At 47.6% G+C, this 71,863-nt stretch overlaps 4 protein-coding genes across 4 annotated transcripts in view; 2 read left to right on the top strand and 2 right to left on the bottom strand.

Moving 5' to 3' along the window:
• The window catches only part of LOC8053629 (glutathione S-transferase 1), an 11,998-nt gene extending 26 nt beyond the window's left edge, over positions 1–11,972 (bottom strand). Inside the window, exons 1-5 of the mRNA XM_029977038.4 lie at positions 11,548–11,972; positions 9,629–9,687; positions 7,682–7,823; positions 5,395–5,565; positions 1–171 (exon numbers count right to left, since the gene is read on the bottom strand). The exon at positions 1–171 is cut by the window's left edge and continues 26 nt beyond it. Of these exons, the coding sequence (XP_029832898.2) occupies positions 31–171; positions 5,395–5,565; positions 7,682–7,823; positions 9,629–9,687; positions 11,548–11,688 (654 nt within the window). The 5' untranslated portion in view covers positions 11,689–11,972 and the 3' untranslated portion in view covers positions 1–30. The remainder of the gene's footprint in view (positions 172–5,394; positions 5,566–7,681; positions 7,824–9,628; positions 9,688–11,547) is intronic.
• Positions 11,973–24,212: 12,240 nt separating this feature from the next.
• On the top strand, positions 24,213–35,300 carry LOC121835694 (the record flags this gene model as incomplete). The annotated part of the gene is made up of 3 exons (XM_042290144.1): positions 24,213–24,995; positions 34,342–34,533; positions 35,091–35,300. Coding segments are annotated over 3 exons (1,185 nt in total), but the record flags the coding sequence as incomplete, so codon positions are not given.
• A 17,358-nt stretch (positions 35,301–52,658) lies between these two features.
• Positions 52,659–54,743, bottom strand: LOC115332621 (the record flags this gene model as incomplete). The annotated part of the gene is made up of 1 exon (XM_040222777.1): positions 52,659–54,743. A coding segment is annotated over exon 1 (2,085 nt), but the record flags the coding sequence as incomplete, so codon positions are not given.
• A 9,598-nt stretch (positions 54,744–64,341) lies between these two features.
• Positions 64,342–65,376, top strand: LOC120850319. The gene has a single exon (XM_040222776.1). The coding sequence runs from the start codon at positions 64,342–64,344 to the stop codon at positions 65,374–65,376; it is 1,035 nt and encodes a 344-aa protein (XP_040078710.1).
• The last annotated feature ends 6,487 nt before the right edge of the window (positions 65,377–71,863 follow it).

Here is a 71,863-nt window from a genome sequence, read left to right as displayed (position 1 = left end):
GGTCTCCGGGCAGTTGTCACCAGCAACAATCTATTTGAGGTCTTGACAGAGCTTCTCCAGCAGCACAATTCCGGGCCTGTTGATCTCCTCGAAGTAGGGCAGCTCCGCTTTGAGACGCTCGTAGTACGACGCGAGTTTGGGGAACTTGCTCGCGTCGAACAACCCGAGAAGCTGAAAAATGATGAAAAGTAACGCTTAGAAGCAAAATATGATACGAAGGGCTAAGAAACATATTGATCACAAAAATTAAAAAAAAAAAAAAAATTTCCAGAGTTTTTTTTTCTTAGGTTACGAATTTAATCTATGCACTAACATTTTTTGAAAAAAAAAAAAAAAACATAACTTATGAGCATGCGCTGTTTCCCAACGAAAACGTGATCAAAGATCGCCACGTATGTCCATTTGTATACGGATCGGAAGTAACCGCGGCTTTTGTCTAATGTTGCAGTTTACGCTTCTCATATATATCATACAAAAGACACGGCGTTCACTGCAGAGATGACAACAAAAGTATTTGCGGGCGCGCATCAATTGTGCTCGAAGCCGCCGCTTGCTTCATACTTGATACATACTTCGAACTTGTCTGCCAACAGTTTTTTTGTATTTTTTTGTATTACCAATGTGAAAGGACTACAATATCTGCAGACTCTCTCATGTGTGGTGTATTAGCAGTGTTACCACGGCTGAATCGTGTGCGCTCATGTCCGTGCTTCTCCCGGGCAGAACTGCGCACAGACGGAGAAAAAAAAGAAGATATCGGCGAAAACGCGAGAAAAGAAAGTATTCACCGTTCCACTGACAGTCAGTCCAGCACGTACGTATTCGTTGTCCCGGAACGCGAGCAAGTCACGGGCGCTATGGGCGACGTGCGCGTCCAAAAGCGTCGCTGTGGTATCCCTCCCACGACGTGTTAAGTACGATTAATTCTACTTTGTTTCGTGGAGGTAAGAGGCATGTCGGATTGTCGACTTTGGCGGTGTTGGTTTAAGGACGCGATATGACTACCGAGCTTCCACCGCGTGCTTTTGTTTTTTACACACACCGTCGAAATTTGTCGCCGGCAATGGATAGTCCTGGTAGTGACGTCGCAGATAAGAACCATGAGAGTGGGCCACCGAAATATCTCGTCACCGATACGCGCGAATCCTCAGGATGGCATCTGTCGGGAGCTCTTTAGTATAACAGTCTATTCGCGTCTCCAGCTCGACGCTCGCCCTCCCGCGGCGGAAACGGGAAGCGCTCTAGTGAGGGTTCCCCGATTCTCCTGCTCAGTGGGCACGGCGGAGCTGCTCGCGATCATGGCTCGCGAGATGTCATTTCCCAATGCAAACAAGACTCTTCTCTGTCCCAACGTAGTGCTGCAGTCGCTATGGGATTGTACCTTACTGGAGAGTTTTAGTATTGCGCATAGAAGCAAACGCAAGCGGTGTGCGTTTGCGTTAGAGTTGTGTGCCCTACGTTGTGCGTGCGCGTCATCGCCATGCGCCATTCAAGACCGCAATTTTTGGGCTCCGCAAACGCGCAGTGTGAAACCCGCAAAGCGAACGCAAACACACAGCGCTTGCGTTCGCTCGTATACGCAATACTAAAACTCACTACTGTTTCACCGGCTTCAAACGCCAACGGAACGGGCTGCAGTGAGCAGACGTGCAAGCAGGTAGGCGTTCCTTCGAACTGGAAAGGCTGAGATTGGCAAAACGACGGAGCGTTAAAATGAAAGTAACTAAATGTTATAAAAAAATTGGTAACTAATAGTTTTTTTTGTTGTTTTTTTTTTGGTTGGGGGGGAAGGGGGGCATTTGGTTCGGAAGGATATTGGCCGCGACTTTGGACGTTTTGCCAATTGTCAAAAGTCGCGACTTTGACAGCCAAATATACTTTACCCACAATTATTATAATTTTACATAGATTTCTCACATTACCTGGATTGTTTTCATTGATTTTATACTGTTTTTATTTTATTACTTGATAAATAAAACTGCTGCAATTGGCACCAGTGATGATAATTAGCCCACTTCTGATTGCTACATTCGTTTGCGTGTTTGAAATTAGATCATAGCAACACATTATATCAGAGCTTGGAAAATCAAGTATTAAATTATCTGAATTTTAATATTATTATTATAATACAAATCGCGGCAATGCATGCCCCCAATTAACACCAAGATCACGAAAATACGCCATTTAACCATAATAGTCTTTCCAGAAAGGTATAATCTTGTTTCTTTTTAGCATATGAAAAACTGACATCGTTATCATGATAGCCAAACAGTCAAGCACTGGATGTAATATAAATTATTATTAATTTATAGGTTTTGTAGACATAATGTAAAAATTTGAATTATTCTCTTATTCTTGTGCTGCGAATAATGTTAGACCAATTAATCATCTAAATGCCCAAAAACATTAAAAGGCCCGCAGTTCATTATTTCTCATGACAATTATTTGAGCGAGAAAAGGCATCGAGAACGAACAAATATTAGCACTGATTTTTTTTCAACAACTACAAATATCAGCCTGGATCGAACATGTATGTCACAAAGTAAAGTTTTTGCAAAAAACTTCCGTAACTAAATAATTACGATGTGAGACGCATCTTGAGTTATGAAAGAATCGGAAATTAAGGCCTGTATCGAGAAATTAAATCTAAAATAGACCTTAGTTTCGGTTTCGCTCCAGAATTAAAACGCACATCCTCGCGTAAATATTACACTAAACACCGTTTTTGTTTTCAGGGTAAAGAGGTAACCTGCACTCATAACACCCTAGCTTCCTCGTATTACCAGAAATAATTTGCGCCGCTCAGTAAAGCCAGCACGCTAGACAGGCCCAACAGCGGCACGCATCTCCGACCCTCACTATAACCGCCATTTTGGAAAATGAGTGGCGCCACCTATAGTTAGTTGCAGTCGCGAATAGTGAGAGGTCTATTGACTATCAATCATGTGACCCGATGCAGCTTTTTTATACACTGAATTGGAATTTTTTTAACACGCGCCATACTTGAGCAATTCATGTTACCGCGCACCTTATGCGCAGTCACCAAAAAAACTCAATGTTTGAATTTTTTATATTATTCGCGCTTTTTTAGGTTGATTTTTTCTTGAAACACGATATGGAATTGTTTAGACCCGACAGCCATAAATGATCTTTAAAATATACAGTAATGGGCGGTGATTGGGGATTTTAAACCATCCCCACCTCCGAAAAAAGACAAACACATTCTCTCTCTCTCTCTCTATCTTTTTGTACGGAAATGTTTGTTTTTTGTTGTCTTTCTATAGGCTCCTTGCACTGACGTCACATCACATACTTTTGAACACCAAGTAAAAGGAGGGGAGGGAAGCTGCTTTTGTAAGAATTTCGAGTGACAGGTTAATCTTCTATAATCTTCTGGGAGGAGAATAGCGACACCCGTGCTAATCCGGAGGCACAAAGGAGGATCCTGGTGAGAGGGGAGCTCCTTCTTCCCCTTTTCTCTGGAGGGCATCGGAAATGACGTCATGTGCAAGCCACGTATATATGACTCTTCGCTCTTCTCGATTATTTGGAAGGGAGGAAGTGGCCGAGTGGGCTACGCGTCTCAGCTCGGAGCGTGGAGCGAAAGCTTGCGCTGGGAACCTCCTGGGTTCGATCCCCGCCGCCCCCGCCCGTTTCGATCTGGATGAGTTTCGTACCGGCACGCGTTCGTGTGATCACTACTGTGTGATGCACGTTAAAAATCCCAGGTTAGCGGTTGTACCGCAGTGGCTAAATTTCTCATCTACAGCTAAGAGACCGATTATCCGTTGAGGCGCATCTCCATCAAGGCTGTATAAACATAAAGAGCAAGCCCATTTTTTTTTCGATTATTTGGTTGCTCCAGCTAAAAAATTGGAGACGTTTACAACTCCCTGTAATCTTTCAATGCACTGCTCCTGAAATAGTTTGGCAGCTATATATCTCGAACTAAGTTGTGTTGGTCGTATGTGTATATAACATCGTTCAATGTCTTGTTCGCTTTCTAGCGTAAACGGTAAAATGTACATTGCAAAGTGTAATGACGCTCACTGTTTCGTTTCATTGTTGTGCAGTATTTCGCTTGTGGGTTTCACGGTTTCTGCTCTTTACTATGTTCGTTGCACTGGCCTTGTTCCATATTGCACGTTTCAGTCATTGTTTAGAAGCCCGTCCTACAACGCCCTCCTTGAGAAGGCAGTAGTATCTGTAAATAAATAAATAAATAAAATGCCCAATTAGAGCGCAGCTCTTGAGGAGGAGGTAGTACGGAGAGGAGGGCATGGCCCTCCTCCTCCTTTTCTTCTCCCATTCCCCTCCTCCTCCTCCTCTCCTCTCCTCCTCCTCCTCGCTCTTCCTCCTTTACCGCCCTCTCTCCCCTCTTGTGACCCTCGCGACGTTAGAGTGACGTCGCGAAGGTCACTCGTAAAGGCCTCGTGAAGGTCGTGACCTACACGAGGCCTTCACGGCGGACCGGAAGAGAGAGCCTCGCCGCGTGTGAGGAACGTCAGGGAGAGGGAGAGCAGTGCTTCTGCTGTAGAGTTGGCTTTCGCGTTTGAACATTAGCATTTTTCCCCCGGAAGGGACGCTAAGAGCTACCGCTGTAAAAATTAACTAATCTCCGTGATATTGATGAGAAAAACAGGAGCCATAGACACTCTTCGAAAGTCCGTCAAGCAACATTGACGGTCGCCATTTTTTGGGGCACTAAGCGTGCGACTGGATCCGAGTCCTCGCCAAACGCGGACAGATCCACTCGTTCTCCAAACCAGGTGAGTATATTTCACGCCAAATGCTGACTGACGCATGCCCTCGTGTCCAATACGTGCTCCCACTACACGTTCAAACAGTGGCGGACTCTGATAATTAGCCCAGCAGCCGCCAGATGGCGCGCGTTTTGGAAAGGTTCTATTGTCGCCTGGATCACGCGTAAAAAGAAACATCCAAAACCTGAGCACTAAAGAGTACAGAGAGTATATAATTGTCTTATATGCGTTTGTTTAAACAGTGGGATAGTTAGTCAGCCCTAGCTGGACGTCTAGTGTCTCCGCTGTGGGTGAGAAATTTGGAAAGTGCAATATCACGGCTAGCCTGGGGTCCCTAGCGTGCACCACGCAGTAGTGATACACGACCGCACGCCGACACGACGCTCATCCAGATTGAAACGGTCAGAAGTGGGCCATTGAACCCAGGATCTATAGGTTCTGTAGAGCGAACTTTCGCTCCAAGTGCTCCGAGCTGTGGTGCGCTAACAAACTCGGCCACCGATCCCCCCTGCCGTAAATAAAACTTTAAAAAAATATATCGCTAACTTGCTTTTATTAGAAGACTCAAAATAATTAATTCGTGACTGCATTTCGACCGGTAGTCTAGACGCGACTTTTCCCGATGCGTTACCTCGACGGGCAAGGTGAGATGGGCCACCAAGGCCAGGTCGGCGACGGTCAGCTTGTCTCCCACCACGTACTTGCCGTCGCCGAGGAGCTGTTGTAGTCCCCCCAGAATGTTTTTCTCGAGCTCCTCGATCTCGGCGCTGGTGGGCTTCTTCTGTTCGAAGAAGCGTGGTTTCTGGAACGGAGGGCGGGAACAAATGGGTCGTGTGTGGAATCTCGGAGTGACACCTTTTTGGCTGTTGGGAAACTCTAAAGCCGCAGTTCCACTATATCACACAAAAGATACTCGCTGCAGGCATCACATAATTATCTGCGCTTAAAGCATACTTGAAGCAAATGTTTGCTTTATGCATATCATTCTTTAAAACAGCTCTGTGTTTTCTTGAATATTTGGTTTTGTATGACCAATATGACAGGACGGTCATACGAGGAAAAAGCGTGCCCGCAATTGTCTGCACTCTGCAGATTGCCTCGATATATTAACAGCGCGACGCTTAGCGGCCTGGCACACGACATTCACCCTACAAAGATGCGCTTTTTATAGGCTTATCGAAAAAATAAACAACGTAAACGTGCCGCTACAACAAATCCTCATGCGTACAAATATTTCAATGCCAGCCTCTCAGCGCCACATATAACTAGAATCTGAACTCATCTTCTAGTCAGATCCAAGTTGAGGACCCAAGCTGGAAAACGGCGGTAGCCATGACGAGTAATGTCACATGCGCCACATTGGGGGCTCTATGCGGAGCGCAAGTCGTCCGCCTCTTGCGCAGGAGTTACGGTGACGTCAGAACAACGCCGAGCTCCGATTGGTTGATTGAAAGGACAGTGGGTGGACCTAAATTCTAGATGCCTCGAGATCTACCCACTATTTCTTCCTCTTTCTTCTTTTTTTTCTTTTTTAATCAGCCAATAAGCAGCTTGGCGTTCTGACATCATCGCAACCCCTGTGCTAGAAGCAGACGAGCTTGCGTTCCGCATTGCGCATCACCGAGGAACGTGGTCGGCTGTAATGGAAGGCACGGGAGGAGCTTCTATAGCGCGTTATGAACGTATATGATATCTTCCGCAATAAGGGGGACACACATAAATTGGCATTTTTGTTGGCTTACCCAGATCATTGGTTTATACAGTTCGTTTGTCTTTAGGTCGGACCAGAGCCGACTGTGTACACGATCCGGTCGGTATAGATCAGCTAATTGAGCCATCTGGGTTCCGTTATCGCCGGCCAGAGCCGTAAATGTAGAGAGTTTGGCCATTCGTTGGGAAGTATAGGAGAGAAATGAGGAGGCGCCATTGGCCGAAAGCGGGCTGGGCGTGTCCCAGGGCGTCTTCAGAAATTTGAATGTGACCAACCAGAGGCCTGAAATAATACCCTGGCGGTGGTCGCGAGAAACAAACCTGATAACTGCATTGGAGTAACTCTCAATGGCTGAAAATATGGTACACGTTATGTCTCAATCACGTTAATCCAAAATGATGGTGGAAGAGTGCGACTAGCGGAACGATCGACATGATCCGTACGCCAAGCGCCCAGGGCCGGGAATCTGGCGTCCGAACGGTCACACTATGACTGCGCAAAACAGAGTTGCGCGGCGCATTCGTTTCTTACATCTTTCTGCATGATCATGATCAAAAGAACTTGTGCACCCTATTTTCAACCATGAAGAGTTACTACACTTCACTCTTACGCGCTTATTAAAACCATATACGAACATAGACTGTTGATCAGAACTGTTTGCCGCTACCACCGCTAGGGGATTCTTTTCGGCTTCTGGTTGGTCAAGAGAGCATGCCAAGCCCTCTTTCCGAGTCTGCCGCACGCCCTGACTCCGCCCGCGCCTCCCATTGACCAAACTCTACATACAGACCTTTCCATCGCTTATCGCCCAGGCGAAAAATGTCGAGTCACTGGACTGTTACGCAGGCGCGGCGTACGATTTTTTCGCAAGAGGCGCTATTGCGCGTGCTCAGAAGGCGTTTAACAGTCCAGTAAGAAAAGATGGCAGCTCGCAGAAGGCGTTTTTTGGAAAGGTCTATACGGCTCTGTCGCCGGCTAAACCGACAACGTACATACAAACAAACAATAGCGATGACATGCACTGTGCGCGATCGGTTTAGTCGTCGATGCGAAAGCCACAAAGGCCGTGACGACGCACTTTTGGTGCTGCGTGATTGGCTATATCAGAAAGTATCGTCGACAGAGGTCCAACTTGAGCTGAATCGGAGTATATATGGTAAGAGCCGAGAACGCCTGACGACCGAGAGCGACGAGGCGGTGCACTCACGAAAAACTTGAAGTAGTGCGGCTGAACGGTGCTCGTGATGACCGCCAGCGCCTGGTTCACTCGAGCCCTGGTCTTGACGCAGTCCACCTTCAGGTCCGACTTGGCCCCGTACGCGTCCAGCAGGTACGAGCAGATGGCGAGGCTGCGGGGCGGGAGGGACGGCACCGCAGCTCGGATACCATTTGCAACAAAAAGCGCCGCGTCGTTCGTGCAGGCAATCACTTCCTTCGGTTCTTTTTATTATCGGAAAAGCTGATGTTCAATCCAAAACCATCCTTAAAGATCGTGACAGCGAGTGATATATGTCGCGTTTAAAGTAAGAGTATTACGTGCATCTGTTTGAAGTTAAGGCTGGGTTTAATCTTGGTGGAGTACAAGCTCGCGCCGCCGAACCCTAGGGATCCTGGGTTCAATCTCCACCCCTGCCAGTCTCGATCTGGATGAACTAAATTGCTCATCTACAGCGAGTGACTCGCCGCAACTTTAAATGGCTGACCAACTACACGCTGTATAAATATCCCCACAACCCAATTTTTTTTAACATAACCGTATACCGCCGTTCGATAGTGTGTCATGCTACGCGAGATGCACGACCATCGGGCTAGCCCTCGTACCAAGTTTCTCAACTATACAGTATGTGAGAGTTGTCATGCACTGGCACACTAAACTTACTGTCTAAGACCTAAACATAACAAAACACATTTCAGGCAGTCTTTAAAAAATACTTTTCAGATTTTAACGAATCTTTTAACTTCCTATCCAGTCAGTTCGCATTGATAATTTTCAATAGATTTTCTATACACTCTCTTTCAAACGAAAACTACTGAGCACAGACAAGAGAAGTGCTACAGAATGTCTATCGCATCGTCTCAATAGATTTTTTGTCACCTGTTTCTCTGGGTGGTTTCGTTTGAATTCGACCAAACTTGTCGAGGGGGAGGGAGGGGGGGGGGGGTTATATTCTTTTTAAATTGTTTGTTATAGTTGTATGTTTCCGATGAACAAAAATGTTCTTTATTAAATCAAACGGACGAGTTTCACATTAAAGAAATCCGAAGTGCCAGAATGTGAAATCGGTCACATACTCAATTTGATATTTTTTGCTCAACTTTGGACGTCGTTTTCAGACTTGGCTTACCCAAGCGGCTAATATATTATTGCGCTGCAAGGAAGGTTACGGACAATTTTATCGATAAAACAGCAATTTCTACGTTTTATATTTATCTTGTTTATAAAACAGCAAACTTGCCACCTGGAGCAATTTTGCATTCCATTTGAATTGCTCCAGTAACCGGACCGTTCAAGATTTTGTTATGAAACAAGTATCAGTGCATAGATATGCTCGTAATCTGTCTGGTGGGGTAGTATTGGACCCTGTGTTGCTCACGGAAAAAATATATCTAGGACCAAACTTGTTACAAATAAAATTGTATGACTTTTAGGCTTAATGAAAAAAAAATTTTTTTTTACTTGTACCTTTTAAGGTTTTGAAATACTGGATATAAGTGTTAGGTGTAATATTTTTATTGATTTTGGTAACAACCACCCAAGCAAGCCAATCTTAGGCCTGCCACTCAATCTTTGGTTCAACTATGCTGGCTTCACCGCTATGCTACTTGCGGCCTCATTAATAAGAGATGTTTTGGAAAGCTACTTCTCCATGATTTATTTCCTGTTATATATACTCGTAGCAACTCCTGAAGTATCCCAGGGGCGTTACGGAGGGCCAAAAAAATACATTCGTGTTAACAGCGATGCCACCTATAGTCTGAGAGCGGGGTGATTGCCAAACATTATGTTTCAAGCTCTGCAAGGCAAGTGTTTCTACCGGATAAAGCACTGGAGCAGGGTGCCATTAAGTAAACCTGCGTTTGCAGACTATATTATATACGGCCCTGGTTTCAACAAATTTCAATACAATTATGCACACTTTTCCTTTTTACGTACCTCTCGTACAGAACGAAGCCATTGTCGTCAATTGTAGGGACTCTGTGGAAAGGATTCAGCTGCAAAAAAAAGAGGGGACTTTGAAGGCAATCACATTTCATGACGAGATAGACACCCTCTTTCAAGGCAGTTATAAATTATCTCTACTCAAGCATTACAGTTTTAGTTAACTTACGGGCAATAACAAGAATGTGAAATCTATTTTTATATCAAAGATTACTACATATATTGACACTAAAATTAAAATAAAAAAGAAGGGTTCATAAAGCAAGTAATTCAAATTACAAATAACATATTACGCACTGTTACTTGAGAACAGTGAACTCTGTGACTTCCTTAACTGTACTAAAGGACGCGTCACTGTGGAATACGTCCATGACTGCAAGTTCGCGTCGCGAACAGGCATGCCCTTTCGAAGTCGTAAAAAGCGGAGATTCTTAGGACGCGTGTGGTTCATGGAGTCGGGCTATCCCGCGACAAAGATGCTGCCTGTTATCGGACGTCGCTCTGAAAGCAAAAGACCGCCCGGCAAACACGGTAATCGCTTCTCCTCTGTCAAACGCAAGCTCGGAAACTGACTCGCAGACACCTGGAGTGTCGCTCGCCTCAAGTCTTGGCAACAAATAAAAAAACGGTCTGTTTCAAAAATTCTTTTTTTCCTTTCAACTATAAAGTTGTTTTTTGTTGTTGTTTTGTTTTTTTTTACTAGGAGGAGTAGTTTCGCTGAGATTTTGGCGGACTCCTGTCAACAAGCCCAGAGTTACTGCATGTGGATATTGTTGACTTGGTTCTCCCCATCTCTTCTTTCTTATCGCTATCTCGTACTCTTCCTCCCTCTACGGATCTCTTTCTATCTCAGTCTCTTTCTTTATTTTCGCTTTTTCTATCGTTTTTTCAGGCTCATGGAAGCAAAAAATTTGCAGTGCATCGATACAGTTCACTCGCTGCAACTTTTTTCCGAGCGTGATTGTTGCGGCGGAAATCGGAGAGTACAGGATAAGTTACACCACTTAAAACTGCCTGAAGCGACAGTCAAATACGATGCTTACCTGCTTCTCAAGAAAGAGTCGAGATTTGTATTCAACGGACTTAGCATCGACACCGGAATGTCCAACTACCAGCATTCGCGAACCGGTGATTCAGCCGACGCGGTTGTCCTCAGCAGAATCATCTGATCAATCCGTCTGTGCCGAGCCTTTTCCAGTCCCTTTAGCCACTCATCCGAATAACCTCAGAATGTACGTCGGCGAGTTATTAGCTGGGACTATTTCGGAATCTTTACCTTTCCGTTGCCCAAACTTGTGTGCTGAGTTCACTGGGTTAAATTACAATTTATAAGTATTTAACGGTAATGTTTTAAATATTATATCGCCCTTTCCTATATGTGGTCTTTTCTTCGAGACTACTTAAATTACTTTTGCCTCTAGCTAGCCGAGTTTTCTTCCCATACACGATGGCCATGAAAGGCGCGGCCATGCCGCAATACAGCGCCGGGAGGACACGCACGTGGTTGGTTCTGAGAGCCCGCATTGGGTCGCAAGACACGTAGCTTTTGTCCTCTGCGAAGTTACGTGGAACGGTAAAGAACCGTTGGTTTTCATAAAGACCTACGCTTCGCCAGTTTAACGATTGCAAAATTAATCACGAAAAATTTGTCTCGCGAATAATTCACCCCATGGTAACGACTACACATGTCGAGTGGTACTCTAAATACATTTTGAAGCAGGAATTTAGTAACTTATCCTAAATATTTCTGTCGATCATTTTGCACCACACTGGGTACACAGAGCTGGACTGGACGGAATGGTTCGTGGCGTCCGTTGTGGTCGGACGTAAGATGGAACGACGTATAGCAGTGTGATGGCGACCTTACGTTCCGCGCCCCAGCAGAGAAGACACAAAGCCGAATCGGGGCTTGCCTTGAGGTAGTCCGGAGTGAGGTGCTCCCCTTCGAGTAGGTTCAGGTCGTGCAGCTTGACGTCCAGGCCCAGGTGCTTGGCCAGCATGCGAATAAAGCCGCACGGCGGACTGCCGTACTGGTTGTACACGACGAGCGTCATCCTCGCTTCACCTTCTTGCCTCGGAGCTGACTGACGAAGACCGGGAGACGGGCGGTGCGGTCTCAGCGCAGCAGACGACGGCAGTGCATTGACTGGGCAACCAGTTCCGAGGAATGCAGCCGCCTTTCCGCTTGCTCGAGGAAGGTGAGCGAAGTAATCGGGGACTGCCCTCCGCCACTCGAACAGGAATGCCTGTCTCTCCTTCTCACCCAGCGGATGCCGGACGCGTCCTACGTCAACACCGCACAAACGTTGCCGGCGTCCGCAGGATACGTCAGAGGAGCCGTCCAGGTATAAAGCAACAGCTCCTATTAGCCCCGAGGAGTTTGGGTGCCGCCCCCTTACGGCGAACCGGGGTGATATCAGGACGATGAAAGAATTTTTCCTTCACTCGCTCTGCTCGCCTTGCGGAGGCGGTGACGACGCTAGCTGTCGGCACGATAGTTTCTATTTCCTTTTTCTTTTTTTTTTTTTGGCGTTTTTTGTAGGAAGTGTGAATTTTTATGTGGTTTTATTCAGGCATGGCCCGTAGCTTCAGGCGAAATTTCAAACAACATTTCAGGCATTTCAGGCATGGCAGGCAGCGGGAATCACAGCTGCAATATGAAAAGGAAGAAATGTGGGCACACTTGCAGGAGCATCATTTACATCTTACACAATCAATGCTGCTGATGGTCTGAAAGAGTTGCCAGGACATATATTGTATTTTTTTATACTTTTTTATTTGTATCTCCGCTCCGAAACAGAAAAGCTGCATGGTGTTCGATCAACATGTTAAAGGGGCTGCGCAAATACCGCTTAAAACAGATCCCTGACGTTAATGACCTATGAAACACGCGTTCGTTTTTCACCCCACGCAATAAAACTTCCAGAAAAAAAAATAAAAAAACGAGCAGCGTTTATTCCCTCAACTCGCAGCCAGAACAAGCGGCCACGTGATCTGGAGCCGATTATATGCCGCCAGTGTTGATCATAGCCACGCGCTGGGGTTGGCAAAGCACAGGACACGCGCTGAGTTCCAGACATTGTTATCGCTCGGCTATTGATGTTGTTGCAGCGATTGGACACGGGTCACTACCCGAATGCATGTCGCGACATCGATTGTCACGAGCTCAGATCGAATGCGTACGCAGTCTTCGCGTCCACTGTGTGAGCAGCATTTGAATATCGTCACAGCTGGGATCGCAAAGCTCGATGACGCATTCCCGGGGATCGTACTGTTGCCATTGTCCGCACAGATCCGTCATCAAATTTCGCGAAGGAGCAGAAGGCGACTTTGGAAGGAGAAACTGAAAGAAAAGCTCCGCTTTCATCCTTTGAATTCCGCCGCGACGAAGACGCTTCTTGGTCAGTGGTGTTGCGTTCGAGTATTCTTGGGTCCCACTAGGCTGGTGTAAAGCAAGACATATTCCTACCCAATGTCGTTGCAAATCCCCTTTAAATATATTGTTGGAGCCAGGGCCATAGAAAGAGAATTGCAAATGAGACGGCCTAAGCACAAGGGCATGCTAAAGAATGAGAATGAACACAGACATATAGTTATTTATTTATATCTGTGGACATTGCTCGCCTTCAACCTTAGCTGGATTCGGATAGTATTTCAATGGACTCCACATGGGGTATTTGTGGGCTTCTTTATGTTTTCCTTCAAGTAATTTACAAGGCCTCCTAAATTTTATAATCACCGTAACGGCATTTGAAAAAAAGTTTTGTTTTATTATTAAATCGAATTGTAATTATTCGTTGCCCAAGAAGAGCAGTAGGATGGTTTCAGATAAGATCGACCAAAGGGTGGCTGGTCGACATTTTTAAATGAACTGATGTTTTTATATGCCATTGTCTAGTGTCTGGTATAAACAATTCCACACTTAGTTATGATCAGAAAAAAAATTGGGGACTAGAAAATTTGTCAGGCATAATGAGGTGGACGACTGAATTTACGCTCACGGATGGAGGAGGCAAGTTTGAAATTGAATAACAAAAACGATAAAATTAGGAAAATTTTAATATAAACAAAGTATGAGTACAGCTTACTTGTAATATATAATAATAATATTTATTGAAATTATATTTATTTTTCTAAAAATTGCCAAACATGCCTGTTCGAACAATAAATGGCAAAATTTGGAGGCCCGTATCTCATGAAATAATTTAATCACAATTATATACTTTTCCGATAGTATTCTACTTATATATGGCTTATTTAAAATACATATTAAATATCTCAGTGATACGATAGTCGTGACATATTTAGGCAAACACGAGAAAAAATCAAACAAGAAAAAATCTGATGCGAATAAAAAAAAAACACCTTCGATTTCTTTTTTTTTTAATTTGAGTACCTTGTTATACGGTATTCGGCATTAATTTCTATTAAAACATGTTGCATTATTTTATAGAGAAAGAAGATATAACTCCCCAAGATAGGGTTCTTTTTCAAAGCTTACATTTAGCAGTGCCCTATACGAGAAGTGACTCTGAGGTCCAGTTTCATGAAGTAACACACATCTTTCACACATTTTTATTTAGATGAGGTCACTGACAACTAGAGCAATCGGAGAATTACAGATTTGCGCGTCTGTTCTCCACGTGCCGCCGCGCCGCTATTCGCCGAGATCCGATCACGTGAGGAGCCGGATCAAGTGCTGTGTAGGAAAGTCAACGAGGTAGAGGGGCTTAGAGCGATAAACCGGGGTTCCGGTCTGCACTCGAAAGTGACCCCCATAAGGCGGCTGCCATTGTACGCAAATTTGACCACTAGTCACATGACCAAACCAAAGACGTGACGTCACGGGAAAGATGGCAGCGCCCATGCAGCGGCTGTCCCCAGCTGGGCCGGAGCTTGTCGGATGCTTTGTTGGTTGTCGTTCGTCTCGGCGAGTTGATTTGAGACACGGAAGCCGTCATATGAGGTTGTATGAGGATGGTCGAAAGCGGCTTCAGAGTTCAGCGTGGTGTCTGACGTACGTATAACGTGAAAATACGGAGGAACGGTGAGCATTTCGCTAGTGACCTACGAGGATATTGCCACGAAGGAGACAATCGGCCCTACGTTGCTAGGACCTCGGATTGACTCGGACACCGTTAGGATAAATTTTAAGGCGACGTTTTTGCGCTCTCGTTGACCATCGGAACCTTCGAGATCTGCAGTAAAGCGTGTGCAATATATTTGGAAACACAGTTTAGCGACGGAAATTGCGTGAGTCGTGCTTGGCAGTGTGCAATTGTGGTGCCGCTTCGTTCAAATGCCCGAAGGCTCACTTTGGTTGTGCGGTGCACCGGAGAGCTGCCTTGCCGCTTGTAGTTCCAGTGCCGTGCTAAATGATACTGTGCTGCTTCCCAAATTGTTCCGGCGTAGAAGTGCACTTTCACGGAGCACAGGTGTGCTGCGCGCCGAAGAGCTGCCTTCAAGCTGGTAGTTCCTGTGCCGTGCTTTAGGTGATGCTATGCTGCCTACTAAATTGTTCTGGCGTAGACGTGCGCCTTCACGGAGCACAGGTGTTGCAGTTGGTATTGATACCGCTGGTCCGTCGCACGTTTCGTCGACACCAAAGTTTCATCAACACTCGTTACGCGAATTGCAAGCTGTATGGTAATTTCATCGCGCGTGTTACCTACCCAGTCCACCAATTCACGCCGCTTTGCGACGGCAGTCTGCAGCGGCTCATTACCAGAAAAGTGGTCTCACATCGATTTCAGTTCAGCTCGTCCACCGCAGTTGCCAGACCGCGAAGGAGAGCATTTATTCGGACAGAATGCCACTAAAGCAGTGCAGCTTCTTTAGTGGTCAGGATAGACTCTTTTCTGTCTGTTTTATTATATTGTCACGGATGCTTGCTCCAGTCCTATTTTCTATCAATATTTACTATTCTGGAAAGTTCCAGGCCATGCTCAGCTGTCATTGTATGTTCTGGTGGAGGTGCTGGGCACTTTACCCATAGCCCTTCACTCTGTGTCTACCCTGGCGGCTCCTCAGCCGAGTTGCCCGATAACAAGACACGGGTGGCACATTATTCCGAGTCTTAAACCCCCGGCGAGCCGTGAACCAAGTCCTATCCCGAGCCCGGCAGAAACACCGTTAGGCGAGCGAGTACCACAAGGACAAAACTCGGAAATACACCACGAAGAACTTGAAATCCAAGCCAGTCGCTGCTACCAGCAAAAACCACCGGAATTAGGTCTTTTGCCAGAAAAAAAACGAAGCTGACTAAGCCAACACTGACAAACCTGTAGCAGCAAACCACGACGGCTTCCGCCATCGTTTGCATGCCCGTCACACCTCGCACTCCGATGCCCTTTCACGCAGGGTGCATAAGACGTCGAGGGCTGGATTGAACAATATGACCGTGTCGCCCGCCACAGCGCGTAGATGGACAACCAGCTCCTGCAGAACCTATACTTCTCGTGGAAGAATCTGCGAGGCACTGGTTAGAGAATTACGAATCCTCCTTAACGTCGTGGGAAGTTTGCAAGATCGAGCTGAAGTGCATGTTTATCAGTCAACATTGACGAGAGAGAGCCGAATTCCTGATTCTGTCCAGGACACGGCCCCAACGAAAGCGTCACCACCTTCGTGGAGGATGTTTTGCTTCTGATCGAGCACTCACGCCAACCCTGATGCTACAGAAGACAAGAAGCTAAGAATCCCACGTTCCTTATGTGAGAGACAACAGCTTCAGCAGCCTTGTCCGCAACCCCACGACAACAGTCGAAGGGTTCATATCAATGAAGCTTCCAACATTGAATGTACACTGCAGGCCCGAGCATGTCACTAGGGAGTTTTAGAATAGCGCACGCTAAAGCTTTGCGTACGCAAAGAATAGCGTCGTCGCCACTGCGCATGCTCCGAACGCAAACCAGGTTTTGCGCTTTGCGTGCGCAATATTAGCGCGCGCTATTTCTCAGAAATAGCGTGCGTACGCAAAGAGTCTTTGCGCTTCTCCAAGGAGGATTCGTGATGGGAAGTTGGCTAAAGCCAAGACGAGCACAGTTGAAAAAAATGGCGGCTTCCAGGATTATGTCGGCGGCTGCTTTGGCGGCGTCGTGAGTGCGACGTCGGCGGCATCCTCGCGACTGCAATTTTCAATACGGGACGACATTGCACTCGGTTTGGCAGCGATCACCGGCAACTTGATGCTTGCGACGCGCGAACATTTCACGGCGAAGGAACGATGTGCGAAGGTCAGTACACGAGACCTCTCTTGCCGAGGCGACGCAAGCGGACACGACCGGTCAACCGCTCGCGTCGTGTTCTCATGTTTAAACAAATTAAAATGGTACTCTGGACCAAAAAACTCGTTTTCTTTTAAAGTTACATCATTTCGTGTGTGAAATAAAAATTTGACTATCTTGGTGGCGTCGCAAGCGCGAGATGCTTAGGCTTTTGCGTCGCTGCGGAGAAACGCTATTCTAAAACTCCGCTGCGTCGCGTGCGCTAATACAAGCGCTAAATTTAGCGCTAGCGTGCGCTAAAATTGCGTACGTTATTCTAAAACTCCCTACTATCAACAACTCCCCAGCGTTGCGACACTCGAGTCGTCCAGCTGCAACTTCGAGTCGTCCAGCTGCAACTTATCTCCTCCCGACACAACGGTGTCGGGAGGAGATAAGGAAGCTAGTTCCTGCCATCAGTTGTCCGGCTTTTATTTTGATCGCCGAGATTGTTTCAGAAGAAGTTGGACAGGCATTTCAACTGGAGACTTCTTCGAGCGAAGCGGCATCTGAAGAAACGAGGGCGACTTATGCCACAAAGTCACAACGACCACCACCGGCTACCTTTTACTATTCAATGTCAATTCAACGACACAACCCAACGCCAAAGCATTCCCGACATCGGGAAGAACCAGTGTAGGTCCGCGCTGAACAAAGTACACCGAGGAAAACGGAGGTACTCCGAATGGCCGACCGAAAACCACTCTGCTACCGCTGCATGAGGCCGACCATGTCTATTGGAGGTGCCCGTACCAATGAATTGGCCTGCAAGGGTTCGTGCCGAACGACCCTCGCCCACGTCTCGACGAGCGTCCGGGGAAGATTGAGGATTATCTTCGGCGGTCTTTGTCCCTGGTGCCGACATTACCCCGAAGCTCGTGATCTACTTCATCTGGACGGGTAAGCACGACAAAGCAGGTGAGCGGCAATGCAAGGAGAGTTAATCTGGTGTCGGTTGTCGTCCAAGGACAATACCTAATAATTTGCTGACACTAATTATCTGCGTCCACGCCAAGAAGCACACAATTTCCAACTTTGAGGGAGAATGCCGCTCAGTGACCTTAAGAAATAGAATGGTTGGTTGCTCTCAAAAGTGGACTGCAAGCATCACGAGACTTCACTTTGCCACACAAGACTTGCACAAGTTGCAGTGGTCGTGGGATGCAGAATAAATCTCCATTACGAAATGGAAGTGAAATGGCTTGGATATCAAACAAACATTGTTGCCAGCTATCAAGTCAACGGTACAGCAAAAGGCACAACCACATAACCAATACATGCCCGAGCTTGCTGCAATTGATGCAGAAAACTACCAGGAAAATTTATCGGATTAGAAGCCAGCCCTGCAGCTTCAATGCATCAAATGTCAGTGGCCGCACATGACGTATGATTACAAGACGGTATCACTCGGTCAAAGTTGCTACTCGACCAAACTGAACACCGACGTGCCAGGAGCGTCATCCCACAACAAGGTCCACAGGTATTACGACTGAATGCCTGACAGGAGACTGTCGCAGAAAGAACTTGTTCTGGAACCATTAACTAAGAATCAATAATTATGTAATGCAGTGGAAAAAAACACATTTGATACACTAACCAAAAAACATATTTACGCTTGCCTCTACGCCTTCAGAGTCTAGACACCAAGAAGTGATTTTACTGCACACGCTGGACCTTTTGAGGACAATCACCATCTCTGACCCTTTAATATTAATTAATGGGACATACCAGACTGGCAGACTTCTTGCATTGGGCTGCACTCATTCCACTTCTCCTGAACACACCTCTGAGCATATACTTTAATCGTATGTGTTGATGCATTGTTATATAGCAGGACACTTCCTATACGTATGACACAATAGACCCTTTGCAGAACCCCATCAAGCAACACAACTGTTACCATTTTTTTTCGGCGTAAAGCACACAAATAGGCCCCAGTTCACGTCGAATGCTAATGCAGCATTCGAGTCCAATAGGCGCTAAGCCGAGTTCGCAGTGATGGCGGACATAACATTCTTGTCGAACAAATGACCAAAGTATGAAAGCCTTGGGTAATTAGAGTAGTAGCTATAGTGTAGTTCGTTTCATCACAATTTGGCAAACAGCAAAGGCTGCAGTCTCGGTGAGCCAATATGCATGTTGGAGAGAGGCACATGACAAGATGTCATTCAGAGTACTCGTCTGCACAGATTTGTCACACACCTTCGCTCTGTCTCTCTGATTGGCTCGAGGGGGCTGTGGCGGTCGCCCTTTTCCAGGTTACAATGATACCCACACTTTTCGAAAAAGGCTATTGAAGAGACCGAAAGGAATGGTAAACATTTTTCAACAACACTGCTCTTCAGGCAAGGGATGAACACAAATATGAATAATCTTATCCAGGTAATTAGAACAAGTAAATAATTGACCGACTAATACAGTGCACTCTTGATGAAAAAAAGTATTGCTGCAACAAATCCTACGAAAGAGAAAGTGGTGATGTTAATCTATGCATACACCAAAACAGTTGTTCTTATTGCAAGTCGAATAGCTTTGAAGCAGGTGCCTGCAACGATTTATTCATCCCCACACTCAATAAAACGTCATCCCCGTAGCTGAAAATAAGTGAGCACTTCGCACTCACCAAAAAAGGAAGAAAAGCGATCGAATGTAGAATCGTCGATTAGCACAAGATCGCAGGAGCTTCTTCGCTAAAAGTTGCTATGGTTATTCGGTGACGCAGGCCTGAAACAACTTTTCCTAGGCCCAAACGCGACGTATACCTTTCGCGTCGATTCTCAGACATTCCAACTTCAAACAAAGCTAAGAGAATGCGAAAATTTAATGCTTCAACCACTCAAAGTTCTATCGATCCTCGAACAGATCCTGAATCCGAGCACCGGTACGGCGATACGGCTGATGCTGTCTCACAGTTGTTAATATCCAGATGATCCAGAGCGATCTTGCGCAAAAAGGGTATAAAGTCTCATTCCTTCATATTTTCACATTATACCTGCGTCAGCGAGCACGAAAAAGCCCGAAATCGTCGGAAAGCCGCTGCACATCACGGCTGCCGCGCACCGAACAAACTCACATCCGCCAGCGCTGGGCGCTGCCATCTTACCTGCGACGTCACGGCTCTTGTGAGGTCACGTGACGAGTGGTCCCATTTGCGTAAAACATGGCGGCAGCCGGGGGGTGCCACTTCCGAACTTCCGGTTTATCACTCTAAGCTCCTCTACCTCGTTGAGGAAAGTAGACGCCGCGCGCCCCCCGGCGTACGTTCCCCTGCTTTTGAGCGCGCCGCGCGCCTCGAAATCGCGGCGCCGCTATTCGCCGAATTCAGTCACGTGACGAGCGTAACGGAGATGACTCGCAACTTTGGCTCCCGTAGGGAGCTTATACAGGAACTCTAACCCCTCATTCACACTGGAAGCGGATCCGCGTTCGCAAAGCGGTTGGGAACGCGGTTGTATAAAGATCCAGTACAATTGCACGCGCACTTAATGTCATCAAGTGCGCGTGCAATTCGCAACCGCTTTGCGAACGCGGCACCGCTTCCAGTGTGAATGAGCGGTGAGGCGAGTCGCGCGTTGGCCCCACCAAGCGGCAACGCTCGCAAATACAGTGACAGCCTCCGTTTTTCGCGCGCTGGCTGTGCTCCTCGGGCCATTGCATTCGCCGGTAGGGGCTGTCACTGCGGGTCTCTCGGTGGCTCTCACAACCAAACTAAACCAGAACTCTGAACTAAACAATAAATAATTAGCCGCCAATTATCATCGCCACCATTATCGTCGATCTACGGAACTTGGGAACAGCGCAAAATCTGCACCCCGCCTCTTGTCGCGGAACACAGACCTTTGGCAAGAAAGACGTTGATCGACATTTAAAGGTTCATCTTTGCAAAGTGGAGGAAGACGACGACGTGCCTCGCCTTAGGAACACCAAATCTTCTGCTCCCGATCTGTGAGTCAATTTTTTGGGATCAGCGAACGTTTTCATCTTCGCGACGACGGTGGCTCCGTTAAATCTTGTACGGCAAGCCTGCACCCCACCCAGCGTGGCTATCTTCAATGACGGACGCCACGTCGGCGGCACCAACACAGCCACCCCCTATCCCACCACTCCCCAACCAATACCCAGACGCCGAGAACATTGAGGTCGACTCGCTGTCGGATCCCTCCATGGAATATCTCCAACAAGATACAAATCAAGGATGGATAACGCCTGGAAAACATCGAAAACAGCGCCTTCAGCCACGTCCACAACATGAACTTCACACCGTCGTGGTGCGAGTTCCTCACACCCTTTGCTTTGAACACATCAAACCGTATTATCTCCTATATGCCTTCACTTCAGCTGCAGCACTTCCCTCCCGAGCACGCCAGGATCTCACCATACACATTCGCTTGCTGCAAAGAGTCATTCTCCTCAAAACCGCCTATGAAAGCACGGCACAAAGACTAGCCCAAGTCTGCGACATCAGAATCAACAACAACCTTCACCATGTCACGCCCTATTTTGCTGCACCGCTCAACTCGTGCAAGGGCGTTATACATGGTGTCAAAGCTGGCCTCTCCACCGATGAATTGATGACATCATTGGAAAGCTATCAAGCCACCATCATTACCGCTAGAATGATGGGGGCGAGCGAGTCAGTCCTCATAATCTTCGAAGGCACCAGTGTCCCCTACACTGTCCTCTTCGAACGAGTCGAGTACAGGTGCCGCCCTCATCAACCAAAAGCAGCAAAATGCGAACGCTGCAGAGCCTACGGACACCGCGCAATCAATTGTTCTGAAGCGCCGACTTTCTGGCGATGCCCCACGTGTGCCACCCCTCTACAACAACAGCAGGCCCCCCATCCATGCACCCCTTGGTGTTATCATTGTGGCGGTGAGCACCCCTCTTTTGATCCAGCATGCCAAGTACAGCAACAGAAAGACAAAGCAAGCATCAAAGCAGCATATGACCAGCGACTCCATCTCCGCAACACCTTGCCGCGGGTTACGCCACGACCAACATCGTCCCACCAGTGAGATTATCATAGGCAGCGAGCGGCAGCTACGCGCACAGCACAACCCACGCCAACGGACTTGAACCAACATGCGCCCTCACCTCTACAACACTACCGGCAGCCCCAGCAAACCATACAACAACAAGCGTCGACTCCCGAGTCAACATCATTCCTTCCCCCAACGGCGGAATGGGGACGCCAATCTCCACCACCTGGTTCGCCGACACATCAAACAAGTCAGCCCACGATCAAACGGCCGCTTCTCCGACCGGCCGTTCTACCTCCTCGAGCCACGACACTCATGGAACCCTAAAAATGAGGCTCCGTCATCGTCGCTAGAGCCAGAGTTAACGCCAGCTAGCCCTTCGAGGATAGGTCCATCGTCGACGCCACCAGGTACTCTCGAACTCCCCACCACTCTCCGTCCCGCCTCTCAACCGCCCGTTACCCCTTCCACCCCCATCTCCACGTCTCCACAATATCACCAACATATGAAGGAGCGATTTAATTCGATCCAGGAACGCTTGGCCCCATGTGAACAACAGATCGCTCAACTCACCGACCGCATGATGAGCCTAGAGAACATGATATCCAACATCTTAAGCGTAGTTGACCCCCTAGTTTCCCGGATAAATGAACTTACGAATATGGTAACTTCTTTAGAAAAGACAATTGTTGCGCTTACATCACCCACGCCTATGGAAGCCGTGTCCCAATCTCTTAAAAGACCCCGACCCCCCACACCCACAGAACAAAGCGCCCCTCCCTCGCAACCACCCCCCCACACCCCCGCCCCAACCACAAGGTAATGGCCAGAGCTATTTCATTTCTGGTCATACAATGGAACTGCCGGAGCATCAAAACCAACCGCACTCCCCTTCATCAATGGCTTCTCACCCTCGATATACAACCCCAAATCTTACTTCTCCAGGAAACGCGACACCCGGCAAATATTCCAGGCTACCGAGTAGTACATGCCGACCCTAACGCGTCCCCCCTAGTGTCCACGTACATTCGGCGAGATCTCCAGTACGAACCGCTGGACGTCCCCTCGTCTCTAGCACATAATCTAGTGGCATGCGCTTATTACCCCTCCCCCCAACACAAACCGATCTGCTTTCTCAACTTTTATAACCCCCCTAAAGAGCATCGTCTATTCAAGGCCCTCTTCGACTTTACTGCGGAGTTAACATCCACATACGAGGTCCTCCTGGGTGGAGATTTCAACGCACCGAATGTCATCTCGGGCTATCGGTCTACTCTCCGCCCAGGAAGAATTTTACATTCTTACATTTCACAACACCATTTCACTCTTTTGAACAACCCCAACGTCCCGACAAGAGAGGGCACTGGTAGGCAGCAATCCACTTCTCCGGACCTTACACTGTTCCAGGGCCGAATTGAAAGCACTTGGACCCACACCCAGGAAAGACTCTTGAGCGATCATTTCATCCTCTCCATAACACTTAACATTTTCTCACGTCCTCGTAAAGTCTCCATCAAACACACCAACTGGAACACCTTCCGCAGCATCTTGGCCTCTACTAAGCGCCAGTCAGAGTCGTATGAGACCTGGATACACGCGATAAAGCAAGCTCAGACACAGGCAACCAAGCCAGAAAAAACAACAGCCCCATCACCACAGCCCGATCCTTACCTGACGCGCCTCTGGAAACGACGGAAGCGAATCCTCAGACACATAAATCAACAGCCTCTTAATCACCAACTTCGAGAACGATTAGACGATGTCAACAAGGAAATTATTACGCACTGCGACGTCTTAGATATCTCAAACTGGAACAAAATATGTAATGAAATCAACGGTTCTCTCCACCAAAAATCTTCATGGAATCTACTCCGATCCCTGCTAGGACCCCATCCTCCCCCCATACCTACCTTGGCTAAATATCTCACCCTTCAGGGCTCAAGGCAGCTGACTCAGACACTAGAGGATTTGTACATTCCTGCACCTCTTTCGTCGAACTACCCATCCTATACAGGCCCGGAGAATTCAGAATTAGACCGCTCCTTCACCTTAGCAGAGCTGGACTGGGCTTTCACACAAAACGTTAAAAAATCTGCACCCGGAGAAGATGCCATTACGTACACGCTACTCCGCAATCTCCCAGAGGAAGACAAAGAGCAGCTCCTGGCTCATATAAATACATACTGGTCGGAGTGTACCTTACCACAAGAGTGGAAATCCTCTATCATCACCATGATACCGAAACAAGGAAAACCCCCCTCTCTCACCAACCTTCGTCCCATTTCGCTTACCTCCTGTGTGGGCAAGACGATGGAAAGGATGGTGCTGGACCGTTTCCGGGACCATCTGGAAACCATCTCGTTCTTCCCCCACACACAAATTGGCTTCCGTTCTCACGTATCCACACAAGACCTCTTTCTCCTTCTTCAACACACTTTTCTTTCCCCACCATCTGCTCAAGTCCACGCCCTTGTCACTGTAGACGTTCGTAAAGCATTTGATTGCATCGGCCACGATCACATACTCGCCTCAGTCCGAGAAACAGGCTGCGGACACAGGCTTTACACTTACATCCGGAACTTCCTTAAAGACCGCACAGCCAGTTTTTGTATTGAGGCTGAGACGTCCCCACCGATCACGCTCACACGCGGCACCCCACAAGGGGCGGTGCTGTCTCCTACTCTATTTAATCTCGGCATGGCCCAGCTGGCCTATCGCCTCCAACAAGTCCCCCAACTCTCACACATCTTCTACGCGGACGACCTCACCCTCTGGTGCACTCACGGGTCACCAGGGGAAGTGGAATCGACTCTGCAGCAGGGACTGGACATTATAGCTGAATATCTTGAACAAGCAGGCCTTGAACCTGCCCCAGAAAAATCGGAACTGCTTCTTCTATCCCATACTCAATATCAGCGATCTGTTAACCAGCACATATCCTTACACATCGGTCAGCATCCCATCCCGAAAGTCTCTACATGTAAAATTCTGGGCATGCATTTACGGGAAAGATCACATCAAGCCAACGTCGTTTCAGTCGTAAACACATGCCACTCGGTTACCTCCCTGGTACGCAGAGTGGTCAAAAAGCACGCGGGTCTCCACGAGAAGCAGGCGAGTCACCTAGTTCATGCGTTAGCCCTTAGTAAAATTCTCTATTCTATACCATATGTCACACTCACACAACAACAAATCAACAAACTCTCAGCAGCATTAAACACACTATACAAGGCCTCTTTAAACCTTCCCATCTCCACCTCCAACCAAAAACTATACGAAACGGGCCTCTTTCTCCCCCTCACCTCTCTCTTGCACCTGCATCGAGATCGGCAGATAGCCCGCCTCTCAGGAACACCGCAGGGTAGATGGATCCTGGAGCAGGCAGGACTTTCCCCCATAGACCTTCCCTTACATATACCTACCCCAGCCCTACCGTTAAATCTGCGCTTCGCCCCTGTGCCTCGCCGCATGTCCCCGGGCCTCAACGACGGTCGCAGGAGGGCCCAAGCTATCCATCACAATCCCCCCTTTAAGACACACACCATAGCATATTCTGATGCATCCATCTCCAACACAGGAGATACGGGAGCTGGGGCATATGCAATCTATACACCACAATCCCCAACCGCCACAGTTCACACCTGCGGTCCATATAGCAACCCTCCAAATATCATCACACTAGAAATAATTCCCATTATACATGCTATCCAAACCTTCTCCCAACTACCTCTTACATCAGCTTATACAATCTATACGGACTCCCAGGCAGCCATACGCGCTCTGCAGCAACGCAAAATCCCACCAGATCTCAGATCGGTCCTCGATGAAGCTCTCTACGCGCACTAAACCCATCCTCTGTCACCGTTCGGTGGGTCCCTGGTCACAGCGGGATCACAGGTAATGAGTTGGTTCATCAACTCGCTCGCGAAATGCAAATCCGAGCGCCTGTGATCCCGTGGCCTAGCCCCCCGACCAGTGACGATGCCTTAATCTACAAACGCTCAATCAATTTCTATTACAAGGAGCTCCGTAACTCTCAACAGCGACTACCTCGACCCCACCCGAACCTCAATGTGGCACAAAGTCACGTCCTCCGAAAAATCCAAACGAACACCGTTCTTACTCCCGCTAGGCTTTTTCTTCTTCGACGTCGTTCTAATCCCTCATGCCCTAACTGCCCCTCCCCATACGCCAACCTGGAACATTGTCTCCTACAGTGCCCTATTGCACTATCCACACCGTTCTTCCCTAACCCCCCTCCCCTTTCCTGGAGTGCTTGGCTGGCGTCAGACGTACCGGATGACCAAATGGCTTTGGTGTTACAAGCCATGGATGTTTTGAACACTTAATTTGTGCTCAATATTAAAGTGCATTCTCTCTCTCTCTTTTGCAAAGTGCGAAAGGTGTAGCACAAATGTCCGTGCGCGTAAGTGAAGTTCAGAAAGCTGTTCTTATGCAGGACGACAAAAATATTTCTATGCCTGTCCCGCCGGCTCATACGGTGTCCGCGGAGAGCAAATATAGATTCGCGCTAAATTTTACATTCTGAGCTATCATTCAGCGAAACAGCGCAATAGACTGGAGCAGCGAAGGAAATTTATGAATCAATGGAGGTCGACTTATAGCTGTCTCTATTCTGATGATTAGAAGATTGAAAATACAAGGTTCATGCCAGATGCATGCCAGAAACAGAAATATTCTGTCTCTGTTTCTGTTTTGGTTCTAAGCGCCGCATGCGGAGATCTAGAGAATTGACTCGGCTCGCTTTTTCTGCTGGGCAGCCGAGCGTTTAGAAAGGCCGAAGCAGAGCGCGCGAAAAATCTCGGAGGCTATGGCTATAGATAGAGCCACTAAATAAGCTGCGCTTAGAGTATCGGCACTCCGTTCCCCGACATTGTTGTGGGCGCCGCCATTTTGGCTCGTATGCAGAAGAGACGCAACGGCCGATCGTCATGATTCAAAAGTGCGACTTCCTCAGCATTAGATTCGGTGTTAGGAAGGTCATGTAATACTGCTTTGCTCTGTCGCGAACGGTTTAAACGTTTGTGGAGGGCGGAAAAACATTCCTGTGATTTCAGATAAAGCTTCAGGTAACTGGCAACCATGATTTTAAGCCACAATATGGCCAAGTGTCGTTACTCTGAAGCGTAGCTTATTTAGTGGCACTAGCTATAGACAATTGCAAGCATGGCGCCACAAGTGGTGCCCCATGCATGCTAGCGCGTGCAACGCGCGGGTGAACGTAGCTTTGGCAAGCTCGTAATCGCACGGGCGTGCCTGCTCGAGCAGAGTCATGGCGGCGGCCAGAGAGGGCGGCCAGTCGCCCAGCTTGCAATCATCTATAGCCGTGCAAAAACTCGTGACGTTCCTGCACAAAGACGAAAAAATTCGAGCATCCGAGTATTTGCAGGCGAGAAAGAAAAAGTGGCAGCGGTAGGACGCGGGCGTCTCGCCACGAGGCCAACACTCCGGTCGTTGGAGCGTGCCACATTTCCAGCATTCGGTACGATTATCTGAAACCGGGGCTGCGTCAGCGGCGCACGAGGGCCTCCCAAGCGGCCGGGCGTACCGACGCGACGACCCTGGTTGGGCGGTGCTGACCCCGAGTTTGCTGCACCTCCGGAGCCATCACCCGCTTCTGAAAAAACCCGCCACCGCCGAGCCGAACTACGGAGAATGATCAAAGCCAAAGGGCAAATCGAAATCGGCGCTTCTAGTGACGACCGCGACGACTTCTCCGACGACTTGGAGGATATTGAAGACGAGGCGACCCGGAAGACCACTAGGAAGGTGATTCTGAGGTCTGGCGAAGCCACCAGACGAGGCCACAGCACGTCGCCGGCTTCCAGGCCAAGGTCTCGCGGTTCGTCAGCGTCGCCTTCCGTTCGCACGCGAAGAGTCGGCAGAGTCATGGAGCGCGAAATTCGGGTAAGCCCACCCTCTTTAGTGGTCTGTGTTGCTGACGTTCAGGTCTCGTTGTTGTTGATCGATTCCTCTTGTGACACCCTAACGTTGCAGTAACCAAAAAGTTCTTCTTTATTATTATGTTTTCATTAAACGGTCATGTTTTCCGCTTCAGAACCGCTTCAGAGTAGTGACATTTGGCCATACTGTGGCTTAAAATTATGGTTATTAGTTATCTGAAGCTTTATCTGAAATCACAGAAAACGCTTTTTCGTCCTCCACAAATGTTTAAACAGTTCGCGACAAAGCAAAGCAATATCACATGAGCCTCCTAACACCATATCTAATGCTGAGAAAGTCGCACTTTTGAGTCATGACGATCGGCAGTTGCGTCTGCCTGCACAAGCACCAAAATGGCGGCGCCCACAACAATGTAGGGGAATGGAGTGCCGATACTCCAAGCGCAGCTCATTTAGCGGCTCTAGTTCCCGCGAACCTCCTTTCCCCTGACTGAAACTGAAACTAAATATTAATAATACACCATTATTATAGCTCATTTAGTTATAATAAACTACACACGATGAGAGGAGGAAGCGGCCGGGTAAGAGAAACGCAGGTTTTATGTGTGACCGTTCTAACCGTCTCAGAAGAGTGTTTTTGGATCGTGTTTTTGAAACCAGCTTGCGCTGATTTCAAGAACACGATCCAAAGAAAAGAGGCGGCACGTTGTGTTCTTTGTGATTGTGCGTCTAATTTATATACAGGTATATTTGAAGATCGACGATGGACGTCGATCGTCTTGAGCAGCGGCGTAGACTTTCCATTTTCCCGGGGGGGGGGGGGGGGGGGGGGGTGCTGCGCGTTACCTTTTCCCCAGAACTGGAGATTGCAGCTAACGAAAGCAAGCTGGGATTCCATTTCCCATGTATTTTGCCACTAAAGGCAACGTGGGCGTTATTTTGTTTACATGCCACTACTAGAAGCTCGTTACATGGCACATAAACAGCGTCTCGGTAAGGATCATGGCCCAAGCCCGGGGGGGGGGGGGGGGGGGGGGGGGACGAGCCCTTATGCCCTCCCCCCCCGAAGTCTACGCCTTTGGTCTTGAGGTAATGTAGCGTAATAACATTATAAAAATAATAAACATAATGAAGGACTGAACGATTCAATTTTTCAAGTCATGGATTGTAATATGGCGGTAGCCTATTGTACTTACTGTTGATGACGAGCGATATAAGGTGACGAGGTAATGATTAAATGATGAGGCTCTATAAGGACGACGATATTAGTGGATATGAACCACAACATACAGTGCCAGACTTGCTTCAAGTATCGTGTACCCTAAGACTTTTCTTCATCCGCAACAGAATATGGTAGAATCAATGAGGATGCTGCTTCACAACTGTACGTGCAGCATGAAAACTGCACTGTGCGAAAGTGCGGCTTATTCATTATATGAAGGACAGATTTCTAGCAGCATCCCCTGATGGACTGCTTGGAACAAATGGCCTTGTTGAGGTAAAGCGTACTCGTCCCAAAAGATTCTTATAGCCTACCGAAACCGCAAAAGAGTATGAGGCGAAAAATACAAAAAGGAGCCTGGTGTGAAAGGTCCAAATCACCACTATAGCTTCTGCTACCGAATACAAGGGCACTTACACAATACACAAAGAGAGTTTTGTGATTTCGTTATATTTACACTCAATGGCATTGATATCCAACCCAACATATTCAGAGGGATGAAACCTCCTGGTCAAACAACATAGAGCAGTTTCTACTCAAGTTTTACATGAAAGGCCGGACTTCCGCTGAAATTGCTCACGTAGATCAGTTGTCCGATCGAATAAACTGCCGTTACTCCCGACCTGGGAATCTCTCCATTTTCGTTCGTAGGCTATAGTGTCAAGATCTCGAGGGGTGTAGCTCTTCGTCCGCCAAACAGTGCTTCGGCGGGAGTTTTTCTCGTGGAAGATGAGACCGTCGCGTGCTGCCGGAACAAGAACCTGGCGATTTATCTCTGAACTGCTTCTTCCGTAAGCTTCAAGAGGGCTTTCTTCGTTTCACACGCCATCTTTTGTGCTTGCCCGCTAGTTGCAGGATGGTATGGTGCACTAATGTGGTGCCTGATGCCGTTTTTATTTTTCTCAAAAACTTGCTTATTTTATTTGAAAGAAGATTCAGCGCGGCTATCGGAGAAAAGTATTTTCGGTAGGCCAAAAGTAGCGAAAAGAGAGCATGCCATAGAATGTCAATGACGCGTTTGGACTTCGTGGCATGCATTGTGTAGACTTCCAACCACTTAGAGTACGCATCGACCATGACTCCGCAGATGCGGATACGTTTCACCACCCACCGACTGAATAGTGGATCGCGTTTAGTTACTGTTCATGATGGCGCTGGACTCGAGGAAGACTTCGAGTCTCTCTGCAAAGTTAGCCCAGGTGGCAACAGTTTTGTTGAAAGCGGTAAGTGCTCGAAACGTCGACAACATCAGCAGCGACGTGCTGTGCTTGACGCTTACCATTCAGTGATAAGAAACTTGCTTGTTCGTCTGCCACGAGTCGTCCGATATCATGTCATCAGACTCATCACCGCAACTCCATCTCCCGACAAAACAGGTCTTCATTGTCCGCGTGTAAATATATATACGCCTCGCAAGTGGGCTCATTTTTGTCTTCTGCGCATGAGAAAGGAAGTAGAGGTGACGTCAAAACGCCGAGCCCTGATTGGCTGATCGCGACCCCCTATCTGAGCGTCGTCTGCTCCTTTGCAACGTCGTCTGCTCGCACCGTCGTCTGCGTCTGTCTCACCTTTCCTGCGACTTTCAGAAGTGCAGGTCTTTACGAGCGAGCTCGACTTGGCCTTTCAGAGAGGGCAGACGAAATAACTCGAGCGGTACGTTGTTTTTGTCTAACAACTAGCGGACGCGCATCAAGGAGGCAAGTCAAAGGACTCACTGGCGAGGTGTCCCGAGGCGCCGAGGTTTGTTTGCTAAGAACCGAGAGGGGGTGAGCGTGTTAGTGTACGGAAGTTCCCTCCCAATTACTTTTTCCCTCCTTTCGTGTGCGGCGAGACCCCTCATTCTTTAACGGCGTCGGCGGGTTGGCGTCGTCTGCTTTACGTCTGCTAGTCAAAGCGATGGCTGCTTTACCTTTCCTGCGTCTGTCGGAGATTCACCGCTTTTTCACCGGCGAGAGTCACCGTTGCCTCGGGAAACAAGGAGATAACAAGAGGAAGAAACTGACCTCTTAATCTAAAATTGAGGTCAGCGATCAAAGTATAATACGGGAAGGATTCACAAGGGTCGCGCGGGCATATTCCATTCAGCACGCCAGCCGGTCGTGGGCAGACTGTCGCCAAGTCGCGGAGTGCCTGCTAGGCCTAACTGCCGTGCTCGCTTGGTCGCGTTCGGTGGAATCGTGGCCGTTGGAGCTTTTCCCGAGTATTTGTGGATCCAGCGTTCTTGTTCGTAGTGGTCTGTTTCAAGTACTTTTTTACTTTTTTCTTGCTGCTTGAAGTCGGGACGCGTCAGAAGCGCACGTAAAAAAATAAACGTCCGTGGGTCGTCGCGACCGCGACGCTGTCGGCCATGCTGATTTGATCGTAAGAAGTGCGTAAGACAGCTTCGGAGCTTTCGTAGGATTTCGTCGTAACCTGCGCAGAACTTACGAAAATTTCGTTTCGTGAATACGAATTTGTTCTTAAGTTTTGTCTTACGCACATTTTTGGCGTAAGGTCGTTTCGTAAATCTGGCCTCTGCACTTTCGAAAGTCGCAGGAAATGTAAGACAGACGCAGACGACGTTGCAAAGGAGCAGACGACGCTCAGATAGGGGGTCGTGATCAGCCAATCAGGGCTCGGCGTTCTGACGTCACCGCTACCCCCTGCGCAAGAAGCAGACGAACTTGCCCTCCGCATAAATTCCCGAACGATCATTACTTGCCGTTGCTAAACGCCGCTCAATCATAGCGTCTTCATTGCGAATAAACGTTTTCCTATTTATACTGATGCTTTTCATCATATTCCTCCTAAGCTGTATTTACAACATTATGTCTGTCGGTATTCCCCAAAACATTGCAACGGCGTTTGTTTTCTGGGAACTATAATGTAACAACCTTTACAACATCTTTGGGTTCGGTGAATCACAATATTTCATGACGTCACCTTTCAGTCGTCATTATAATGGTGACGTAAATACTGTCAATCGCGAAGCAGTTTACTAGACGTCCGTTTCCACTGGTGTCTTGGAAGATAGAGTCTGCTGAGCGTGCATTCCTGCAGAAGAATTTTTCATTGACAAAATATTGATACGTCAATCAACAATTGAATTCTACTTGGTAAGATTTATTGCGAAAGCCTGTGGCAACTGCCGAACCGCATGTCCCTATATCAGCCTGACATTCTCGCATACATGAGTTTGCTGGGCCACGCTATTGAGCCAGCTGAGCACAGCTGGCAGCGGCGCGAGCAAGGCCACGATGGGAACGTGAGGGTGCTCGGGCCATCCCACCGTGAACCAATATTGCGGCCACCCCACAGGTGCATGTCGCCATCTATTGGTTAAACTAACGCCTCGTTCAAGATGGCTGCCGTGGGACCGCAGCCTTAAAGGGGCCCTGCAATCATATAAGCATCTACCTTTTCTGCGGTTTCCACGTCTCTTGGGGTTCGGGCAAGCCAGGAGGCACGGAAAGAGTAACTAAATATCAGTGCGTCATATTTTAACCGGACGACGCGGAAACCCCCTCCACCGACGAGGGCGACCTGCGGTACCGAAAGCGCGCAAAATGTGACGTCTTTGGTCCTGGGCTTACTACTGGTCAGAGACGCTAAAAGTTTCTTTTTAGTCGAAATACAAAACATAAGTGGTGCGAACCGTTTCAATTATTTATAAAAGTAGTTTTTGTTCAGTATTCTAGATCAGAAAAGAAACGAATGCAGTTCATAAAGTACGGAGACAAGAAATGACCTGTCGACATACCCGCCACCAAGCGGCGGAAAAGGCGGCACATACTAGAAAGGAGTAGTGGGATCAGGCGCCGACACGGAAAGGTCCCGGATGTACGTGGCGGCGCTGCCGTTAGTATGGGCAGGAGGATCCGACCGGCTCCGAGCGTTCCGAAGGCCTTCGGCGAGAAGTTTTGTCTTGCGGTTTGGCCGTTTCGAGGTATGGCAGCGCAAAGTGGCTCCCATTCTGAATGATCTTTACCCCGTGTTTGCTGTCGTTTGTGGCCAATGAAGTGTCATGCTGAATTAGTATTTAATCGCGCAGCAAATGCAATGAGAGCTTCTCTGGCTGCCCACTGCATACAGCCTACCCAGAACATGCTTTAGTGGCGCCCTCTCGCGCCGTTGACACGGAGTGCGGCAGTCGTGAGCGCTCGATAAGCTCACTACCCCTCCTCTAGTTCTCGGCCACTCTAAAGCAACCAAGGACGTCATGAGGGAGGTTATTTTTTGCTTGTTTTGGTAATTTTAATTTGCCTATAACTTTTAAAATAAAGAGAATTTCGAGAAAAGAAAAGTTTCACTAAGTTACTACGTTCAGTGCGCTCAGGTTCGATGCAAATTAAAAACCAGTAAAACGTCCTTGCAGGGCCCTTTTAAGTACAATATTTTATTTTTACAAGGACTACCATCATGCGGGCGTATAAGAAATGCACAGTAGTGTCATTTGTAATTTTAAGTAATAAGTAAGTAATAGGTAAGTAATAAATATGAAATTTGTAACGTAACGAATAAAGTAATCCGTTAGTTTCAGCGAAAGTAATTTGTAACGGTAATCCATTCCATTTGAGGCTAGGTAATTTATGATTGTAATCCATTACATTTTTCAAGTAACGGGCACAAGTCTGATATAGAAGATGTTTGCCCCAGCAGTAAAGGCCTATCCAAAGAGGACCCTTGAGAAATCGTCAGGTGACACAACTCCAACATAAGTCGTTCAGCAAACCGCTTCCTTGCCTTTTGTGTTTTTCGGGGGAAAGTGTTTTTGGTCAACGTTCGCTCGTGTTCTTCACGGGGTCCTTGAGGACGCTCATCGTGTGGGTCCGGACAGCCACTCACAGGCTCTATTGGCTCTCGGTCAATCGCTCAGTGCCTCCGCTGCTCTTCAAGTCCCGAAGAAAACGGGAACGGGAAGGGCTGTGTTTCAAATGCTACCCAAATAAATCCAAGTTACCCCGGGGGTCGTGTCACGTGATAACACAGATAGAACAACGCTGAACGCGGGTAGGTTTTCGAAAGGTTCAAAACCCTTACCCTGGAGTACGAGCGAGTAAATTTTGGAACACGGCCAAGGATGCGAGGGCCCGGCAGAACAGATGGACAGCATTGGCAAGTGGCGTGCGACGTCAACACTGACGAGCACCGAGGTCGGAGGAAGCGAGGAGGAAATTCGTGATGTTTGCTCGGTGGTGTTCAAAGAGAAATCGGACTGCAGCACTTGAACCGCTTCCACTTCCACGACTTCTGATGGAGTTGCGTCTCCTCGCGATTTCTGAAGTGTCCTGTTTCGGCAGCCCTTAACAAGGCGGGCGCTTTTCCCGCCACACAGGTGAACCTCTCGAACGAGAGCTTCCAGAGGGTCGAGGGCGTCGACGGGGTCTGGGACGCCACGGTACCTCCTTCGGGCAGTCGGAGGCGCCACTACCACGTCAAGCACAAGATCGGAGGCGTTCCCTTCAGCCAGGGACAGAGGTCGTCATCCAGGCCACGACAGCCGCTCATTGTGCGAGAGGTCACACAGGTCAGTGCCCTGGAGGATGACCCCGCGATGGGTCGTGTCCTTCGGGTCGTGGGGCCTGGAACGCGCCTCCGACTACAGTCACTCGCAGGATGAGAACGGCAGGGGGTATTTAAGTTTTACCACCAACAGGCCGAGCTCCCTAGATTTTACGACACTTCAGAGTCTCGTGAGCTTGGACAACACCTCCTAGACAGCTTTCTAGACTGCGCGTCACGTGATATAACGTCATGTCCCGGAGGCCCGCATGGGCGCTGATTGGATTCGAGTGCCGCGTCAGCCTTCGCGTGGGACTATGAGAGGAAACGAGTCCCACGCGAACGCTGACGCGGCACTCGCATCCAATCAGCGCACGTGCAGGCCTCCGGGACGTGACGTTATGTCACGTGACGCGCAGTCTTGAAAGCTGTCTAGGAGGTGTTGGCTCGGAGCGAGCAGGCGGAGGCACGGCACGGTGGAGCGGTGTCCGACCCATGATAGCAGAGTTCGGGAAGCACTGGCGTAACGGACGGGAGCTGCGAGCAGGCGGCGCTCCGTCAGGGTCACCTTCCCGGTCGCAGGTGGTGGATGACGATGGGCCCCAGGTGCCGGTGGGCTACACAGGCACGCGTATGGACTGGACCCTCAACCCGGACGGGACGCTGCAGGTGGTGGTGGGGCCGCCGCTCTCACAGTTGCAGGAGAAAGAGCTCAAGAAAATGCGCGAGAATCGCCAGAAAGCCTCGCAGGCCAAGCTGGAAACAGGCAGGCTCGAGGACACCAAGAAGTAGGTCTCGGAGGCCGTGGAGAGGCCCGAGCTTCCCTCAAGCCAAATTTGTCCTGCCCGAATAAAACGAAGCACACCAAGGTCTCGGTTGGCCGTGGACATCTTTACTCCTATAGTGCGAAAATATTGGCAGCCATTTTATAAACTGTAAACACTTTATGAATTATTTGCTTCTCAAAATACGGAAGTTTTATGTAGATGTCGGGAAACACTGTTCATAAGTCGAACTTCGTCGAACTTTGCTAGAGGGTCGAAAGTTCGCCGAACGAGTCTAACCTGCAAGTTCGACACGAGTCTGCGACATCCCCAGATAATATTGGCGACCACAATCGTCGCTGCGGGCGACCTTCCACGATTGGCAAAACGCTCACCATGACTAAAGTAATGGATACTGGGAAAGTAGCGCCGTTGTCTTCCCTGCCTGCTAACCGGACACAAAGAAATACTAACTTAGAGACGACCAAAACCTCGCACGACGATTGGCTAATCGTTTACCGTTGCCATTTCGGGCCATTGAAATCTTTAAAGCTTTGAGAGGATCGTACAACTGCAGTCTTTCTAAACCAGTCGCACCAAGATAGTCAAAGAGCATTATTGTACTGAAGGCGTTCCTCGCCAATATAAGCGTCTTGGGCACTTTGTATGCAATCAACTTATCAATCACGCCCATCTCAGCGCGTCTCTTACAGTGATATTGTTATTACGTATTTTAAGACGAGAAATTTATTTTTCAATACCTCCAAGCACCGACACCGCATGGGGTGGCGGTACGAAGATGTACGCTTGTTTCGCCGGACGTCTCTGCAAACCTATCCGCCCCCAGCGAATTTAGATCGGCTGACCAAGAGTAGAAAGATCAAGAATAAATTGCTCATTTTATGAACCCGCTCCTCGCCTAACACGTCTTTCTCATGCTGGACTAAACACGAACCCATCTTTCTTACGTCACGGCGCGGTGGTGGCGCGTCGGCCGCACTTCTGGTCTGGAGCTGTTGGCGGAAGTCCCCATGTGAGACGTGTATTCCCTGCGTTGTTTTGATAGGAACCTTTAGAAAAACTGCCTTCTCGTCAAAACGCCGCAACGGGCTGTACAGTAGAGTCGAGAAAGGTTTGAAGACCAGTTTATATTTGCTCGGTTCGTTCGAGAACGTGGATATGTGGGGTGGAAATTAAAAACCAGACACTGTCGGACCACGATTGCTTGGGCGGGAAGCCCTTTGGGTCGAATTCACAGATACTTGGGGTGACCCATTCCTCCCTGGTCTGAGTGCTACTGGCAGGCTGTCGAATGTGGTTTTCGTGATGGGAGTAACTTTGGGCATTCCCACAATGTATGTTATCAGGGTAGAGGCCGCAGAGTGTGCATGCGGGTGTGTGCGGTGCCCCGCTAATAGTGTCGGTGATGTTCTGTGAATAGTGTATTGGTTTGTGCGCGTCTAAAAATTGTGCACTCCTCTCTGCTAAATGCGCGTGACGGGCTTTTAAGGAGTCGGGCGTTGTCTCTAAGTTTTCTTTTGGTACGGATGTTCTGGATTGGTGTGACGTCTTTATGTGGTCGTATGGGTAGTAGGTTGTCGGCCAGGGAGTTGAAGGGCCCGATGGATCGCTTCCTCGGGCGACCTCGTCGGCTCTAATGTTCCTTTCAACTCATGGGTTCTCAGGGACCCATTCGATAGTGACTTTTACATGGGCGCGTTCTCTCGTGGTTTTTATAATGCGGTTATGATGTGCAGGGGTAGAGCATTGTCTGTGAAGTCTATGACGGCTCCTTGGCTATCCGTTCGGATGGTGATGGAATCTTTCCCTGCGTGTGAGGTAATAGCTTCGGCTACGGCTTGGATTCCCAGTGCGATGGTGTGACTGTTGGTGCTTTCGGTTCGGGGGCCTACTACCGCTCTGTTGCCGCTCTTTGTGTTGTAGTTGTAGCTTGCATCTGGTGTAATAATATGTGGTGGCGATGTCTCTGGAATCATTGTTCCGCTCAATACGTTTGTTATCTTGGTCTCTTCTACCTTGGTTGGTTTCTGAATTCATGTTCTTTGTAATGGGCCTAATTTCAATTCTTGGAATCCGGTCCCACGGAGGTGCTGGTTCTGAGATTGAAAGTAGTGTGGACTTGTCGTATCCCATGCTTAAAGCCCGACGAACATACCTGATATTCTGCAAGGCTTTCCTCCCCTCAAGTCATCGAGTGAGGGAAGCGAAGGATGGAAACAGGGGAGTGGACTAAAAAAGTCGGGCATGAGTCCGCGCGCGCCGTTCGGACCGTGGGGTGATTCATTCAGGGAGCGCGTGAATGGAGATAAGCCAGCAAAAGGGTTTTTACATGGATTCCACGTGACGTCATTCAAAGGGCGCTCCGATGGCCACCCAAGAAGAGGGGAAGAAGAGTTCTTCTCTTATCGGGACCCTCTTTTGTGCCTCCCGGATTTGCACAAACGTCACTATTCTCCTCCCAGAAGATTATAGAAGAATAGCCCGTCACTCAAAATTCTTACAAAAGCAGCTTCTCTCTCCTCCTCTTACGTGGTGGTCAAAAGTATGCGATGTGACGTCAGTGCAGCCCATATATATACACACGTCACAATCCATGTGCGGGGGGATTAATGAAGGAAACTTCCGGGACTAAAGTACAGGACCAAAAAACGAGAACCAAGTTTGTTCCTCGTACTTCGCGGTACGTCTTCGCTGGGTGTTCCTTTATCAGCGCAATTTTTAGTCAATATAAATTGGCGTCTTTTTTATATACAGGGTGCGGCCGTAAAAACTTTCACATTTGGCACGCCTAGCAAAAATCGAATTTCAAACGTACATACCTGAAATTGGGCACATGAACGTCGTTTATTCCAAAGTTTTTTGACTATTTTTTTCAGACGTCACCTCTGGAGTAGCGAATTTTTAGAAAGATAACAAAAATGGCGGACGTGCATTTCCTATGGCCTATACCCACCCGTTCGCCGCCCCACGCAATAGAAGTCCCAGAAAAAAATTTAAGAAAAACGAGCAGCGTTCACCCCCTCAACTCGCAGCCAGAACAAGCGGCCACGTGATCTGGAGCCGTTTATAGACGCTTTGCACACGCGCCAGATTACAGCCGCCATAGCTGACCTTCTCTTGACTTACCGATATGCCGATCTACTGAAGCAGGCGCTGACAAGCCTACACAAACGCCAATGCTACGGAGAAGGACACAGTGCAAACTAAAATGGCAATAACCTGTCTTGCTGTGGTAATCATGAAGTGAAGTAAAGGGAATAAGATGAAACAAAAACGGAAGGTCAGTTATGGCGGCGCCCATGCACAGCTGCTGCAAAGCGTCTATATGCCGCCAGTGTTGATCATAGCCACGCGCTGAGTTCCAGACATTGTTATGGCTCGGCTGTTGTCGTCGTTGCAGCGATTGGACACGGGTCACAACCCGAATGCTTCTCGAGCTAGCAATTGTCACGAGCCCAAGTCGAGTGCCCACGCAATGCTCGGGTCCAATCTATGAACCGCATTCAAATATCGTCACTTGGGTGTACTGCGATCCCCGAGTTACGTCATCAAAGTTTGCAAAGGAGAGATTGAATGAAAATAATCGCTTTTGTCCTTGAAATTACACCGCAACAAAGGAGTTTCTTGGCCAATGGCGTTGCGTGTGAGTATCCTAGAGTCCCAGGTGTGCCAGTAAGCTCGTGTAGAGAGAAAAACATTCCAGTCGAGGTGTTTGAAGTCGTGGTTTTTTAGCTGCTCTTTGCACAGTGATTCGTTCTTCGAGAATGTTGGAAAGTCCAATGTCTTGAAGCTTTTTAGGGGCGTGTATTGGGGTACGCTTAGCGCGAGATGGGTCTGCTATTCGCAACTTTCAGTTATGGTGGTACCGCGGTGTGAGAATCGCGCTCCCTGGCTCCTGGATGATCTGCTTCACCATACAAGTGCTTGCCTAGACCTTCCTGGCGTGAAAAAATAAACTAAGGCTCCAGTACTGCTTGCAGAAAGCAAAAATAGAATGACTTTCGCGTCGAAGACCCCGCTTCGTAGTGCTGTTCTACGACGATCATCCAGATGACAGCCATCTTGATAGGCGCCAGCGCGCCCCCTATAGGTCGTGAAAGTTGCGAATACTGAGAGAGTTTGGCCTTTTAAGGAGACTTTGACAGCCTGGCAACCACAGCAGCGTAGTCTGACAACCGGGCGATGACTACTTCCGTCTGACATTTTGCTGCTCTGACTCATAGGAACTCTATGCGATTTGTCAGGAGTAAACAAGACAAAAGAAGTAATGACATTTTGTGTTATCGCAAAATCTGCTGGTTCTAGAGGGCAACAAGCCCCGCCCATTGACCAAACTCTCTCAGTATAAACGGCTCTGACCCGGCCCTCAGCCGTGAGCAGGCTCTTCTATGGGGAGTGCTCAGGCGATGTCGCCACTCCAATTCACTGTAGGTGGCGCCACTCTTTTTCCAAAATGGCGGTTATAGCGAGGGTCGGAGGTGCGGGCCGCTGCTGAGCCTGTCTAGTGTGCTGGCTCCACTGAGCGATACACATTATTTCTGGTAATGCGAAGAAGCTAAGGTGTTATGAGCGCAGTTCACCTCTTTAACCTCAAAAAACAGTGTTTAGCGTAATACTTACGCCAGGAGGCACGTTTTAATTCTGGAGCAAAACCAAAACAACACTATTCTGGATTTTTTTTTTTTTTTTTTTTTTTTTTTTTTTTTTACGGTATAGGTTTGAAGTTCGGATTTTTTCAAAGCCGAAGATGTACGTCACATCGTAATTATTTAGTGAAAGAAGTTGTGCGCGAAAACTTTATTTTGTGACATACGCGTTCGATTCATGTACTTCAAAATATGTTGGAAAGTTCAGTGTTAAAGAAAGGGTCTTCCATACACATTAGCGGTAACATAGAATATTGTATCTGTTGAAAAAATCAGTGCTGATATTTGTGAGTTCTCGCTTCTTTTCTCGCTCAGCTAATTGTCTTGCGAAATAATGAACTGCGAGCCTTTTAATGGGTTTATGGCCATTTAGATGATTAATTGCTTGAACGTTATTTCCAGCAAAAGAATACCAGAAAGTAGATGGTTCTTTGTTCTTCTCGATGCGCCACGGACTCTCCCGATGTCATCAGCGAGAAGGCTCGATGAGGTTTGGTATGGGGTAGGTATACTTTATATACAGGGAATCACGATACAACTTTTACGAAGCAGGAAGGGAACTTTCTGGCCGCGGGCCCTCTCCGCGGCTACTCGAGGTGAGGCCTGCCCACCTAGCTCCAGACAAGAACCCCTTTTCCAGTCAAGACCACGCTTAAATACCAGCGCATACGCGCTGCTTACAATCCCCCCAAGTGAAAGAACATAGAAAAAAAGCTCCGAACACTGACATCACTTTTCTCCAGCGCCATTCGTCAAAACTGACATCATTTCTTCACACGCTTTGCTATTTGCCAAAACTGACATCACTCCTTCAGAGGCTTTGCCATTCGTCGGTTCTGATGTCAGGTCTTGCGCAACTCTCATACCTTGGCACTCCGGAATGCAATGCTGCTCGTCCATCCATCGGAGCACGGAGAGGAAACATGACACCCCGGCCAGCTTCCCGCAAAGGGAAATCTCTTTACGGGGATGCATTAGTCACGAATGCGAAGGTGGCGGCGCCCGGCAACACATAGAGCACGCCGAGAAAGCGATAAACAATGACGCCAGACCTTACAAGAATAAATTTCATTTTTACATTATGTTCACAAGACGTATAAATGAAGAAACCCTGTACTCCCTACAAAAACCCAAAGACGGAGTCCGAATCAGACAGCTGAAGTGAATGTGTGTCTTTAAAGCAATGCGTCACGAAAAATACTTTATATTGCATTCATTATTTTACTTTTTCTTTATGTTAATGACGATGTCAGTTTTTCATATGCTATAAAGAAAACAAAGTGGTACCTATCTGGAAAGACTATTATGGTTAAATGGAGTATTTGTGTGATCGTGGCGTTTATTGAGGGCATATATTGCCGCAATTTGTATAAATGATAATAATAATAAAATTAAGACATTTAAATACATAATCTCTCAAGCTCGCATATAACCTGTTGCTTAGGATCTAATTTCAAACACGCGAACAAATGTGACCATCAAGTGTGCTAATTATCATCATTGGTGCAAATTGCAGCAGTTTTAATTAACAAGCTATAAAATACAAATTGTCTAAAATCAATGAGAAAATTCTAGGTAATGTAAAAAATCTGTGCAAAATTACAGCAATTGTGGGTAAAGCATATGGTGCTATAAAAGCTCCGACTTTTGACAATCAGCAAAGCTCCAAAAGTCGCCGCCAATAGCCTTAAAACCCAAATGCCCCCCCCCTTTCCCTCGCTCTCCCCCCCCCCCCCCCCAAACAAAAAAAAATAAATAAACGGATTACTTTTTTTCAATTTCTAATCATTTTATAACATTTTGTAGTAATGGACCGAATCTGCCGAACTTCTGATTCTGCAAAGTTCGACACATGCCGAACTTTTGAAGGAAAGTTCGGCAAAGATTCGGCGAAAATTCGGAAAACGCCTGGGCGCACGCGCGAGAACGCGACGGGGCCATAGATTGCAAATGGACGTCGTGTGGTCTTGAGGTTTTTATCGTACAGTGTAGTACTACCAGTGGTTACGGCGAGGTGCGGCGCAGGCGATATGGTAGCTGTGTCATTGTCAGCCTTTGCGAGTGTGGTTCTTTTCCATATTCTCTGTCTCAACAACGGAAGATCGACCAGAAATGGACACAGAAATGACGCAGTTCACTGCGCAAGTGGTAAATGATGCGGTACGTTCGGGATAACGTGATTTTCATTTGACCTTTCCAGTGATGCAACGAGGTAGTTGCACCATTGACTGACAAATACCTTAAAGCACTCCTCGCGATTCTAGCAATCTACTCACAAGTAGTTCGTGACAAAACGAAATAGTGTTGCTTTTCAATTAGCGTTATTTCGTGGTTTTCATCTATCCGCATAAAACTAAACACGAAACTATCATACTCGACGTTGCACATCCGACATTTCTGTGTGTGTGTCCCAACAGCAGAAATCGGCATTTTAAAAGTTAAAAACGGGACCCTGCGAATATGGGACGCACACTTTTATGCAAAGCTGGCGTCAAGTGACTCAAATCGAAGAACATGCATATTTACAATAATATTGATATCTCTTCTGGTGGAGGTTCAACAGCCGTTGCATTCATTTTCGCGCACGAAGCGGTGACTCGCAGAGTAAATCTAGAACACAGTGTTACCGCCTTTTTATCTCAAAACCGAAACTCGCGTATAGTGACTGCGCTGACTGCGCCCGCTATACTACCCAGTTCCGTTGTCATGCCATTTCTGCAAACATTCACTTTAATACTACCGGTAAGCATACAAAAATGACGCCGATACAATTATTTTGCAGAATATTACTTTATTTATTAATGAATGCGTCAATATATATTAAAACTATATTTTTTCTTTCCCGAAAAAACATTTAACTTTTAGGAGTAGTAACAATGTAGTTTTGCTGAATCTTCTCCGAATCTTTCCCGAATCTTTAGAAAAGTGCGGCGAAAATTCGGCTTTCCCGAATCCCTATAGATTCGGCACCAAATTTTTGATTCGGCGAAATTTCGGCCCATCACTAACATTTATAGTTACGTTTAGTTTTACGCGCCTTCGTTTTGCCAATCTCAGCCTTTCCAATTCGAAGGAACGCCTACATGCTTGCATGTCTGCTCGCTGCAGCACGTTACGTTTGCGTTGGAAGCCGTTGAAACAGTAGTGATTTTTAATATTGCGTATACGAGCGAACGCAAGCATTGTGTTTGCTTTAGCTTTGCGTGTTCCACACTGCGCGTGCGCAGAGCTCAAAATTGCGGTCTCGGATCGGCGCATAGCGATGACGCGCATGCGCAACGTGGAGCACGCAACTCGAACGAAAATGCACAGCGCTTGCGTTTGCTTGTCTACGTAATACTAAAACTTTCTAATAAAACAAATTCTATAGCGACTGCAGCACTACGTCGGGACAGTGAAGAGTGTGGTTTGCATTCGGAAATGACATTTCGTGAGCCATGATCGCGAGCAGTTCCGGCGTGCTCGCTGAGCAGGAGAATCGGGAGACCCTCACTAATGCCTGATTCACATGGTGCGAATTTGCCTGCGATTTCGCAATTGCGACGCCGTTCTTGCGGCACAACGCAGTTGCGGTGCGAATTCGACTAATTCGCAACTCCGTATTTTGCCAAACTTTCCTTGCGAACGGCCGCCCTTGCGAAGGGGACGGACAGCCAATCAAACGCGGCTCGTGAAAGACGTCACGGTGGTCATAGCAACGTGGGAATCAAAAATACGAAGAATGCGTCACCTACGTCGTCGTCTTCAAAATTCGCTGCGGGGGTGGGGCGGCGGATGTGCTTCTTCCATATGAATATTTTTCGCCGGGGGATGTAAGCTTCAGTACGGCATTAAAACGAACTGGCGTTTGCGTACCACGAGAGGGTCGTGGTTGCTTCCTTTGTAAAATTGCAGGCGATAACAATTGACGCTTCTGTTCGATCACTTTGCGTAAGGGACTCGTGGCATAGAAGAAAGATCCTTTCTTCAAATCTGTTTGCAGATGACGCGAAGGTCTGTCTAGAAACTGAGAAACGCTGAACAGAACCTTGTTATTAAAGCCATTTGATAAAAATCGAGCTTCACATTTTTACGTATAGTGAAAATAACTAATTGATATGTAAACGCGCTGGACGCGTGCTACACGAGCGACACGCGTGTAAAATGGCTTTAATTACAAAGTGCCGATCAGCGATTCTCTGTTTCTGGACAGACCTTCGTGTCAGATCCCCAAACAGATTTCAAGAAAGGGTCTTTCTACTATTCAATGAGTCCCCTACGCAAATGTCACAAGTGCCACGCGTGACATTTGTCACAGAAATCTCGTGACAATTTGGTTTTGTGCATAGTTTGCGATTATTTCACCAACATGATTGTTTTGGCTTTTTTTTTTTGCATCTGAAAACCTGTGGTTTTTTTATTTATGTCGTTTCTTTTATCTTCAGTGTTTTTGTCATGTTCGCAATCGCTAATATTGTTTTGAATTAAAAAAAAAGCTTAATATTTACGTTAGCTTGTTCATGCTGACCTACACTGAGGAAGTACAGAATGTGTTTTGCACGTCGAGCGTGTCGTTCATTTCATGAAAGTCGGCCAATAAAACGAATTCTGTGTTTGGTAAAGACCCGATTGGGCAGCTTAGGTCCAACGAAAACAGTAAAATAGCACCTTACCCTGTGGGCAATCAGCCAGTACTTTGTCGATCTACTTTGGGCTATGCCTGCCACAAAAAGTGTCCGCCAGTTTGTCCGTAAAAGAGGAAAAGACCACAACCTTTTTATACAAAAAAAAATTGACTGATTTGCAGGCAACAGGTCCGGGGTGGAAACGAACTAGAGAGATGACATGATGCAGGGGTGATTCAGAAATCAATTTTTTATTGCTGGCTTTAAATGTTGAAAGATAACAACTAACAAAAGACAGAAAAGATGCAATTACAAAAGAAAAAAAAATCAAGTACAGGCTCACCTTTTTGGCAGGACATCAAATATGAATAAAGAGGAACATAACACGTTGCTGGAGTCATGGGGTGCACCGGTGCCAAAAGGCAAATATTTGCATTGTGCGCCGGTGTTGCAAGGCCGCCCACTCATCTACGCACGCCACCGACGATCCGAGTACCCCTTGTCAATGGCCAGACGAAATCGACCCCTACGTGACCCGGAAGCTACAACGCAAGGCACGACGAGAAGGAAACTCGCCATGCCTTCTGTTATAGTTTCGTCGTAACCACATAGCCCCCTACAGCCCACTCCACACTGCAGAGAGGGCAGATGCTACGCTTCTTCGGCGTGTACAAACACACTCCCTCTCAACACTACACTACCTCCAGCACGTTGCAGATTTACCTGAACCACCTAAATGCACATACTTCCGGAGACTACTCAAATAACTCTCACACACCAAGTTAAAAGGAAGCTGAAGCGGTTTTGTATTTGAGGAAACACACTTAAGTCGGCTTCATTTCACCTCCAGGATCTCGAATATCGAAATTATTTCTTTTATAAATTGGGGCATGGAGGTTGCAGAAAATCATTTTCAGAGTACCACCGAAGGCCCTTCTTCCAAAAGCGTGTCGCCATAAAAGGAGTTCTCGGAATCTTCCTTCCAGCAGCGTCCACCACACCTATGCACGCGTACTCTTGCTATTTTTATTTTTTTTAAGAAGGGCATAAAAAGATGTCAACACTTGTGCCAGTACGGGGGAATACACCTGGCAAGCTAGGGATTGCATGCGCGGCCCTCGAGTGACACGAGCTTTGCGGCCGAAAGGCCCTCTTATGACGCCACGACGGGTCGGGTGTTTTTCGTGTTTTCTCGCGTTAAGTTACATCTTCGGGGAAAACGAACGCGATATTCATATCCACGAGATAAAACTACGCTAGAATGAAGCTCTATCTCATTTTTTTTTAAGAAGTGTTCCGGCTTCCCTTTAAGGACTGCGCCTCAGCTCAGGATCTTGCAGAACGTGCACTGAAAACACTCGTCCCACTTATCCAACCAAGGATCTCAGAGGACTGTGTCACTCCTCCACGGGCGGCAGAGTATAAATTACGTCCACCCCTAGTTAAGCACATTAATAGCGTACATGAACAGGGAGAGTCCCTAATTTCATCCCCCTCCAGTAGCACCGGTCTTGGTACAATACAAATGTTTCACTTTCTCTGTTCAAAGTCCTAGTGGGCCCCACACGGAAGCCGTCTCTCACCAGAGCGCCCGTTCAAAAGTAGCGAACTCGCAGCGGCAGAATATTGTTGTAATGGTGGCCTCAGCTCCCTGTTCCACCGGAAATAGGTCAGACGATCCTCACACACAAAAACTTGAAAACTTCGTGATTTGTCACCATACCGCTGACACTACTTAGGATTTCAGTCCAGCGCGGTTCCTTTGCCATGACACTGCAGCTTCCTTTACCAAGCACCTGCGGTACAGGTCTCTCACTGCGGTAACCACTATGTTGCATTTTCGGACAGATTGGTCGACGTGCCGCGATCTCAGCCTCGGCAGGTGGACCAACGCGTTTGTCTGTTGAGAGACCTCCTTGCGCCACTGGCCATCAACGATGTTGCCGAAGTGGTCGACTTCAATCAGCATTGGCATTTAGCATGTGCAACTTGTCGTCTTGTAGGTAGTTGTGCAGTACACAAGCAGCGCGGACGACTCCAGTGGCGTGGTCTGGGAGGAGGTCGATTGGCCTGCGGAAGATGCAAAATGTAGTAGCCAAAATTTCGAATGCGTTCTGGACGCACCTTCTGGAAATGGGACAAAGACAACACTGTGATTTTTGTTATTATAATGCAAGTGCAACAATTCTAAAGGTTACCTCGCTCTACACAGTCGACAGTTGAATATTTTTAGATAATCGCTGAGGTATCAACCAGGACAGCGCCTCAGAAAGTCCGACCTCAGTTGAAATGCCTCGTCTCCAACGAAGACGGACGCGGCGATAACATGGGAAGATGGCAGCAGATTTGGTGGTGGACAATTCAAGGCAGCTTGACTGAGGCACTGTCCTGTCCTTGATGCCTTGAAGACGCCACCATCACTTTGGTGGCCATACGCTCCAGCGTCTCTGGCCATAAAACTCGACTTGCTGTCCACGACGGCTATCAGCACTACAGAGTAGGTTACCCCGAAAAGCCGAATGTTACGTCACTTCATGCGCTCTTCCAAAACATGATATGTGTTAAAGGAAATTTGTAGACCCATAAACAGCACCTTGTAGTTATAGTACAGGCTTCAAGAATCGGCAAGGGCTTCGATATGTCCGTGTTCTCCGTCAACGTTCCCCACACAATGAGGAAAATGCCGCCCTGTCTCAAAGCCCTTGGCAATTTCCCTTGGTCTGTGATTCTTGATGGGAGCTAGAAGTACAGCACGAAGTTCACACATGGTTTTACGTTGTTATTTAAAAGCCGTTCATGTAATCTTTACCTATACTAATACTGGTAATAAATGCATCGTCAAATATGAGAAATACTTGTTGACGCTTAACAATTGCGAATAATTTTGTAACTGGATCTGAAAAGCTGTGTGTCTTTTTTTTCACCCTCGCTCCTTTTTTTCTACGTTCAGCTGGAAACTTTCAGAAGCATGTTTAGCCAACTAGCCCAGCTCCAGGCACACACCCCTTACTTTTGTAAGCTATCATATTATGCCCAAGTCAGGCCGGTGTCAGACTGCTTATACAAAAGACAAAAAACAGTCTGCAGACATCGATCGAACGCGACTCACTGACGCATCTGTTTCATAAGTCACGTGACAGGCTGCTTCTTTCATTGCTTGCCGTGCGACATAAAAAAGCAGGGATGCTGCGGTGCCTCAAATTACTATTTGTCTGCAAACTGTATTCGTAGGATGCGTAATGTGTGACCCCGTCTTTCGAAGGTGGCGCAGTAATAGCATTGGGGCCCTCAACATCCTCAGGTCTGCAGCCCTCTCTTCCCAAGTTCGTCCCTAGAATCATAAATCAATGGCTCTCTGTTGTGTAAACTTTTTGAGAAACCATTTTTGACAGTACAGCTTTCAACATGATTCATTTAGATATTTCGGCTGCGAATAGTTAGGAGCAGCTGCAAAGGACGAGTTAGCTGCAGTGATTTGTACACCCGACTCCCATAATTATCTCCAGGTGGGCTATGACACCCCCCCCCCCCCCCCCCCAGGATGTCTTAAGCAATGTATATAAACCTAAAGCCAGCCCCTTCTAACACCCCCTTATTTATCTCCAGGTTGGGGGCGACACCCCTCAGAATTTCTTGACCAATGCATCTAGACCTAAGGCCACCCCCTCCCAACAGCCCCCCCCCCCCCCCCGAATAATTGCAACACCCCCTGATTTAGAATTCTGGATGATTACGTGGTTTGGTAGTGTGTAGAAAGAGTACACCGGGGCAGGGGGGAGGGGGGAAACTTGAATTCATCAATTTCCCAAGACCACCACTGTGAGTCTTGTTGTTCGTCATGATCTACATCTTTAAAGGCCGTATTTAGTGGACGCCGTATTGGCGCGCATTGTTCGCAGCTAGAGCTCAAAAAGAACTGCTACGTACTGCTGGCAAAGATAAACAATCTTGACGGTGTGAAATATACGTTGCAGAAGCGTTGTGCAAATTCACTAACAGCACGTGCTCTCAACAGCAACCGGCGCAAGCTATGGCCCCCAGTGAATACCACACGACCGGAATACCACCTCTATTTTCAAGTGTTTTTTTTTTTCATTACGAGACGCCAGCGACTCTTTCACAGCATGCATGCGACACTAAGGATACGGTTGGTTTTGGATGAGGCGCGTTTTTATTGGCTGTCTTTTCGTACCGTTGCAGCGGCGCTGGTGACGTCTAGAAAGATGTTTGACAATTGACGCAGCTCCGATTATTTCATAATCGCATTGAACCTGCCTGTTTGCCGCAACAGCGCCGTCGCAACTGCGAAATCGCAACTAAAATCGCTCCATGTGAAACCGTCCTCTTTTCCGCAAGTTACAAAAAACGAAATCAGATTTCTTTGCTTACCTTCATGTGTTTTGGGTGAAGCACCTTTCATATATGCGGACATCTCTCATGCACGATGGATGCCCCTGGTTGACACTCCAACCTTGAATTGCAGTGCAAGATCCTGCATTGACGTTGCCGATGACAGGTACCTGAATAAAAACAAAACATTGCTGTGTACATCAATGTCTGGAAGCCGAGAATCTAGTAATGAGTTCGCCATATAAACCAGTTTAATTGCACCTCGTATTCACTCCAAACAGTGAAGTTTAAAGAGAATACCATTTTACCTCAAAGTGATAGCAAGCCGCACCCGCGACGAAATGGGCTCTCTGACGACATATTGCTTCGTAAGCTTTGTTTCCAGGCGAGTGTGGAGTCTTTCAAAGGGGTTCCGCATTATCCGGTAAAATCTTCGAAACTGCTCCGGGTCGCTGTGCAGCATAAAAAGGGTCTGCAGAGAAAAAGTATTCCAGAAACCTGCTCGCAGAAAAGCACAAGTCGACTTACCAATGAGTAAAACTCCGATTCTTTGGCTCTGTTTTGCCAGGACGGCCTGACCCGCCATCACCGCGGGCTGCCGTCTAGGAGCAGGAGTTTCTTTTCCGCAGAAGTAGGTATTCCTTTTTACAGAGCAGTCTGAACTCGTCGTCATCAGCGGCCATTATGCTCTATGAAAGTCAAGACGCGCTGCTATTTGCCATCTTTCAATATGGAACATCGTCCACGTGACGAAGCCACCGGGACAACTGTTCGCCTTGCGCGACATGCCAAGCAACGCAACAACTAGCTTGCTCAAGCAGTTATGAGCTGTGACTCTCCCGGTGTCCTTGTCGCGTTCGTCGTACTCGTTGTTTTCGTCGTTTTCGTTGATGCGAATGCAGTCGATGCAAACGTCTGAATCGGCCCTAAATATAAGTATACGGCGTACTTTTTACCAGAAGCTAATAAATAAATCTGAAAATTTTATAATTTTATTAAATATCGAAATTAGTATCGCCAAACGAATTCAAGGGTTCCAACCATGTGCTTCGCAAGTGCGAAAAATCGCATATGTTCTCAATCAATGTGAAAGGAAACGCGAAATTTCGCATGTGCGGTTCATCGCTTCACCGATTTCGCAGGAGAAAATCGCACCATGTGAATCAGGCTTAAAGCGCTTCCCGTTTCCGCCGCGGGCAAGCGAGCAACTAGCTTTAGACGCGTCGTTTACCCAGTAACCGTGTTTGTTGTCCGACCACCCTGTTACACTGCGCTGACGGCGGGGGCAACACGGGGAACACTACGCCATATTGATTATTTACCTTCGTTCGTATGCGGCGCGGCATCGTTGGAAATGTGACTCTTCAAAGTGCTATAGTGCGTTCGAAGGTCCGGAAATTACCACGGGACGATATCAACCAGTGACTGTGATTAGAAAACTTGACACGGGGAGTATTACCCACCTTTCACTTTATCAAAATGTTCTTCATTCGGTGACAAAACGAATAGCCCTAGCCGAGGAAAAAGAGATCGTTGATATATGTTCGGGATTTACGCCCCAGGATGAAGTGTGTCTGCCCGGTTCTTTCTTTCGTGCAATTCCTATTTTTACTGTGAAATTGAGTTAGCACCGGCAGTACCCCTAAACGTATTTTGTAGCGTGGTATTGAGCTGGACTGACAGTGCTTGGAACCTGTGACACCGACACGATCGGCCTTCATAACAATCGGAGGGGTAACTATTTTTCAACGCTGTCTATTTGCCTACTGCCTGCTAGTGCTATGTGATCGCTTCTTTCCCCAAAACGTCCTGGATATTTTTTAAACAAATCAGGTGTCTGGTAGCCGCTGTTCCCATGTTCCAGGCACCAACAGTCATGATCAGAGTGGTCGTTTTAATGCTTAGATTTTTTAACCTTTGCCCTTCCCTGGATTATTTTTATTATACTTCACCAGCGGGTGAGTAGGCATGCCATTTTATTTCACTAGCAGTAATGTGAGCTGGGGGGCTATGTTCGACAAATGTTTCGGTTCTCCAAAAAGAAACGGAAGTGACAGAAGTAACGATATCGCGTTTGATTTGCTAGAGGCTCGAATGACGAAAGAGGGAACTTTCGTCGTTTGAGCCTCTAACCAGTTCTTTTTAGGAGAAACGTAACATTTATCGAACATAGCCCCCCCTGGTCTCTCTGCAGTTCCAATTTCAACGCCAGTCTGAACGTGCGCGGCCGTAGCTATGACCATTTTGACAATCGCTAGTAAAAACATTAATGAATTTGCTTTAGCTGCAGGCCAGCCTTAATTATTGTAAAATAACGTTTTCCAAGCCATTATCAGAATAAGACGTCATTGATAGGGAACTAGCTATGCCATTGAAGCTATGTGTAGTGTCGTGTTGCCGGTCCAAAATTCGCTCAGCCAGCGATCAGAAAAGCACACGTTGTCCAACACAGGTTGCAGCTGTATTTGTTGCCAAAAGCTGTCATACTGAGGCGACGTTTTCGTTGCCGCCCATGTTGTGCTGCTGTTGCCGCGATGTGGCATGTTTGTCGGACAACACGGGGAGCAAGCAAAAAGTTGCCCGACTGTCGGACAACGTTTTCTGTTGCTTCTGCCATCATGTTGCCCCAGTGTGACAGGGCCTTAATATGCAATGATAAACTAGATCTTACAGGCACCTGGTTTGTTGATTAAAGTGAAAACAAGTTCACCGATTGGTTAGAAGCGAATGCAGTCGCCTATTGCCCCCTTCAGTCTTGTAGATCTCGGTGTACCTGGAACCCCTCGCAAATATTTTTAGACGGTCGTGCAGGTACAGATGGCTTTTCGCACCCGCTTCGCTGGGGGCCCAACTCTTTTTGGTTGTGTCAATGCCATGACGACGAGCGTCTGATCTTGCTGTATGCATTCAATCAGCCTCCAGATGCATGGATGGACGCGACTGATAAGCTTCTGGAACTCGTTATTCCATCCTTCGCAGGTGTTTTTCGTCCGGACTTTATCTTGAAGAGTGGTGTCGTACATATTCCCCCGTTCCGGGGGAAACTCCGGCCTTCGTCGGCGCACAGCCAGGCAAAGCGAAGAATTCGCTCTAGATGTTGAAGCAGGAGGAGCCGAAGTAACACGGAAGGGGCCGTTGATATACGCGCAATCAAAGCAATCAAAGTAGTCCGGCAGATCGCCGATGTCTCCGGTAGAGTTTTCCTTCATGCAGGTTAGTCCTTCGGGCACAAGCTATGTTGGAAAGAGCGGCAGCCCATCCAACATCCCGCACAGCTTTCTAAATTGGTTCTGAGTTTTTGTACTTGTCCAAAAGGCCCAACTTCCTACCGGCAAGGTTTTTTTTTTTTTTTTAGATCTCATCTTAATGGTTTGTATAATACAGTTTTGCTTCAGTTTCTATTTGACATCACCCTGAGATAATCTTTGATTTGGAATACAATTACGGCGCACAATGCCGGGAACAATTTTCTTTTTTTAGATCACTTCAAATATTACTCTGAACCCCAAGGAAACACTTGCATTAATAATGCAGAGACATTGTGCCTAAAATTTATGCTTAGTAGAAGAGCGTGTTGGTTTGAGTCATGGATGAAGAAAGAATAAACAATTAAAACAGGGACAACACAACTACATCTTTCAACTAGCACCAGACGAGTAAACTATCAACAGCGAGCAGCCGACTATACCCAGTAGGAGTAGGGGAGAGAAGGGGAGAGAAGGAAAGATAAAACACGCGAAGTGCAAGTCAGGGTGGTAGGGTTATCTCGGATTTTAAAAATTCAACCTCAGTTTTTTTCAGCAGGAGGGAAGGGTTTGACACGTTGTTTTTTGCTGTGGTCATGGCGAATGATTCTATGATTTCCCTGCCGAATCTGCTGTCATGCCCCCCAAGGATTTTTGTGCCATCAAAGAGGGGATGACAACGCAAACACGAACGGGCATGTATGACTATGGGATGATAAGAATCTGGAGAGGCCTTGGAAACTTCGTTGTGATGTTCGCGGAGTCTGTGATTGGTGCATCTGCCGGTCTGTCCTATGTATTGATGGCCACAGCTCATGGGGATGGAGTAAACTTTCTTCTCTTTGCATGGAATGAATTTCTTTTCGTGCTTGACAGTGCATCCAATCGGAATCCGGTTATTGTTTACTTGTTGACAGAGTTGTTTAAGACGCATGCGGCGCGAGAAGACAACATTCGTGTCGAACTTTGAGGCAATGGATTTTATCCGGTGGGCTGAATTGTGTACGTAAGGAATGACGGCGAATCGGGCTTTCTTTTTTGTGGCTGGCGACTGGCGATCAGGCCCGCGAATCATCCTTTCCATTACAGATCGGAGAAGGTCGACGGGATACCCCGCCCTGACGAGCCTCATGTGCTGCAATTTGAAGCTATCTTCTGAAAGATGACAGCAAGACTTCGTGAAGGATGACGAAAACAACGATTTGATGATACCGTGTTTAACCGACTTCGAATGGGCGCTAGAAAACGGTAGGACAGGTTTGGAAGACCTTTGTTTAAAGGCCCAGCAGAGTCCAGTAGCACTGACATGAAGCCGCAAATCTAGGTACTGAAGACCTTCATTCGATGGTTCTTCCTTCGTTAATCTAAGGCCCGACGAACAAGCGGAAAAGACAGCTGTAATGCTATCTGGAGAAGTTCTAGCAGGATGAATGATTAGGTAATCGTCTACAAATCTGAAAACATGGCAGCCAGGCGCGGAGATGTCCAGTTGTGCTTTTATAGCTCTGTCAACGAATAAAAGGAATAATTCACTGAGAACAGGGGCGAGACATGAACCGATGCAAACTCCCTTTTTTTGGCGGTAGATCCCTTTCTCATGTTCGACTAAGGTGGACTGGAGATATAGATGAATCAGGTCCACGAATCCAGCAACGGAGACACCGGAGGAATTCTGAAAATCCACAGCTCCGTGCTCAAAGATGGCGTCTGAGATTGAGACCAGCAAAGCGGTAGGATCTAGATTGAAATACATGTCTTCTATGTCAAGTGAAAAAATAGAGTGGGGCAAGGAGAAGAAATGTTGGGAACTGATGACAGAGATGAGTTCTATTGAGTTAGACACTCTAAAGGGTTGAGGGAGGTGGATGTAGGACAGATGCTTTTGTAGAAAGAGCCCGAGCTGCTTCTGCCAACAACCCTTCTCCGACACAATACTTCGGAGGGGTACTCCGATCTTATGTGTTTTTGCAGAGAAGAAAACGGAAAAGTACTGCTTCGCTGGGCTACTAATGGCGGTTTTTAGGGACGACAGATTCAAAGACGAGCAGAGTTGTTTAGCTCTTGACCTGAGGGTCCCAGACGGTCGCGATTTCAGTTTGAGAAAATTCTTTGAAAGGGCAGCTTTCACCTTATCTCCAAAATCTCCCTCCTCTAACACAACAAACACACCCGTCTTATCGGATTCTAACAGCTTTAGGTGTTCTTGACGAAGCTCTTCAACAGCGGCGAGTAGAGAGATCTTGCCTGGCTTGGGGGGTGGGTGGAAGCACACGGCACGGATGGCGGAGCCGAGAAAATCTTGCCTCTGTGGTTCTGGGATGGCGGCGGCGACTTGATGAACTGAGGCGAGTTGATCAACCTTCTTAGTAGGAAGGTCTGGGGCGAACTTGGGGCCTTTGGAGAGCAATTCCATGGTGTCAGACGAGATAGCAGTTTTGCACAACAGGACTGGCGGTTCAAACTTCGTCTCGTTCAGCTCACGGCAGGAGGCCGTCACTCCAGCAATCACTTCTTTCCATGAAGCTTCAAGGAGGCGAGAAGCTGCGTCGACGATGAACAGGTACGAAGGATGCGAGCGGAAGCCGGCGCCAAACAAGTTCGTCATGCGGCTGGGAAGGACCCTCCCCAGAAGGTGGAGCTCTAGGGATATTTCTTTCCTCGATATCTGCATGATGCGGTAGCTGGAGGACCAGTTGTTACAGTGGAATCCAAGGACGGAGGCAACTCCAGGATGAGGGAGGTTCTTGCGTAGGTGCAGACCGAGCGAGCGAAGCCTTAGACGGAGCAAACTCATTCTTGAGATGAAGCAAGCAGCCTCGAAGAAGGAAGCCGGGTTGAAGATCAGTGGCTCGCAGTTTGGACTGGCATAGTACATAGCTCAGAAAAATAGGTATGCTTAGTAGAAGAGCGTGTTGGTTTGAGTCATGGATGTCTTTGAGTCATGGATGTCTTTGAGTCATCCATTGCCTCAAAGTTCGACACGAATGTTGTCTTCTCGTGCCGCATGCGTCTTAAACAACTCTGTCAACAAGTAAACAACAACCGGATTCCGATTGGATGCACTGTCAAGCACGAAAAGAAATTCATTCCATGCAAAGAGAAGAAAGTTTACTCCATCCCCATGAGCTGTGGCCATCAATACATAGGACAGACCGGCAGATGCACCAATCACAGACTCCGCGAACATCACAACGAAGTTTCCAAGGCCTCTCCAGATTCTTATCATCCCATAGTCATACATGCCCGTTCGTGTTTGCGTTGTCATCCCCTCTTTGATGGCACAAAAATCCTTGGGGGGCATGACAGCAGATTCGGCAGGGAAATCATAGAATCATTCGCCATGACCACAGCAAAAAACGACGTGTCAAACCCTTCCCTCCTGCTGAAAAAAACTGAGGTTGAATTTTTAAAATCCGAGATAACCCTACCACCCTGACTTGCACTTCGCGTGTTTTATCTTTCCTTCTCTCCCCTTCTCTCCCCTACTCCTACTGGGTATAGTCGGCTGCTCGCTGTTGATAGTTTACTCGTCTGTTGCTAGTTGAAAGATGTAGTTGTGTTGTCCCTGTTTTAATTGTTTATTCTTTCTTCATCCATGACTAAAATTTATGTGCTCGTTTAGCTATTTTATTAGCAAACTGTTCCCGCAAATCCAACAGCATTCCAGACAGCTGAAGGGGCAAGACAAACCGTCACTGCAATTACAAATCTAGGAAAAGTGTTGTCGCTAAATTTGTCTTATTAACTCTTACGTTTTAACAATGATGGAAGGGTTTCTTTTGACTTACCTTTCTGTGCGTGCTTTGGTAGAGGTGGAAGACGCAGTCTCCTAAAAATTGTGCAATGTCCATCGCCTCTACACTTTAGCCCAGGGCGTGTTTCGTCCGGGTAGCAAAAGAAATAGTGAGCTTTTTTTCGGGTTTGTGAAAAAACGTGTGAGCTTCTAACCGGTGAGCTTTTGTCCGGTTACCGGCGTGGAGGCGGATCGGTAGGTCCTTAAAGGAGCCCTGCCAAGACTTCTTTACTGGTTTTTAATTTGCACCAAACCTGAGCGCACTGAACGTAGTAATTCAGTGAAACACTTCTTTTCCCGAAATGCACTTTATTTTAAAAGTTATAGGCACATTAAAATTACAAAAACAAGCAAAAAATAACCTCTTTCATGACGTCCCTGGTCCTGGCTTGGGGGGGGGGGGGGGGAGGGGGGGGGCAATGGGAATCAACTAGCCAATCGGCTGCGGCTTACATTGATGGCAGCTTCCCCTGCAGCCGCATGCGCCTAAACGGCTCCTTGCTTGCTTCAGCCCTCCACCGAGCTGGCCGACATTAATTTATCGGGTCTGTCGGAGTTCGAGCTCCGAATCCTCGATAGAAGTGCGGAGCTCGATGTAGTATACCGTACGAGGACACGTGGTAAACATATCACGCCACACACACGAGCGGCTGCCCGACGAACCTGGCCTAGCCAGCCTGATTTGCTCGATTCAAGGTCGCCATAATGAGATGCAGGCCACGGAGGAATTTTGATCCCCTGCTTTTAGGATGGAAGTTACAAGGTTACACAGGTTACAAGAGCGTTCCTCCTTTTAGGAAGGACCAGAGTGACCCCTTTTTGTAAGAGTGTAGGCTTCAACTCTGAGTACTGTACTTTCGTACTGTATCTAAGCGCCTGTATAAGCAGGTAATTCAAGATCACAAAACCGACCTGACTTACGTGAACGACATCGAAGAGGAAACGGAAGCTAGCCTCGGTTATGAAGATGCTATTAACAAGGCCAGAAGTAGAGCCTCGAGGCACCTAAAAGAAGTAACGTACAACGAGAAAACCTCCTCTGCCCCTAGCAACGTGTCGCGTTTGGAGGTACAAAGCGCAACTGTCCCAAACGTAAAGCTACTCAAGTTGGAGTTACCGAAGTTCAATGGAGAGCTGGCGGGGGTGGCAGACATCCTGGGATCACTCTCAATCGTCAATGGACCAGAACCCCGCCTTGTCTTTCGTAGACAAGTTCAAACATCTCAAAGTGTACCCGGTCGGCCGAGTGGAGTCTGTCATCAAAGGTATTTCGGTAACCAGGGACAAGTCTGACACGGCCGTAAAACTAATGAGGAAGAGGCTCGGCCGACCCTCCACCATCGTCAACGATCGCTTCACGCACCTGTTGAACGTTAAACCAATCCCGATGTCAGACACGGTGAATGGGCTCCACGGGCTTTATGACGATGTGCAGACACGCATGCGGAGCCTCAAAAGCTTGGGAGTTGACTCAGATTCGTTTGGGGCATTGTTGCACACTGTTCTCTTGAGATCTCTTCCTCTGGAGCTCATTCTCAGATAAAATCGAAGTTTGATTGTCGAAAAGCGACCACAGACAAAAGGCAGAGACGACCTCGCGAGACTGTTCGAGTTTAGTGATATAGAGGTGGAAAACCACAGAAAAGTGCCGCCAGCCCACTCTACGCGGCACCTGAATCGCACCGCCGAGAGTTCACTCCGAAAAAGGAGGCTCTGCGGCAGCATTAACCATTGCCGCGAAGTCCAAAATGAGGCGCTCCGTATTTTGTAGCTCTAACGAACACACCTTGGAGAAGTGCACGCATCACCGATGGCGATATGATCAACAGCCTAGAAGGGTAGGGGATTACACTCGCGAATTCGCCCTTAAGGGGCTGCTTCTCGGAGCCTGGAGCGAGCGTTCTCATTGGAGCAGACTACTATTGGAAGAGCACCACCGGAAACGTGTGCCGGTGGTGCGCTCTGACAGGGAGCGCTCTGAGAGGGAGAGGCGCCCTCGGAATGAACCAACGATCAGACCGCCAGCACTCTCTTTCCACCAACCCGATCTCGCGGGCTCTGAAACAAGCGCTTGAAAGCGCTCAGAAAGAACCACGCGAATTCGCTATTAGTGTGCTGTGCTGTCGACGAATGTCATTGTCTTTTTAATATTTCTTTTATGTAGCGGTACCGAGGCCTCGTCAGACCTTCTGGTCCTTTGCCTTGGTACTGCAGACTAAATGTATTGTCTAAACAAACTAAAAAAAGAAAACAGGCCCCCGTTTGGGCATTTGTGGTCACCCCCGCCCCCCCCCCCCCCTTTTTTTTTTTTTTTTGCTGTTGTTCCCTCTTTTCCTTGTCCGTTTCGGTGACTTCGCCCTTTGTACTTGTACAGAAATAAAGCAGTGGTCTTTATTCAACGAAACGTGTCGGACGCTTCCTGAGGTCCTCCTACGAACGCTACGAGTTTAAAGTTAATGTAAATCAGTATATTATATATAAGTTCTCACAATTCTCTTGATGAATCTTGATTCATTGAGAGATTTTCGATTTTCGAGCAGAGAGTAACATCATTAGCTATACTTACAATTATTTTTATTTGTCTAGCACATGGCATTAAAATAAAACATCACACTTTTCGCACATCCCAGAAGGCGTTTCATTATCGTTAAATAATTAACAATTAAATAAGACACATTACGATTAGTACATTTAGATGATAGAACGAAGCTTCAAGATACGTTATAAAGAACTGTTTTTAAATGTTTGCTGGATACATAAAAAATACCGCTATACAGACAACATCCTGCAATGACACATAGCAGAGCGAGGCACATTGTTGTTGGAACTTGTAGGGTGGGAAGGGGAGACCTACTCAGGATCTTCTTCCTCTATGGTTGATGTTGTCGTGTCTGCAATTTAAGAGAATAAGATAAGTTCATTCTTGTGCAAATAATAATTAGTATGCGCCAAGACACTGAGGGAGAGGAGGACATGAGAGCGTGAGGGGACTTGGGGACGGCGGTCTCTGGTTCAAATGATTAGTGGGTAGACATAAAGCTGCCTTTGTCTCCACTTCACCCGTCGAACGTGTTCGAATGTGAAAGCCAAACAGCGGACGACGGCGCTACGCTTTGTGAAGCGCGAGACACATGCGCGTCAAAACTGTCCGATCCGGCGTGCGAACTGTCGGGAAGATGGCTGCTCCGAATCGCCGCACCGGACGGTTCGCGACACATGGTTTCCGACGCGTCGTTGCGTCGCTCCGTTCAGCTCCGCCCACTTCTAGTACACCATAGCCCAGTTTCGGGTGTCCCTCTACTAAATGGATGGATGGATGCTAATGGCTATATTTATAACGGGCGGTAGCTCGCGCCACCTAGCCTAGAAAACTAAAATACTTCCCTCGCCCTTCTTGGTTTTTCTGACTTTAAAACAAACATAATATTCTTATTGCAATCTATTAAAGTGTGCGTGTGGGAAGATTTTCCGTGAGGCTGTTTTTCTGCTCAACATCACTTAATCGCGAAGGACGGCAGCGGACCTTAGAGCCATCCCAGCCATAGATCCCAGCGAAACGAGCACTGCGTACAAATCACGCGACTACGTACGGCGCGCATTGCTGCGTCTCTCCCGAAGCTCAGATGACACTGGAATGGCTCGTTGCGTCCGCTGCTGTCCATCCTAAGGTGAAACCGAGTATATTCGTGTTTCGACGGTGTCGATCGGTCCCAGAAAGCCGGCTTGCTTTGGCGCGAGAAATCAGCAGCTCGTTTTGTGCGCGCGGGAAAACTCGATGGCGTCCGTTTCCTTCACAACCACGACTCGCGTCGCGTGACGCATCGCGCACCGCCACATCGGCTTCCCCGAACCACGTAGCGCCTCCTCGCCCGATCGGTCCGAAAGTCACGTGACAACATGACCTTCGCGCCATCCGTGCTCATTGGCTGCGGCCCCTCGAAAATCGGACCATGCGTGCGGCGATATCTGGCAAGTTGGTCGCATGCCGGCGCCGGACGGAGCCCCCGTCCGACGCTCCGGTGCGACGAAAACCCTCGCCCTCGGACGTCGTTCCGGCGGTTCGCACGTCGGATCGGATAGATTTTTCGCGCATGTGTCTTAACGCGTCCGACGAGAGCCTTTGTTTCCCCTGCACTCCATAGACGCATTTGAATGCGAGAGTCAAATGCCGGACGCATTCGACGAGTGCAAGGCAGGCGACGGTTGCCGCCTTTGTCTCCACTTCACTCGTCGAACGTGTTCGAATATGAGAGCCGAATGGGGGCCGGACGCCGTCGTTCCGCTTTGTGACGCGTTCGACGAGTGCAAGAGAAACAAAGGCTGCCTTTCAGGGCATCGTAAAAATGGCAAATACGAGAGAAACAAATATTATTATGGAGTACGCGTGACTTAGAGCTTCAGAGCTCTGAAGGTCCACGATAAATGTCGTCCAGCTTGGGGAGCAACTAATCCTTTTTGTTGGAAGTTTGAATAGCGTATGCTGGCAGTTCTTTTCCTGTCCGTTTTGTCTATACTCCGTTTCACCGTAACTTGGGAAACTTCAAAGGTCAGAGCTGCTGTGAGGGAATCACAATCGTGGAGCAAGCCACGTGAGAGCTATTTTTAGGAGCAGTATCATCGCCTCCTTTTTACAAACGAAGCCGGGCAGATCGCCATGACACGCGACCGCCGAAAATGTAAAGGTAAAGCGGCAGACAGCGGATGAGAGGAGAGTCATGTAACGGGCGCCCCGCTGCGGCGAGACGCCGAAACACACTTCTCCCGAGCAGGGGGGGGAAGGTGCCGCCGCTTCCAATGCACCCTCCTCAGAATTTACGGCGCTCCGTGGGGGCCGCCATGTTAAAACTTGAGACCAGTGTTGCTGCACCTGTAGGTCGTCTTTAAGTTAGAGCTGACGGAGAAAATCTGGCCACGGCGCAACGCCGATGTACGCTGGAAGCTAGAGCCGGTTTGCTTTCGTTTTTTGTGTTTGGTCGGAGAAAATCTAGCAACAACGCACGTTCAAGTTTCAACATGGCGCCGGTATTGCTTCGGCGCTTCGGTTTGACCACGTTTGACGCGGTTTGCCAGCACATGTAGCGAAGACGTGACCGGAGAAGTGCCCCTGTGATGGTCCCGGAAGACGGAAAGTATCATTCGTAATCGTCGTGCGTGCTTTGAAAGCGAAGGGAGTCACAGGGTCCACGAGTGCGCAACCACAAGCCAAGGTTCACGACAGCGCTCCGTTGACTTCGGCGATCTTGTTCTGTTTGGTGCATAGAGATAGGTTTGGTGCAACACGGCGATGCGACAAAGAGTTGAAACGTTCGTGGTGTGTCGTGCGGTGCTTGGAGGTAGAATCCCATACTAACACGAAGCGCAAATTGGTTATTGTGTCGTTAAAATTCAACGGGTTCAGTTCCGTCGTCGTCGTCAGCTGATCCGGTCCAACTGGTCCGGGAGGACGCAGCGAGCGCTTTTAAAAGTAAATCTTCTTTCGTTCCGTTTCAAAATGTGGAAGATTGTCGACGCATACCGTGAGTAAAAAGCTGCGGGCGTTTTCAACAAAATTACGTCGTTTTAATTGAACAATGGACTACGGATTCTTGACCTAGACCTGCCGTTGTTATGCTTCGTGTTGTTGGCGTTTGCACAGCGACGCACACCGCCCGAGTAGATGATTCGGTCCTGCAAACGACCGGAGAAACATAAGTCACCACTGATATTTTCTTGTAAATCTCGTGTGAATTTGTTGCGCTCGTCATGCGGTGTGAATAAATTAGGGCAACGTTTCCTACCTGCCTACGGATGCATGAACTGAGACCATTCTTTACGTAGTGAACATAGCGTTTTTTTTTTTTTTATTCTGGAAAAAGGTGTTGGTGAATTTATTATGGTACAATCACTTGAGAGTTCAGAAATTGGAGAGAGCGAGCATGCTTTCTCAACTTTGTCACTTTTCTCTCTGGCATTGCCCCTAGTTTCAAGTTGCAGTTTCACTAGACATACCTACTAGCAGGTACAAACTGCTCTAAAGCAAATAAAAGACTGGTAAGTCAGGGCGGTGCGGACTCCGTGTTTCGCGCTTTTCGCAAGGTTACTGGGTGAGTGCTTTTGCGAGGTATGCGGAATACGCAAACGATTTTGTTATGCCCGTCGGTTGCGTCTCTCCAGCAAAACGAATAAGATGATCTACAAAGGCGCAATCACAAGCCAATATTTACGATAACAGTGCATTTGATTCGGTGGTACGTGTAGTTGTATTTTACCCTGCTTTCTGCAACAGCGTGTCATGACGAAGAGCTGGAACGTTCACGCGGTTTCTGCTGGGCTCCCGGTTGACCCAGGGGCGGATCCAGAACTCCGTTTGTTTGTTTTTTTCGTTTTTTTTTTTTGGGGGGGGGGGGGGGCGAGGGGGGAGGGAAAATCTAAACTCTAAAGCAAGATAAACAGGACTCCGGTTGCGCCTTTTGTTTTAACCGCCACAGAACCACACTGCGCCGACGGCCCCTAGATGTGCGCCGCTGCGCCGACTTTTGGTTCTAACTTCTGCCGTGCTTTGAAACCGCCGCCGCGGTCTTCAGTCTAAGCGACGGAGTGGTTCCCCAAGTGTGTGCGCCTGCTAGGGTGCGGCCTACCCTATTTCGAACCCTCGTCCTTGAGTACCGAGCTTCCTACCACCTGGCAGGACGGGAGTTGGTTTTATTTCGGGGAATCCACCCATGTCAAATCGCCCTCCAAGAAGGGGGCGGGGGGGGGGGGGGGGGGGGGGGGGGGGTCGACTGTTTGGAGGGTAGGCGGCCGCCCCCGTCGCCTCCCGCCTCCCCCTTGGGTCTGCCCCTGGATTGACAGAAGCCCGCGTCGCCCGCATCGTGAGTGCACTTGGGCTGTTGTAGTGGCTCTAGGCTGTTGATGCTCAAGCCTTTCATCCGCGGCTTGCCGTCAGCTGATCCGGCTGCTCGACGGTGAGGAAGCGGCGAAAGTGACCTCTGAAGCAAATCTATATCCTTGTTCATCTTGTGGGATGGTGCGTCGTGGTGACGAGCGAATCCCAACATAGAAAAGAAACGGCGGTTTTATTGCCTCGGGGGCGTCGGTCGACGGACGTTCCTCTGTCCCGCGTGACTGTGTAGCGGGCGGCCGTGCTTCCCTGAAGCAGACGACGACGAGGTTTTATAGCACCAAAATGCTGGTGATTGTGCGTCGCCACAATCTAGTTATCCGGTGTCAAAGTGTGGAAGGTGTCCAAAGTGTACTGAGGGCGGGAACTACGAGCGTTTTGCCTTGCTTTCGTAACCGAAACCAGAACAGCGAGATAACTGCCTTGCGTACTCCAAAATGATGGAAGCAATAAGTTGCCAAAACCTGTTTTTAGGGTTTCAAGCCGAGTAAACAAGACAAATATATTTAAACTTCGTTGTCTGTATGCAGGAGGACTTATATAACACAACAATACATTCTTTCCAAAACGAAAAAGAAAGTAAAACTTCGTCCGCCGTATATGGCAGCAACTTCTCCACTGCGAAACCTATGCTGGCAACGTAAGCGGTTTTAATATGGCAGCCTCCGCTTTGCGCCGCGTTCCCTTTCCCTCCTTCCCCCCCCTGCTCCCGAGCGATGGAATGACCGCTCGTGCTCCCCGCGTTCCTCGCGCGTCCTCGCCGCTGCAAAAGCTGTGCGCTAACTACCAGCTTCCTTGAGAAACGCTCTGTGCTACCAGATCATCGCGCTCCAAATTTCCGCCCGGGCATTCTATGGCTCCGCCGTCGAACTGCCAGGCTTTGTGAGTATAGAGGAGGCTATGGTCAAAGCTATGAGCGCACCGGCGCTCGAGCACCTTGAGCCCCGATCAACGTTAAGATAAGTTCAGTTACGGAACTGGCCGTAGACGCTGCTTCGACCCTCCCTCTCCCCTTCGGGCCGCCTCCCATAGTTCGAGTCGCAGGCTTGCATCGAATCTCAAATAGTCTACTCAAGGTACTGTCCTTCAATTACTTTTGGTAGTAATTTTGTATCTTGTAAATACACTTGATCGAGTGTATTCTGTACTCTATTTTAATTACATTTTTCAGAATCTTTTGCGGATTATCTCATACCAATTTTTCGATCTTTGAAAAAAATATTGCGGGGGAATGTTTTACGGAAAAACTATAATTCCATTTCTCAGTATCTTGTACTTATTACAAAAATACAAATTTCGATCTTGGGAAAAAAAAAATCGCGCGGGAATATTTTATCGGAACAGTGAACAGCACACCCCAGCGCAAAGTTGCACCGATTGCAGACGTGAAGCGGAGAAGGCCGAACATTGAAAAGGAAACAAGCCAGGACCAAAGATGCAGATTGAAATGCCAACAAAAGAACGAATAGAAAGAAAAAAGTTGAAGACAAAAAAAAAAAAACGATGTTTATGTAAATATTCATTGCACAGATGCTGCTTCTGCCGCTGCACCAGGATATGGGCGTCTCCGAGCACTATCAAGCGGCTGATCATCGCGGCGGCTTCGCCGTTCCAGCCGATAACGCGGAGCGAAGTGTGACGGATCTGGACAACTTTTTCCTGTGGAACTTCAACGGACATTTGGATTTTCCACGGCCCATATCGACAGTGACAGCAGCCACTCTAGCGCCGCTCGGCACTATAAAAGACTGGCCGGAACCTGCACTTCTTCGTGGGCACGGTGGCATCGTCAAGATGACGCTTCTAAACCACTTCGTGTTCATTGCACAGGTAGGGAAACAATATCCTTGTTGCCTCCGCAGTAACAATATTTGTCTCTTCCTGCTACCGTGCCCACGGAGCTGTTTCAGTGTGCTGTGTGAACTTGGAATGTTGCCGAAAAACCTACTTTTGTTGTGTGGTGATGTAGAAGTAAATCCCGGGCCTACTCTAGAAACAATATTGGAAAAATTAGATATTATCTCCGCTGACGACAGGGAAATCAAATTGAGCCAAGCGGAAACAAAATCCAGACTAGAGACCATAGAGTTGCAAATTAAAAGCCTTGAAGGTCTGAGGTCAGCTGTGAACCAAAACCAAGACAGGACAAAACAACTCGAATCTACTGTTGCATCACTCGTGTATAAGATTGATGACTTGGAAAATCGCAGTAGAAGAAATAATCTAATTATTTTCGGTCTTTCGGAGCTGCCAAACGAAGACAGCAGCAAACTCGAAGAGCGAGTAACAAAGGAGGTCCTTGAGGACAAACTGTCCGTAAAAACCAATGGAATTGAACGCATACATCGCCTGGGAAAACCAACTGAAGGTAAAACTCGTCCAGTGATTCTCAAACTACTTGACTTCAGAGACAAAATGAAAATTCTACGTAACTGTAATAGGTTAAAGAATGAACCATTATCAATCAGCGAGGACTACTCGAAACGAGTTCAGGGAATCAGAAAAAAACTGCTCGAAAGCTCGAAATCGAATAAGCTTGCCGGTGAAAAGGTCACTTTGATGTAGGACAAAGTTAAAATGAACGGAAAAGTGTATACTTGGGACGACGTCAAAAACGACAAGAGTTTGATAGCTGATGTTGCACAGGCTTCAAGTCCATGACTAAAGCCTAGCCGTATCAATAATGATTACGAATTTCGCCTACTCAACTTAAACGCGAGGAGTATCGTGAATAAAACTGATAAACTTGAAACAGCTATTCTGAATACCGAACCTGATATTGTTGTAATCAGCGAAACGTGGCTGTCAGACAGTATACAAGATATCGAAATCACGCCTCCCAACTACACAATCTTGCGCAAAGATAGGGGATCACGTGGCGGCGGAGTTGCGACTCTTGCTCGAAACAGGATTTTATGTACATTGCTGCCCGATTCCCAGGGAATTGAGTGCTTATGGTGTAAAATCAGCTATGAGAACAGTTGCTGCTTCATTGCTGTGGCCTACAGGCCCCCAAACACAGCCCCAGAGTTCTTTTGTAATATGTATGATTATATGCGTAAGAATCTTAACATGAGCAGTAAGATCATAATAGCAGGTGACTTTAATTTACCTCTAGTCGATTGGTCCTTTTCTAAACCCCAGAAATTATCCCATGGTGTTGATATTCTTTCAGAACTATGTTTTCATTATAACCTAACTCAAATTGTTACCGAAAACACTCGTATTCAAGGCTCGACACAAACAGTGCTCGATTTGGTTTTTGTTAGTGATCATTTTCTGAGCCACGAGTACAGTATCGACGTCTTAGATGGTATATCTGACCACGAAATGGTTTTGTGCTCTTTTAAAATGAACTCTGTAGTTTCTGCTGCGCCGCAAGTTTCTACAGTACTGGGCTATAGCAATGCAGACGACGTTGGCGTACTCGATTACTTTGATATGCATTTTGATACCTTCCAACTGCTCTTCTCCGACGCTCTTACCACTACCGATACCCTTTGGAACGAATTTAAAATAGCCATTCAGTTCTGCATTTCAAACTTTATCCCAACTAAGACGAAAAGAATTGACAGGAAAAACCCTTGGATAACGCGGGAAATTATTCACGTGAAACGTAAAATAAACAGGCTGCGCAAATGGGCAAAGAAAACTAAAACACCTCTTAATAAAGATAAGTTGGCACAGCTGAATACAGAACTTGGCCTCAAAGTTAGATCAGCTAAGCATTCATTTTTCAATGTGACACTTCAGTCGTTTATTAAGTCGTCACCTCGTAAATTCTGGAGTCACGTTAACCCTAAAACTAAGTCACACCTAGAATCACTGTCAAATGATAAAACCAATCTAGCGAAGATGTTCAACGAGCACTTTCTTTCTGTATTTACTATGGATAATGATAATATACCTTCTTTTGTCTCTTGTTCAGCTCTGCCCACATTGGACGATGTAGTAGTTACCGAACAAGGTGTCTTGCAGCTCTTACTTAACCTCAATAGTAAAAAGAGTGCTGGCCCTGACAATCTACCCAATGAATTTTTAAAAAGGTACGCGGAATGGATAGCAAAGTATCTCGTACTCATCTTTAGACACTCCCTCAACACAGGGGAAATTCCTGAGGACTGGAAATTGGCTAAAGTAATCCCCATATATAAATCTGGAAACAAAAAGGAGTTTACTAATTACAGGCCTATATCTCTCACTTCAACTTGCTCCAAAATACTCGAGCACATTATACTAAAACATATTTCAACCTTCGTCGAGAACAATAATATAATAACCCCATTCCAGCACGGCTTCAGGCGTCAGTTATCGACTGTTACTCAGCTGACCGAAAGCATTCATGACTTTTCTACTGTAATTAACAACAGGGGTCAGGTTGACGTTATATTCATAGATCTATCGAAAGCATTCGACAGAGTATCCCACACAAACTACTATTCAAGCTAGAAACTATTCTGGGAGCAGGCAAAATACTTAATCGGATAAGAAACTACCTTTCTGATCGCTATCAGTTTTTGACAATTCACGCTCATTCATCGTCAAAGGGAAAAGTTTCATCTGGTGTTCCACAGGGATCGGTACTGGCACCTTTCCTGTTTCTTATTTATATAAATGACATAGTTCAAAACGTTAATGTAAAACTCCGTCTTTTTGCTGACGATTGTATACTGTACTCACAAATCAACAATGAACAGGATCAAATCAACCTTAACAATGCACTTCAACATATTGTAAAATGGTGTCATGACTGGCAGATGTTGTTAAATTTAGATAAAACTGTATCTATGACCATAACTAACAAAAAGCAACCTAAATCGTTTTCCTACCACATCAACAATAAACCCCTGGAGAAAGTCACACAGTACAAGTACCTCGGCCTACATATAAGCCATGACCTCCGTTGGGACTTACACATAGACTCTGTAACTCAAAAAGCGCTAAACAAACTTAATTTTCTAAAAAGAACCTTAAAAAGTGGATCGACTGAGACGAAATTATTAGCCTACAAAACGCTAGTCCGCCCTATGCTTGAGTACGCCAACGTCGTCTGGTTCCCATACACGGCCTCTGGTGTTAGTAAGTTAGAAAGAATACAAAGAATGGCTGCAAGGTTTATATGTAACAAATATAGTTGGCATGATTCCCCCTCCGAGTTATGTAAGCAATTGGAACTGTTGTCACTAGAAAAAAGGGCGAAAATTGCAAGGCTTAAATTTTTATATGAATTAGCTAACAGCAACTTCAACATCCCCACGGAAAATTATCTAACTCTTACTAGTAAACGGCTAACAAGATATAACCATGGTAAGCTTTACGAAGAACTTCCAACCCACAATAATTGCTTCAAATATTCCTTCTTCCCCCGCGCTATCAACGAATGGAATCACTTGCCGCGAAACATTGTACATTCCACTAGTGTAGAGCAGTTACTTAGGAACTTGGAAGAGCAGCTGTCGACATAGGCTTGCATACCATTATCTTCAAATGTGTATTAAAATATATATATTTCAATATGATGTACCACCCTACAACAATCCCGAATGGGATTAGTAGTGTTAAAAAAAAATATATATATATGTTATCACGGTTGTTGCCGTGGCAAAATCAAACATTAATATATATAGGTATATTAATGTTTGATTTTGCTACGGCAACAACCGTGATAGCACGACTCGTTCATGGGGATACAGATCGCAACAAGACAGGAAACAAGCTACAAGCAAAATAAACTCTCAAAATGCCCCCCCCCCCCCCCCCCCCAAAAAAAAAAGAGTCTGCAGATTTTTTTTTGGACGGGCTCCTAAAGCTTAGTGAGGGAAAAATAATTAAAAGAAATCGACTACCGCGAGAAAAACAGCCGTGCCTCTGTGTGACATTATGAGCCTTTTACTGTGACGTTTAGTCGTCTTCGAATGCAGCCTTTGGGGAACCCTACTTGAAGAAGGCGCGCCAAGTGCCATGCCAACATGCGTGAACCCTCCTTGTTATTCAGTCATTTTGTTTATATAAAATTTGTTTAACGCGAAGTCCAGATGTAGTGACTGTGGCGCTTAGTAAAACGGAGCATCCATGGTGCACCTTATGAATTCACTAGATGATGTTATTTTCAGCGATGTCACCATAGGTTTACTCACCTCTTTTTGCAAAGTTGTCTTAAAAAAAGTAACATGCGCCAGTGATGCTACTTCTTGGACTGGGGCTACTATGCATAAAATAGAACTGCGATTTTTTTTGTTTACTTTTGTTGCTTGCAAATAAAGCATTCTAGTGTCACCAAAGTCGACGCAAATTAGGCAATGCGAACGTATCCTCGAAAGTAATTGAATTACATTCCGAAGTCTTTGTACTCTACTCCAGATATTTTGCAGGTAAAGAATCTTGAGTAGTACTCTGAATGCTTTATGAAGCAGGTATTCAGTAACCTATCTTAAATACCTTTGTCGAGTGTCTTGTCCAACACTGGGTTCGACACGCCACCGTTCTGAGGACGGCTGCTATGGTAAATCCTTGATTTTATGGAATCCACACGTTTATAAGCACAGCGTCTAGGTGGCGTTTTGCCGTATTTGTGAAACACACAGTTTTAAAACAAAAATCTAGATGGCGCTTCAAACGACTGGAGGCGGACTGAAGGTTGTGTGGGAGGGTGCTCTCTCCATGGTAGTTCCAGAACTGAGCTAATCTAGGAACGTTGGCACCGATCAAACCTCTGTACGAGCTCTCTTCACTTCTAATATACATATATATGTGTGTGTGTTGTGGGATTCTGCTTGCCTTACTGCACCACGAGGTCGATCCCACTCCGTAGCTCGATGTTGAGGACTGCTACGGCCGGGTCCGTCCGGAGGCTGCCGTGGACTCCAAGGAGAGGATTCACTCCAAAACACAAAGATACTGATGAAGCCGGTTTATTTGGCTGCTGTGCCACCACGCTGTGCCCGTCGGCAAAACTAATAAAAGAAAAGAACGGAAAAAGGGTCGGCGCTGTCGCATTAGACAGATTCACCTGGAGGGGGCCCACGCTGCCGCATTAGGCAGATTCGTGGAATGGGGAAAGCTCCAAAAAGAACGAGGCTCCGTGGCCCAGAGCCTTCCCCGGACGAGAGGCAGGGCCGCCGTTCGCGGCCGCTTATCTAGCCAGCGGAAAGTGGACGCGCCCGGGGTAGGTAGTGTGGCTTATCCCGCAGATGGGCCGCGTCCACAATCATTTCCGAAGGGTGCGCCGGAGGCACTTTCACCCAAAAGGGCGAGGGAAGACACGCCCTCTTCGAGGAATGCGGCCTTACCCCCGTATCCGGGATGACGTCGCCATAACGCTCCCACGGCCTGCTTGTGCTAGGCCTAGATAGGGAGACGGGGAACACGTGGCTCCCACACTCCTCCCCCCTTAAGGCTAAGGTAGGACTAAAAAACAAAATTGGCCTACCGACTCTCAAACAAAAAGAAACGAAACAAAAAAAAACTACCGCGTCCGGTACCGACCCCACAAGCTGGGGTTGACAAATGAGAATATCTTCGGAGGCGCTCCCGGCGTTGAAGTCCGTGGCTCACCATGGCGCAGGGACAGGACGATGTCTTGCCCGAAGTCCAGGAATGACGACGCCGGAGCGTCTCCCGACGTGTCCCGTCATTGGCGCCGGCACGAGCGCCCACCCGCAGTGGAGGTGGCTTGCAGGCGGGGTCCAGGCATCGGGACGGGAATCCGCAGGTTGGGGCAGCAGCAGGGTCGCCGTGATGGCGTAGTGTGTCGGGGAATGACACTCGAAGTTCTTGAATGGCCGTGAAGCCCTAGCTCCAGGTTCCCAGGGTTGGAGACGGAACCAGGCAGCGGGAGGACACCTGACGCCATCTTGGTCACAGCGGAAGTGAAAAAGTCTTTCGGGCCGGCAGGGGGACTGGCAGCCCCGGCGATGATGACGTTGCCCCGGCGAATGATGACGCTGCTCCGGCATTGTTGTCCTCCTCGTGGGCCGCGCCATGACTCACACCCGCCTGGTACTGGAATGCAACCTGCGCTCTGCCCCCTCTCCCGTTTCTTTCCCCAAGAAACCTCGAAAATTCTGAGCAAGGTCGAGCCGTCCAACTGAGGACACTCGACCGATCCCTGGGTGCTCAAGGACCCAGAGATAACAAAAAAAGAAAAAGGCAGAGACAAGGGTGTCTTTTCTGCCGTGAGTCACGTGCATCGCACTGGCTCGGCTTGCGAAGTTATTGTGAAAATAGTTCCACGACTCCGCTTAGTGTGAACACGGATGTCCACGTACCAAGCTGACTCGCGTCACCCCGGACAATGGATTTGTTGGTGACTATTCGAAAAGGCAAAGTTCTTTGTAGCTGCTTTTGCTAACGATGCCTAATCGCTTCGATTTGCGGGCACAATGAAATGTCAAATGCGCCACCCTGTCCTTTCTTGATATTGAAACGATGCAGGGCTGCAATCGGGCAGGCTCGCCAACATTGTTATTTTCCAAACATGTTAGCTTTTACCTTAGGCTAAAATACAAATTCCTGTGGCCAGGTATAGCACAGCGACCTAACTTCGAAAAGTCTTGGAGCCGCGTGCTGCCCTGGCCAACGCGAACTAGGAGAGCACCGAATGCAACTTCCAGCCGCGCTGGACAGCCACCTTGAACTGCAATGTTCGTAGAGGCCAAGCGCCGTAGCACGAGTTTATCCGCATCAGCAAGAACAGAAACCGATCCCAAATAAAAAAAAGGAAACCCCGTGCCACAGCAATACGAGACTGTTCACGGCACACACGTCGGCAACAACACGAGTTGCTCGACACGGCGGGCACGCTGCCCGGCTGCCAAAGCCCGTCTGCAACAAAACAAGTTGCTTAGCGACGTTAGTGGCAAGCGTACCGCCCGGCGGACGCACCGCCCGACTCCGCAGAGTCCGCGAAAGTATTTACAACTATTTACATATTTACACCCCGGATCGTTCTGCTGAGCATCAAAAACTCATCGGTGCTACGGTCGATTCCCAACGAACACCTCGAGTGCCGCGGTTCACGATATCGTCCAGTGACCGCATGGCGGTCACCTTA

The sequence above is a fragment of the Ixodes scapularis genome, unplaced genomic scaffold (genome assembly GCF_016920785.2).
Source record: "Ixodes scapularis isolate PalLabHiFi unplaced genomic scaffold, ASM1692078v2 PGA_scaffold1__304_contigs__length_218370807, whole genome shotgun sequence".
In the NCBI taxonomy this organism is placed as follows: domain Eukaryota; kingdom Metazoa; phylum Arthropoda; class Arachnida; order Ixodida; family Ixodidae; genus Ixodes; species Ixodes scapularis.
The sequence above is the reverse complement of the archived record's forward strand: the minus strand, read 5'-3'. Positions and strand labels throughout refer to the sequence as shown.

Bases quoted from the DNA above. Each gene is read 5' to 3' on its own strand.
- LOC120850319 (XM_040222776.1), top strand. From the start codon at position 64,342: ATGCTGCTTCTGCCGCTGCACCAGGATATGGGCGTCTCCGAGCACTAT.